At 45.9% G+C, this 65,561-nt stretch overlaps 4 protein-coding genes across 5 annotated transcripts in view; 1 reads left to right on the top strand and 3 right to left on the bottom strand.

The window, feature by feature from the left end:
- RAB7B (RAB7B, member RAS oncogene family) overlaps positions 1-2,025 on the bottom strand; it is a 21,170-nt gene extending 19,145 nt beyond the window's left edge. The window contains exon 1 of the mRNA XM_054026863.1: positions 1-2,025. This exon is cut by the window's left edge and continues 503 nt beyond it. The gene's annotated coding sequence lies outside the window, so the exon portion shown is untranslated.
- A 2,789-nt stretch (positions 2,026-4,814) lies between these two features.
- Positions 4,815-15,829, bottom strand: CTSE (cathepsin E). Its single transcript, XM_054028774.1, has 9 exons — positions 15,722-15,829; positions 13,371-13,527; positions 12,348-12,465; positions 10,101-10,219; positions 9,115-9,314; positions 8,614-8,736; positions 7,104-7,245; positions 5,603-5,701; positions 4,815-5,073 (listed from the first exon to the last, which is right to left on the bottom strand). Exons 1-9 carry the CDS (start codon positions 15,775-15,777, stop codon positions 4,909-4,911), a joined length of 1,179 nt encoding a protein of 392 aa, XP_053884749.1. The 5' UTR covers positions 15,778-15,829; the 3' UTR covers positions 4,815-4,908.
- Positions 15,830-20,974: 5,145 nt separating this feature from the next.
- Positions 20,975-49,278, top strand: RHEX (regulator of hemoglobinization and erythroid cell expansion). 2 transcript variants are annotated; one of them, XM_054027471.1, is made up of 8 exons: positions 20,975-21,055; positions 35,976-36,081; positions 37,496-37,660; positions 41,806-41,874; positions 42,616-42,719; positions 44,813-44,926; positions 47,114-47,175; positions 48,495-49,278. In XM_054027471.1, the coding sequence occupies exons 5-8, from the start codon at positions 42,617-42,619 to the stop codon at positions 48,699-48,701; spliced, it is 486 nt and encodes a 161-aa protein (XP_053883446.1). In that variant the 5' UTR covers positions 20,975-21,055; positions 35,976-36,081; positions 37,496-37,660; positions 41,806-41,874; position 42,616; the 3' UTR covers positions 48,702-49,278. The 2 variants fall into 2 exon arrangements, with proteins under 2 accessions (XP_053883446.1, XP_053883448.1); XM_054027473.1 differs by having other exon boundaries at positions 20,998-21,055; positions 36,020-36,081.
- Positions 49,279-59,595: 10,317 nt separating this feature from the next.
- AVPR1B (arginine vasopressin receptor 1B) lies at positions 59,596-65,002 on the bottom strand. Its single transcript, XM_054025261.1, has 2 exons — positions 64,102-65,002; positions 59,596-59,903 (listed from the first exon to the last, which is right to left on the bottom strand). The coding sequence occupies exons 1-2, from the start codon at positions 65,000-65,002 to the stop codon at positions 59,596-59,598; spliced, it is 1,209 nt and encodes a 402-aa protein (XP_053881236.1).
- Between the last annotated feature and the right edge of the window lie 559 nt (positions 65,003-65,561).

Raw genomic sequence — 65,561 nt, 5'->3', positions numbered from 1 at the left:
GGAGAGCCCGGGCAACGATAGAGAGGAAGGGTGTTCCAAGGGCTAGGGTGCTAGGCTGGGACTTTGGTTCAATTCCAGGCTGTCCCTCAGACTCTCTGTGTGACCTTGGGGAACTTGCAAAGTTTCTCTGTGCCTCCATTCCACATCTGTGCAATGGGGTGATAGCACCGTCCCACCTCCCAGGCATTACAAGGGTAAATAAAATACATTAAAGATTAGATAGAACAGGGAAACGACTCTGTGTGGGATTCAATCCAGTCCTGCAGAGTCTGGCACCCTCCCAATCAAATGCTCGTATAGCCCTGAGCACTGGGCAACAAGGGTAGGGGGGCAGCTTACCTGGAGTTTACCCCTTGTCCATGCAGATCGAAGGCGTGTCCTTGCTACATGGCCATGTTATGCTGTATAGGAACCGGGTAGCAACTCCTTAAATAGTTTGTGAGCTGTCTACTGGAGTGCACTGTATTCTATCATTTAGAAGCGAACGAAAACCAATCAGAAAGGCAATATGCCTATCGCTAGGCCTGGCACGCTTGTGTATGGTGATGTGGGGCCTATATGTGCCCCTGTGGGCTCGTCACATTGTTCTTGTTCTGTAAACAGCAAAGGACACAACGCATGCTTTCAAAACGATGCCAGCCCAGAGCGTGGCATGCGCACGCAGCAGATGATGCAGCATGTTATGGGCCCATGGCACCCGAGGCAGGATTTAGCTGGCACCCTCCTGCACTCTGGAGAACTCTCCTCTGGCAGGTGGTGGTGATTTTCTCTCTCATCTGCTCCCAAAGTTGCCCTGGCCTTAGGTTGTGCCCTAAAGTCCTGATCCAAAACCCATTACTGCCAATGGAAATACTGTGGCCTTTGGATTAGGTTCTAAATCCCTACAGTTGCCTTGCCAGGCCCTAGAATTTCACCACATCCTTTCCCAAAGCTCTGGAGTCTTCCTTTCCCAAGTCTACCTTTTCAGTGCTGACCTTCCTCCTCCTCAGGCCTTGCTCAAAGGATTGCTCTCTGACCATCACCATTTCACCAGCAAAAACCTGGCAGCTAGATATTCCAGTAGTAATCTATCCACAAGCCTGGCCTGGCCAGGCTCTCTTTGACCCTTTCTGTGGCTACTTCTGACCTCTTTGCAGTTCACATGCTCAGCCATGCTGAGCTGAATGGACATGTTTTGCCTAGACTGAGTCAGCTGATGGATCCATTTCCATCCCAGGCTCTGAGGTCAATCACTGCAACATGCCTCGTGACTGGGATTGCCTCAAGCCTAGGACCCAGTAGCGATTCACCCTCCAGTTACTTCTCCTTTCAAATGTTGAGATGTTCACTATGTACTAATCTGAAGTGACTCAGGGAGCGCTGAACAGTTTGTGGCTCCAGCTCTCACTTCTGCTTCTCAACATCCTCCTGCCTGGTCTAACTCCTACCAGTGGTGTCCTACCAGACTCTGCTGCCTTCCCCATCCTTTCTCTGAGTATCCCGCAATGTGACTCATTTGAAGGACGTCTTCAGCTGATTATGACAGTCTTTGTGGGTGTGGTTAAATAACTAAGTCAGTCGCAGGATGGTGGAGAACAACATCTCTAAAACATGACGGGCGTTTCTAGGGAGCTAGTGAGGAAGGGTGGTTCAGTGGTTAGGGTGTAAGGCTACAACTCAGGGAACTTTCTGTTCTGCCACAGACTCCCTGTGTGATCTTGGAGTTACACAGGCCCAGACCAACAAAGATATTTAGGCTCCTAACTTCCATTGCTTTCCATCTGTACAATGGGGATAATAGCACCGCCCTACTTCACAGGGGTGTTGTGAGAATAAACACAGGAAAGCTTGTGAGATGCTGAGATACAGTGGGGGCCACAGAAATCCCAAAGAGAGATTTTTTTCACGAGACACCTAGCACTGTTAGACTGTCCTCTTAGTGTACACACAACGTGCTCAGGTGGCACATGGCCAGGATTCATCACTGAATTTGGTCCGCTGGTTGCATCATTAGCTTCCCCAGCTTGGGCTGGGTACTGGCGGGGAGTGCGAAGTGAATGCTGATCCGTGCCCACCACCATCAGGTGAGCTCTCACCCGAGGGCTATCTCCATTCTAGTCTGTTCTTAAAATTTTCCACCACTGCCGCTCTGGCAGTGGTAGCAATCACGGTAGCTCTGGTGTACATGGGTAGATGGTGTTTTAACCACCATGGGGTGGGAATGTCTCAAATACTCGTTGGCCTATTTCTGCTTCTATTGAAATCAGTGGAAGCGTCACCATTGAGTTCAATGGGACCAAATTAGCCCAGCACTCAGTGCTTTGGAGAAGTCCCACCACCCCAGACCATCTGACCCTGCTCAGAGCAGGTCCAGGAGACACAATGGTTGAAAAGTTGGCAGCTGCCTGAACCCTGTCTACCATACAGTTCCCATCAGTAGAACTACAGTGGTGAACAAAAGGCATAGACAGGAAGGGAATTATTTAGTGTAGTGTGCACAGGTCAATAAGGGATAAGAAAAGGAACTTTTTTTTTTTTTTTTGCTAAGTATCAGGGAAAGTTTCCTGACAGTGATTTGTCCCAAGTGCTTCAACGACCTCTCAATGGAGCTGGTGGAATAAAAGAAACCCTTCCTCATGGAGAACTGCAGGAGAAAAAGGTGTACAATCGCCATTCATATTTTTCACAACTCATTATTCAATCAGCAGTACTCCTAGGGGAAAAGGTGGAAGCGCCATTGCTTGGAATAGCTAAAGCTTACTGGGGCAAAACACTGAGAAATGAGCTATGGGGAACAATCTTGCATTACTGGGTAAGGACCACATGGGTCTCCTCCTCTGTGTTTCTAGGGCACCCAGGGCCTTAGCAGCATTAACATATATATTTCTGTGAACCTTTCAAAGGAAAAATAGGGATGCCTATGAGAGTGTCTGTCTGTCTGTCTGTGTATCTCTCTCTCTCTCTCTCTTCCCCCCTACTGGAATAGGAGACAAACCTCAATGCTCCAAAAGGTTCTAATTAATGGGTTTAGGGCATCCCATCTCTTGGTTCTTGCTGGATGCTTATCTGGCTAGTGTTTCTTCAGCCACAGTACTGGGTGGGTAAGTATGGTATGGGGCAATCAATCCCACTGTACACTATAGAGCTTGAGAGCTTCAATACAAAGCAACTTTCAACTGCTGCCTCTTGTCATTTGTGGTGGAGTTATGCCTGGTAACTCATGTTTGGGAGGGAAACAAATATCTCTGTATGCTAATCAGGATTCGTAGCTAGCAATGTTAGAAGACATGGTTGCACGGCATTTTATGGTACCGTATTTAGCAATGTGCCTGGACAAAGTGCCACTAGCAGTGGAGTGAGTGCAGGAATGAATTGTGGTTGACAGACACAATGACAAATGAGTTTGATAGCAACACAGTCACTGTATTTGAACAAGATAGGCATACCCTTCCAGTTTGGTTTCACAGGTGTCTGGATCCAGGGGGTTGGTTCAGGCTCATGTCTAATATCCACCATGTCTAATTCTGCTCTTGGATATCCTCCATTTTTAGGATGTGCTGACACAGGGTCTATTTGCTGTGTCAGTTTGTGCTGGCTATTAGTTAAAGGGAGTTGTTTCCACACAAGAGTGAAAATCTCAGAAAAGACACGCTAATAATAACCCTCCCCTCTCTTCTGTTTTCTGCTGACTTACATGCATTTCTCAAGATACATCATGTGTGAGCTGTGGGTGCTAAATGTATTCTCTAAGCCCTATGCTCACCATTAACAAGTCACATGCTCCGGACACCATTGTGAGTGGCAGGCTGACCCCTAACACACAAAGATTTTGATAATGGTTGCCTGTTTTTGCAGAGCGCTGCCCATTTTAGAACCCATCTTTCCAGCTGTGCCAACCGCAATGTTGTCTGTTTGCGGAGATTGGCCCAAAGCTTTCTTTACCCGCTCTCACTCTGAAAGTGCATGCACCGTCCCTACATCTCGGGAAATAACCCAGACACTCAGAGCAAAACTCACTGGAAAGCACCAGTTGAATGGGCACCTTGCAAAGCATAAACACCCCAGGATCACTTCAGACTTGTTCCGCATTTTGCCCAGGTGTTCACCAACCTCGGCAAAACTAGCTGAAGTATCAGGTTTTCATTCGGAACATTCCATCTAGCTCTGCCCCTTACCACAGAATGTGACCTTTAAAGGTTTTCAAAAGCACCTCAGAGAGGTAGAAACCCAACTCCTACTGATTTTCAGTAGAACTCATGCTCCTCTCTTGGGAGTCTCTTGGGCTCATTTGAAAATTGTAGCCTAAAGACAATCAGACAACATAACAAAAAGACTTCCTCCTCAGTTGTGGTAGCTTTGGCCACCATATCCCCCTCCTGCACAGTCAAGGTTCTTCCCAGTCCAATGAAGAGGCTGCTAATACAGAGACACCCATGAGGTATTATTTCCGGCATATCCAAAGCTTTTAATTCATGGGGGTGAAGGGTGATGGCACCGTGCACAATTCAGCCTACTGAAGCCAGCCATATTTTCCGCAGTAGTTTCCAAATCTAATTCAGTTTGATTGTTGCATCTTTAGATGTGAAATGAGAATTGAAATCCTCTTTATTTGATGAAAATCTCCATTGATTCAAGGGCAAAATCAAAATCTGTAAACTGGCTTTAACAAAGTTACCAAAGACATTTTTGTACTGGTTACACAAATGCCTCCTGCTACACTTTGCATTTCTGTAGTGCTTGTCAGCCAAGGATCCCAAAGCATTTTACAAAGGAGGTCAGTATGATCATCCCTGTTTTACAGGTGGGGAAATTGAGGCACAAAGATACATGATGTTACTTGCCCAAAGTCACACAGTGGCAGAGCCAGGAATAGAACCAAGCTCTACACTGACTCCCACGGCCTTACTCTGACCATTAGGAAACACTGCCTTAAGGGACAACTGGTGCCAGCCCAACTCTGTTATTTCCACGGTCAAAGACCGAGTAAAACTGGCCAATGAAAACATCACCCAGAATCCAGAGTGGCCCAGCCGGTGGTTGCATGTTCAGCCCCTGGAAGCCGCTGGTGCAGAATGCCATGCCGTCACTATTATCCTAAGGGGAAGAGGAATTGTGAATATGAGAACAAATTCCACCTTTCTAGAAAGGCCAGGAAGAAAATGCAGGAATCCTAACTACCAGCCCAGTACCCAAACCACACACCCCTCTGAGAGTTGATTCTAAGACTCCTGCCTCCCACTCGCTTTGCTATAACCACCTGACCCCCACCAACTCAATGCTGGGAATAGATTCCAGGACATACAGCACCCACTCCCATGCTCCAACACTCCTCCCAGAGCTGGGAACAGAACCCAGGTGTCCTGACTCCCACCACCCTGTGGTGACCATTAGACCACACTCCCTATCACCCCTTTCATAGTCCGAACTGTTACAGAACAGCAATTGATCTTGTGAACATTAGAGGCTGGAGGCTCTCTTGTGCTTCCCAACTTCCTGCCTGAGCTAAAAATGGGACTGCATTTAGCACAGCCCGCATCTCAAGGCTGGATTGAACATAAGCCTACAAGGGAAACTGGAGACACATGCTGTCATGCCAGTTTCAGAATGAGGAAGACGCTTGTACCATGAGGATGTAGGCCTGGGGACTGAGCGTGTATGGGATCCCATTGATGGTGAAGGTAACATCAGGCATCACATTCAGGTTGTTGCATTCCACGGCGTACTGCAAAGTGACAGACATGACACAGATTGGCCAAGGGCCGGTTGCAGGGACGGCTTACCTGGCATGCTGACCCCAAAGGCCAGAAAGCCTAATACAGTTCTCCCCTTCCCAAACAGCTGACCCTGGGAGCTAGTCCTTTGACTTGTTACTGGCAGCTGTATGGGTTAGGGGTAGGCATGAAGCTCAGAGGTGTGATTCCAGCTCATGTAGGCATGCCCAAGCCAGCTTTCCTCTAGCTAGCAGTGATGCTACTGTATGTCAATATACTCTCAATGGAGGTGAATGTCATGGGTCAGTGGCCTTCTATCAGAAGGAGCCTTCTGGAAAAAACAACCCAAAACCCTGGGAAAAAACACAGTCCTGATTTCATGTAAAATGTACTAAGTTGCTGCTGGATGGTGGTAAATGTACAACAGGGAATAACGCTGCATTGGGTGGGAAGCTGTTACAGCACCCAATGCCCCTTACAGATGAGACCCAGAGAGGGTAAGGGACGTGCCCAGCAAAGAAGCATCAGGATAGAACTAGTATCAGAGGGGTAGCCGTGTTAGTCTGAATCTGTAAAAAGCAACAGAGGGTCCTGTGGCACCTTTGAGACTAACAGAAGTATTGGGAGCATAAGCTTTCGTGGGCAAGAACCTCACTTCTTCAGATGTAAGTAATGGAAATCTCCAGAGGCAGGTATAAATCAGTGTGGAAATAACGAGGTTAGTTCAATCAGGGAGGGTGAGGTGCTCTGCTAGCAGTTGAGGTGTGAACACCCTGGTGATTTATACCTGCCTCTGGAGATTTCCATTACTTGCATCTGAAGAAGTGAGGTTCTTACCCACGAAAGGTTATGCTCCCTATACTTAGGATAGAACTACATTACTTGGTTCTCAACCATACGAGCACATGGACCTATATTGTTAATTTCTAAATGCTGCAGTCCTGCAACATTAATAATTGTCTTACACAAAAGGGAATAGGCCAGCAAAAGTACTTGTAGCTTTTAAGGGGACAGGGAAGGATAGCTACATCCAGATTTTAATTGAAATTTGACAGCAGTGTTTATATACAGAGACCCCAGGTGACATATAGGAAAGGCTGTGTGTCTCTGAGGCCTTAGGACTTGCAGCAAGGATATGAGCATGTGGTATTCAGTGGCATAATGATAAAGGCAGGGTTTCAATAGTGAGTGCCTTTATCTCTTTACCGGGGCTGTATGCTGACATATTATATGGGTCTGATCAGGCCTTTTGAAACCTAGAGCCTTTACTTGTCTCCAGCAGAGATGCCAAACTTCAAATATTTCTGTAATATTTTGTTTGAGGAGTTATATCCTGGTTGGAAATCTAGCATGGGGAGACAAGAATTCCTGCATCCAGGAAATGTGGTATCTGCCCATCTCACATTGGCTTACCTCGCCATCCGTGGGCACTGCACCAATATAATTTTGCATTTCTTTTATTTCTTTGGAAGGACCTGTGATGAGAGAGGTCCCGGTGTCTACTATCGCCTGGCATCCTTCTGCACAGAAAGCAACTGTCCCGCCCACCTGTATGCTGGGGAAAAGGAAATGGAACAAGCATTGGAGAAAGGGTCTATGGGAAATGCGTTCCTCTCCCCACTGACCCAGCGCATGGCTGAGAGCACATCAGAACTGTGACCATTCCAGAGTCAGTGGGATAGTCTGATAAGATTGTGCATGTGGTTAGAGAGTAAGTACTGAGACTTTGCTTGATGGTTACTCTGGTGTCTGCGAGGCGCTCAGATAGGAGAGCACAATTAACTAATTCACAGAATTGCTTTCTGTGTATATGAAACAAAAACTGGTCAACACCAGGAACTGAACTCAGGGCCTGCAGCATCAAAGCACAGGTCTCTATTACTTCAGCTAAAGGAATTATTTCTTCATTGGTAGAAGTTAGTAGGCTGTTGTTTCTCTGTTTGGCCCAGCCACTAGGTGGGGACAAATTGCCCTTTGCAAGTGTGTTACGTGTATGCCTTGCAGGTTATATTAAAGTTGGATTCTTGTGGCTGCTGATCAATGATGGAGATTTTAGCTACTTTAAATCATGTACATAAAATATAAGTGAGGCTTTTCTTTAAATATTTTACATTTTCTTTGGTTTAGGTCTCTGGAGAAACCCTAGGACATTACATTGCTTCTAGGCAGAGATGAAGAATCAACAAGGTACGTATATTGAGCTATTTAAGTCTATTTTTGAGAGAACATTTCTGTTTTTCATTCCCCAATGTTGGCCAGCTTTTTGCAAGAGCCAGGCATGTTGGGTGCTGAGAGCTATTGAAAATCTGCCCACCAGTGTCATCCTGGAGGCTGTGTGCTGTGGAAATCTGGTGCTGAGCATTTTTTGAAAACTGACCCTAGACGGGAGGAAAACCTAGTTCAGTACAGACATGGTTTTCAAAACATAAGATGCAATTCTGTCTGTTACATGCTCATATGACACCCCCAACACACAGTCTCTGCAGTATCTGTGCACCTCACAACACCCCTGGGAAGGACTATTATCTTCACTTTATATATGGGGAACTGGGGTACGGAAGACAACGTGATTTGCTCAAGATCACACAGGGCATGTGTGACAGAGCTGGGAACTGGTTCTTCCATGCCCCAAGCTAGTGTCCTAAGCACAGGGCCATCCTTCTTCTCTGTTCAAGAGCCAGAGAAGGCAGGAGGTTTGGGAGCATCCTTTTTCCTAAGTGAATCCCTTTGTCCATTGATTGATCATGGCACCGAGGTCCTGGGAGAGTGCATGTAGTTTAGGGGATGAGTGGCTTTGGATTGCTGCTGTTGTGAATTGACAGGGTTTAACGGTTACACAGTTTACCTCTAATCTGTGCTCACCCAGTGCCACCCCCACCCCAGCCGCCATTGCGGGGAATCCCCACCCCACACAGACACTTACTTGTCTAATTGGATTTGCCAGTATCCCTGTTTAGTGACTGGTACCCAGTTCAGAGTCCCGCTGAAATGAGAAGGATCAAAGCCACCAAATAATAGTTCTCCCCCAACAGAGGAATCCGGATTCCTAGAGAAAAGAGGATTTGGTACATCCGGGTTTTCCATTAGCAGAAGCATTTCACATTATATAATCCTATTACTGCGCACATAGCTCTTTAAACTACAGTAATCCATTAGTTTTCTCCCCAAAATACTTCATGTTGTTGTTCATTCTTTGTATTGGGATAGTGCCTGGGAACCCCAGTCATGGGCCAGGACCCCATTGCATCAGGCGTTGTACAAACAGAACAAAGAGACAGTCTCTGCCCCAGAAAGCTTACAATCTAAGTAAAAAACCCATTCCTGTTTTAACAGCCCTCTTTGGGCCCAGCCTGTTCCCAGTTCCCTTGAGAACAAGGCCTGACCATCAGGCCGTAGCCCATTTTGTACAGAATCGTGTTCACACCTGTTCATGTAGACTGAGAATATTGGCAGATCCACTAGATTTTGTGCCATCATGTTATCAAACACAGGGGTAACCCCATCCACAGCCAGCGATGGATAGGCCAGTCCAAGAATCCCATCAAACTCAGCATCCAGAAAAGTGTTTCCTGGCTCGCTGACGCTCTCTGCGAACTGCTGGTTGCTGACAGTGATGCCTTCAACCTGGAGGGGAAAGAAAAGCTACTTATTGTTTCTGACCTTTCATCAGAAGGCGCAGCAACAGGCCGCTTATGGTGCCACAGCAGGAAAGAATAGGAAGAATTTGGTCTTCTGGAGGCCAGGTCATGGTGTCATAACAGGAGAGAACAGGAAAGGAAGGTTTTCAGCGTGTAGCACCTTGTTGTGAAGTGCAAAGCGATTATGCTGACTCATCTTGGTAATTAGATGAGGTATGTCTCATTGGCTCCAAGCAAGCACATAAAAGTTCAAAGTTCACTCTGCAGCAAGCTAAAGAGAAAGGCAGGAGTTCCTGCAGGTAGAAATTCTGATCAGCCCACTCCGAAGGGCGTTAGGGGGCTAATGCTCATGTTTGTAAGCTGAGTCCTGCCTTAGGTCTTGGTTATTTTCATGAAGAGTGAAGGCACACTTGGGGAGAAGGGGTGGATAAGTGGGGTTTAGTTGTATCAGTTGTAAGTGTGTGTGTGTATGTGTGGTGTCAGGAGTGGGGTGAGGAATCCACTCATTTACAACAGGCATGGCCGGAGGACCCAATCCTGCAATGTTCTGAGCACCTCCTTCGAAGTGCAGAATGCCCTCCATTCCCACTGACTTCCTTGGGAGCTGAACCAGGAAAGGTTCTGCAGTCATGGTGCCCTACCAGGAAAGAACAATGGGAGATGGGCTCACATGGTGACCAAATAATGTCCTGCAGTCACAGTGCCATGGACAGGAGAGAAAATGGGAGTAGAACCTTTTTAATTTTTCTAAAGAAAACCAAACTCTGCTCACAGTGACTTGATCTGATCCGATGATTCCTGACAAACTACCAGTCCCATACTGAATCGAGAAGGGAGTCCCAACTTCACTGTAGGTGCTGGAATCTGATGGGTGAAATCTGGAATGCACAGCTGTAGTAAAACAAGATGCCTTTGTTATTGCTTGCATAACTGTAGCACCTAGGAGCTCTAGCTGTGAACTAGGACCCCCTTGTGCTAGGTTCTGTCCAAACACAGAAAAAAAACGAGGCAATTGAAATTACTCTATGCAATGGAATGGTCAGGTTAACTTGTAAATAAAAGAGCTCTAGCAAAATGTGAGCATTTAGAGATGTATTTTCTTTATTACAAAGAATAATAATTCTTAGCACCGTCATATATCCAGTTACAGTTTGTCTTAAAGAAGAGTGGTTCATTAAAGAAAACAGCTACAACTTGTAGACATAAAGAAACAGGTTTCCACAGAGCTTGAGTTCCAGCATTGTGTTCTGTTTACACCAATCACCACTACCCATATGGAACTCTATGCTAGATATGGAGTCATCTAATGGCTGCATAAAGTGCTGCAAGTAAACATATTATTGCAAGAACTTGATAGCACTTTAAGTTTTCAAATCACTGTGCAATAGTTACCTAATTTATCCTCACAACACTCCTGTGAGACAGGGAAGTCAGTATTATTATCCCCATTTTACAGCTGGGGAAATTGAGACACAAGAGAGGGAAAGTGACTTGCCTACTTAAACCCTAGGCCTGCTGCTCTCTTCCACTCTGAGATCATAAAGGAGGAGTAGAAAGGGTAGAAGCAGGCCCTGGTGAATACACCCAGGCAGTGGTGTATTGCTACCAGAACAGCACTAAGCCAGCTCCTCTTCCAATCCCACCCCCAGTGTAGGAGGCTTAGGCAGAGAATAGCTGCACTCCTGAGTATTCTTTGCTTCCCTTAGCCCTCAGGGAGGAGGAGGCTATTGGAAGCAGAGTATAGATTAGAGCAGCCCTTTGGCTGCTCTAATTTATATCATGGGCTACAATGAGAGCAAAGGGTGGCATAAAGCCACCTATTCCTCCTCCCTCCCTAATTCCTTTCCTGTGCTAAGCAGTGGGTTGGAGTAAAAGGGAATCCTGGTCTCCACATAGTCCAGTAAGTGATTTCTCCACACAATTCTCAGTTCTTTATAAATATATTTTCAATGTTTCATGTTGCACCGAGTTGTCATGACAAGGGCCAACCCTATGAAAAGTGTTCATTGATTTGGAGTCCCTCCATTTTTGGGTGTCCAGCCTGATACCCTTTATGGCTGGACACTCGGAATCAGAGTGGCCACTTGCGCAAGATCAGTTGTAAGTATCCCAGGCCCACCTGAGAGTCTTAACTGGGAGTGGAGCCAACGTCTATAATTAGACAAAACGGACAACCCCCTCACCCCACACACACACACAACAACACAACCCTTTGAGGCTCCTTTGACCTTTCCCTGGCTGCTAAGGAATTATACATTAACTGATCCATGTCCCAATAATCTATCGCTCCCTCATCTGGTGTCCGGCAAAGACAGAAATTCTGAGGCACAATACACATGTGTTGTGCAATGATCTGTCTCCTTAGGAGCCTGCCTACTGATCAACCCACTCCTGAAAGCTGCAGCGCCACTGGCCCAGATCCTTGAGCACAGCCTATTACCCGGAAAATACCACTGCTGCAGCTGCCCAGAACCAGCCCCAAGTGTTCTATGAAGCTGAATTCCTGGGACTGCTGCCCAGAACTAAGGCTGCAGTCTCGATTAACCTGTAGTTTCCAGGATGGCTGCCTAGTACCATTGCAATCACATGCAATGAGCTTGTAACAAAACAGATGTATTTTTCTTTTTCTTTTTTTTAGGACCTAACACACAGGGTGCATGACAAAGGGGTTCCGTTTTTGTTACATCCCTTTTTCCTATTGGTTGATTTCAGTGCAGATGGTCTGGGTTCCATGCTGGTGCATTCACTTTGTGCTCTTTCGGAGCATATTGAATTGTGCCTGCATTTGCCAAGCAGTGGCTCAGCGAAGCTAGTAAGGTGCCCATGAAGAGGGGAATTTCTCTAAGCACCTCAAGGCTGATTGCCCCTTTCCCCCACATTTACAGTGGTCTATCTCCACGGACTTCACTTGATTTTCTCTTGATTTACTTTGGTGCTGAGTGGAGAGTCAGGCCCAGTCTCTCTACTCTGCCCCAGCCAATGTCCAGGAGCAATGTACAGCTAAGGAATCACTACTTACCACAGGCTTTGCTGACACAATAGATGGATGGAACCCAGAGATTGGAGGAGCCAGTGTCGAATAACACTGTGAAATTCTGAGGAGGGGTCCCGATAGAAATCTGTCCAAAATACTCCATCTAGACAAAGAGCAAAGCAACAGGCATAGGCACCATGGGAAACCGCAGCAGAGCCAAGCTCCAGGGGGATAGCTATGGGATGGATGTTTGCAATGGGCTGACTTTGTTTCTGGAATGGCTGACACCATGTGGGGGATACTGCAGCATGATGCTAGGGGGAAAGCGGGAGCCAGATATAGCAAGAGCCTAGAAAAATGGTAACAAATCCAGAATGAAAATGGACAATGATTGTGGACTCCGGCCTGCTCCCGACAATCTCAGTGGCCCAGTTCTCACGGGCATTGGCAGGAACGGGAACAGGCCTGAGCAGAATCCCCGTAAAGATCCAAACATGTCCTGAACTTTAGGAATGCTTAGAACCAAATGTCACAACCACTGACACTATAACAGGCCAGACTAAGACCTCAGATCCGGGAAATACCCCCAACCACTGGGAAAGTTGGTCTCTGGGTCTCAATCTTCTGGCTTGGACCCTGCTCTACTTGTATGATTGTATTTTAGTTTTGGAGGGGATTTTGGTTCTTGGCTCTAGGCTACTGTCACTAGCTTCATGCCCAGAAGATTAGGAGAAAAGTGGGATTTGTGTGTGTGTGTGTGTGTATAATATACACTGAATGGAGACCTTTGTATGGGATCAACATTACATTCACAAGTCACATACCTACAGGACAAAAGACCAGTAAAAAGTCGGGCAGACAGATAACTATGGCACACTATTGTATTATTGTTGGCTTTGCTCAGACTCTGTTTAACAGGAGCTGAACTCAAGGGTCAGGATGTAGGGCATTCAAGGCTGTTCATGCAAAATAATGTGCGCTCTCTGCTTCCTGTGTTGCTTTTCAGTGATTTCTGCAAAGCAGTGCCCCCAATGCTGCCTCCCCGCCACCCCTTGCTGTGTAACTTACATCCAGGTAGTTGATGAGTGGCTCATTAGTTTCTGGGACGGCGGAGCAATCTTCCGTGTACTGGATCATGTCCAGTTTCTGGGCCTTCCAGAATTTGGACAGCTGCCCATGCTCCCTCAGGATTTTCCGCAGGGATTTGTGTCTCCTCAGGGGCACCCTGGGGAAAGAAGGCATTGGCCCAGTAAACATGGGCCTGAGCAACAGGAACTAAGGAACCCGAATTAAAAGAAGGCTTGCAGAAGTACAGGTGGATTGGCCCATCTACCCAGTGAATGGCATCTGATAGAAGGCACACATGTACTGGTGTGTGGTATTTACTTCGATTGTAAGCCTTTGGGGGAAGGGACCTTTTTTTGTTCTTTTTATTTGTACTGCGCCCAGCACAGTGGGGGTCCTGATCTATGACATTACATAAGAATGGCCATATTGGGTCAAACCAATGGTCCATGTAGCCCAGTATCCTGTCTTCCAACAGTGGATGGTGCCAGATGCTTCAGAGGGAATTAATAGACCCGGGCAATTATCAAGTGATCCATGTACTGTCATCCAGTCCCGGCTTCTGGCAGTCAGAGGTTTAGGGACACCCAGAGCATAGGGTTGCATCCCTGACCATCTTGGCTAAGAGCCATTAATGGACCTAGCCTATGTGAACTTACCTAATTCTTTTTTAAACCCAGTTATACTTTTGGCCTTCACAACATCCCCTGGCAACGAGTTCCTGGGCATTGTATGAACAAATACTTCCTTATGTTTGTTTTAAAAGTGCTGCCTATTAACTTCATTGGGTGACCCTTGGTTTATGTGTAAGGTGAAGGGGTAAATAACACTTCCCTGTTCACTTTCTCTATACCAGGCATGACTTTATAGCTCTCTATCAGATCCCCTCTTAGTCATCTCTTTTCTAAGCTGAATAGTCCCAGTCTTTCGAATTTCTCCTCATTTGGAAGCTATTTCATGCTCTAATAATTTCCGTTGCCCTTCTCTGTCTTTTTTTCCAGTTCTAATATATCTTTTGTGATATGGGAGCAACTCGAACTGCACGCAGTATTAAAGGTGCAGGTGTGCCATGGATTTATAGAAAATGTCATAATGCCACTATATTTTCTTATCTATCCGTTTCCTAATGATTCCCAATGTTCTGTTTGCTTTTTTGACTGCACGTTGAGCTGCTGTTTTGAGAGGACTGAGGCTCCTCGGTGTGATCACAATGCCAAGAGTAAATTAGTCTTTTGCTCAGGGGGCTAGTTATTCTCTGATTTACACCCTCTCCAAACCCATTGACTTCAGTGGCACCAAGGTGTGTCTCTTTGACTCCAGTGAGTTTGCATGGGGAGTAGATCAGCACAGAGACTGGCTGTTAGTGTTGAGAAATCCAGATCCATTTTGCCCACTGACGCTAACGACTACGACCGAATGATGATTCTTTTCACTTCCCGGGCAGTGCTCAGTTAAGAACCCCAAAGTGTGTTTTAACATGCTCACCAGTGTAGACTCTCAACCCTGCCCTCCCAGGAGGTGGTGTTATCCCTGCTTTATATCAGAGCAGGGCTGGCTCCAGGCTTTTTGCCGCCCCAAGCAATCAAAAAACAAAACAGAGTGCTGCCCCTTGAAAAGTGCTGCCCCAAGCACATGGTGCCTAGAGCCAGCCCTGTATCTGAGATACAAAGGGGTGAGCGGACTTGCCCCGTGGGCGATTCACAGGCAGAGCCAGGACTAGAGCCCAGTAGTCCTGAATCTTAGAACCAAGTGCAGAGGTGAGTTGTAATTTAGGCAGAGGTAAGCGATGGTGAAGGAGTCTAAATTGTTATCGCTTACTAGCTGCGGAGTTGGAAGCAGGTGTAAGTCAATGTTAAAACACTGTAGTAGAGTTTATGCCTGGTCCCCGCTCCTGGCGGTTGGTACGTCCTTCTTTGCTGGCCCCTTCACGAGTGAATTACATCCATTTAGACGCTCTTACACCCATTTACCAACAGGTAATTCATATTAACCCACCATCTCCTCCGAGTCAGGTCCCCAGGCTCTGTCTCCATCTGCTGGAGCCATCTCACCAGCCATTGAGGAGATACTCTGATGGGAACAGAAACCCCGCTTGGTCCCTACAAAGCTGGGTCTGACTGGTGCTCTCCCTGTCAGTTTCATGAGCAGCATGTTACTCAGCCTGCCTACCCATCCCTACCCAGCAACGTTGTGTCTGGTGCTGTTTAAAGCCTGGGCACACGGTTCTGGCTGCTGTTTGTTTTAACGTTCACCGTTGCCACAATCCACGAGTCCTTGGGAATGAGCCTTGACCCCAGAGCTGCTGTCGCCTGGGTGCCCAGAGAAGTGAGGAAAGGCCAAGGAAGCCTGCTTACCTTTGCAACCCATTGGCCAGCCAAAGGCAAAGCATCAAAAGGATCAGCCGCTTCATACCGGAGTCTCAGCTCTAATGCTCACTTAGCCGCTCTCTCTTAACTTGTGAGAACTGAACAAAAGCTTTGCCCTTATAGCAGCCGGAACAGCCCAGCCCCAAAGGACCAGAGCCCTGCGATAAGGCTCCTCTGAATGTCAACACAGAGCCTTTGCCACAGAAATGAATCACTGTGCACACACTCAGTCCTGGCGACAGGAGCCGAAACACACCGAGCCAGATTGTACTCTGAGATGGGATAGTTTTGCCCACTAGCAGGGGAATCTCCCCCAGCCTGGACTTGCGGGGTTTCCCTGGAACCCTTCCATCAGTGTTGGAGAGGTATTACTTTCTTATGGTAGGACAGAAGATGTTGTTCTGAATCTCTCTGTGCTTCAGTCCCCTCATCTGTAAAATGGGGATAGTAATCCTTCCTTTCCCAGCCGTTGTCTATTAAACTGTAGATATTCAAGGCAAGGGTTATCTCTTACTAGATGTGCATACACCACTGAGCGCATTGGGCCCTGAGCTCAGCTGGAGTCTCGAGGCGCTTCTCTCAGACAAACAGTGATGGTGGGATTTGCCCCCATACCGGCCATAAATTGCTAGCTGGGGAGTTCATTCCTTAACCCCCACCCTCCCCCCGAGTTTAACTGCAGGCCCCCTGTGCACCCTCCAGCTGTTGCTGTCTTCATTCGCCTGTTTTCTCCACACTTTCCCTTCTCCATCACCACCCACAGATGTCTCTGCCAACTCCGACGAGGCAGTGTCTGAGGCAGGGAATTAAATGACCTGGTGGAAACTCCCCTCCCTGCTCTAGATTTTCACTCATACATTTCTGGCACTAGAGAAGATGTCTGTCTCAATCTTCCCAGAAGGGAAACTGTCCCCCTTCTCGTCCTTGATGGGAGCTTGTCTCACACCTATAGGGTGACCAGACAGCATTGTGAAAAATCGAGACGGGAGTGGGGGGTAATAGGTGCCTATATAAGAAAAAGACCCCAAAATCGGGACTGTCCCTATAAAATCGGGACCTCCGGTCCCCCTACACACCTATCCGTCCCCCTTTCCTTTAGCTCTGCAGTCATCTGGCCTGAGAGGCTGATGGGGATTCCTCACAGAGTCAGTTACTTCCACCCTTCCCCACTTCAGGGCTTCTTGGTACACAAAGTACAGCGATGGGACAGGCCTGCCACCTTCAGAGCAGATGGAGAAATTACTAGTTAAGAAATAGTGATTATTTTTTGTGAAAAAAGTTTCTCCTCCCCCCTGAAAAGAAAAATGTTCTCCTTTTTTCATCCTCTCTGAACCCTTTCCTCTCCCCTTCCCCCCTTTCCTTTTCCAATGCCCCCTTCTCCAGTGGCAAAATGAAAAAAAAAAAGGAGGGAAAAAAACAAAACTGGAAAATTTGTTTCTGTTTTTTATCAAAACACCAAAACATTTCAGCAGAAACTAATTTTGTCCCATGAGAATGTTTTTTAAATAAAAAAGCCATTTTTGGGGTAAGTGTTTTACTTTTTTTGTTGGTTGGTTGGGTGGTTGACCAGCTCTGTAACTGACATTTCCTGTGCTTTGTGTAACTGACATTTCCTGTGCTTTGTGTTATCCTTTATGTATTGACCTGTAAGCTTTAGCTTGGGAGATGAGGCTCATGAAACTGAAGAAGTGGCAGTCGAGCAGTCATTTACCACCTACTGCCTTGTAGCATTGAACTCAAAGCACCTTGTGATGCAGTTTGCATGGAAGCCGCTATGCAAAGTAAAGCTGTGTTCTGCTGGGTTGTATTGCTTCCCATATGGCTTTGATTGTTTTGTTCAGCAAATTTCAGTGACACCAGTGGTGTCCCGTACCCACACTCAGGCTTGTGTGTGTAAAAGTATTGGTCAGAGAGAGGGCTCTGTGACAGTGTTTAGCAGCACCAATGTGTTATGTCCCGTTGGCTAGCTATGCCTGGCAATTAACCCACAGAGGGGAGAGAAAGTCTTTCCTTATTCTCAAAGGCACTGGTGCATTGCTGCAGGACATTAATGTACTTGTATACCCTATTGGGAGACAATCCTCTGAGCACAGCCGGGTTTGTTTCAGCGTCCTCTGAAGATGAGTGGAAAGGGAGAGGGAAAATCGATGGGCAGATGAAACTCGCTAGAAATCAGACCCAGGGCTTGCTGTGTGCTGAGAGCTGTCATCTGGCGCAGGAAGATGAAATATTGGGGAAATCTCCGCTCCCATCCTTGGCTGCGGTGGAGGGGCGCACAGTGTAGCTCAGGAAAGGGGTTTGTGGAAATAGGTGGCTTTTCATTAACTGTGCGCTCCCCGATTCGGTGCCAGGTTGAGCACAGGGCTGGCCCACCAGTATAAATTAGAGCAGTCTGAGGGCTGCTGAAAGTTACACTGGCTGCCAACAGACCCAAGGGCCCCAGAATCACTAGGGTACAGGGGACGCTGCTACCTTCTCTATTCCCCAGACATGCCCCCTAACCTGGCTGCAGGGAGGGACAACACAGAAGGTGGCACAACAGCCTTCCCCAGTGGCGCTCTGCCACCAAGGGTTCCCCTGCGCAGGGGTGATCTTCCCAGGCCACGTAAACAGGCATTAGGGGCACTTTGCTACAGTGGAGTGGAGCCAAGCAGCCCTGACACAAGGAAGGACACCAGCCCTACAGTCAATTTTATGCTGCAGGAGGCTGAGGTGTGGAAGAGCTGGAGTCAGGTTCCTGGCGTGGGAAGGAGGGGCAGTCAAGTGTGTGGTTCAGTAACAGCACTATGTCCTAGCATGGGAACGCCAGGCAGGGCAGAGGGGGGATGGCACCCTGGATTGCCCTGGTAGGAACAGAAAAAGAATTGCTGTAATTACACCCGATCTGACTGTCCTGGAGAAAGGGACCATGGCACTGTATTGAACTTGTCCATACTGAATAGAAAGGGAGGAACATCTGAACGCAGGAATAGATGATTTGCACAAGCAGCTTGACTCTCCCAGAAATTATAGCCACAGACTAAACAACTTTATTTTTCTGCAGTTAGCTTGATTTAGTAACCCAGCCCCTACAGTTCAGCAGTTGCTCTGTGATCAACTTAACTCTACGCTGTACTTGTTTTGGAGGAAAAGATTTAGTCTCTCTCCATTATGCACAGTCCAGCCCAGTCACTCTGAAGTTCTGGAACATTCTTACCAGTGGCTGGGTTTCTCTCCTGGGGTTCTTTATTCAATTGCAAGCGAGACAGTGAGGTCGAATGGTAGCAGCAGGGGACTGGTTAGAGCAAGGAACAGTTAGGATACCTGGGTTCTTAGGTAATAAATCATCTCATATGTGAATTTGTTTCCGTCTAGTAGCCAACTCTAATAGCCTGTAATTTGCTCACCGCTAACAGCTGCTTTTTTAGCTTCACATCGAAGAGCCTTTGCTTTTGGTGCTGACGGTCCCAGTCCTTGCTGGGGACCACATCTCATTGTATCTGCAACTTTTCAGTTCCCCATTACGTTCAGGCTCCTCATCCCCACCCCTGTGTCCCTACAGGACTCTCCCCTTGCCTACATCTCAGATCTCTACCCCTTCTCACTGCTCTCGTCCCCTCTCCCATGTGCTCCCTTCCTCTCTTCCCACTCTCCACTTCATGCTGTCTCCCAGGAAGTGGGAATTTGTGCCAAGCCTGCAATGTGCCATGGGAAGAGGTATAGATTCATAGAGTTCAAGGCCCAAAGGCGCCATTGGGATCATCATGCCTGACTTCCCCTCCCCTCCCCCCCATGTAACACAGGCCACTGGACTTCCTTGAATTAAGTTGATAGTTGGAGAAAAACAGTCTGCAGAGGGGAACGTAGCAAAGTTTGGCTCCTGTTGCTTTTCATCTCTTCTGGTGTTGATTGATATGTAGTTGTCTAGATGCTTTTGCATTCTTTTGCATTGCAACATGCGATATATTATGAGGATTTACAACTCTCTCTCATGTATCTGGCACTGGTCGCTGGTGGGCCTGGGATAGCAGACTATCTGGATCAGTGGTCTAGTTTGACCAGGCCTAGGTGCTTCTCAGGAGGCCACAGAAAGTAAAGAACCGTTGTGCCTCATTCTTTACTAGTGATTGTGAAACTCAGTAGGACGACATATTAACATTAGGAAAATTTTCCACTGGAGTCTGATGGCACACCAGGGATTGAGCCAGGGCTAAAGGCATGAGCTGCTACCATTCGACGGGAGCTAGGGATTGTAACAGCTCATATTCTCCGTGTTTCGGCACAGGGGTAGACGTGTAAATGTAAAAGTGAAAATGGATGTTAGCCTAAACCCTGATTCGAACTCTGAGCCTGTGTCTGGGGATATGTCTACACTGTACACTCCTTATAGTGGCGTGTAGCATACATACACTGCATGCCCCATAGCGCGAGTATAAATAGCAGGTGGTGAGGCACTGCTCAGGTGAGTGGAGTAAACACACATCTGTATCCTTTTGGTACATGGCTCTCTACACGCCCGAGCAGTGCATCCCATGTCTACAAGCTATTTTTAGCAGGATCGTGTCCCTCTGCCTCCCCGCCTCCTTTCCCTGCCACCGTGAAGGACTCCAGCATCTCCAGAGCCTTTCCCCATTGCCTCCCCCCCTGCCAGAGCCTTTCACGGACTTGTGTAGCGACACACCTCAGTGTGGACACAACAACCCGCTTTTGACTGTGGCATGTAACTACACATGCCGCCACCCAGTGGTATGCTGTGTAGACATACCCTGTGTGTGAATCTCACGGCTGTCTTTGTAATGCAGCTAAACCAAAAACCTGGATCTAGACACCTCAATACTTTGGGTGTATTTGCACTCTTGGTCCACATTGCAATGCTTGTGCCTGTCTCCAGGAGATATTAGCCCCCTCCTAATTAGTAGTTTATATTACAAAAGCTTATAAGAAGCCCGATCAAGCATCAGGGTGCCACTGTGCTAGGTTCTTGTGCAGACAAGTGACAAAAAAGACAGCCCGTGTCCTAGAGAGCTCTCAACATACATGTCAGACAGGATGCGACAGGTGGACGAAAGAGCATTCTTTCCAGCTGCTGCTCCATGCGGGGGTATTGCAGACGGAGCCCCTTCTCATTGCCGCTTGGAAATGGCAGTTTCAGCTTGTGCCTCACCGGAGCCTGAATGCAGAGGAAGCTTGGAGGCTCTGCAGGAAAAGGGGGCTTGAGAAAGAGCTGTGGCGATAACAAACAGCCCGAGCGAGAATCAGCGGCACGAATATGCTTGGCATAACCTTTCCAATGTCAATGGATTCCCACAATGCTGCGGCTGCTACTGCTGGCTCCGGGGTCAGGTAAACATGATGGCGATCCTGCATTCTTTACACAGACAAAAATACCCAATTCTCTATGGAGAAGTCATCCACACCAGTGGGTGTAAACTGCTACCATTCTGATGTGCTGGCATCTTACCCCCCACTTTGCACAGGCACTGGTGTAAAGGACTATGGGGTAAAGGACACAGAGCAATGGGAGATCTGTGCCTGTCAGAACGGCAGGATTAGACTCACTGAGTAAGTGATGCAACGGAACCTGCGAGAAGGAAAAATATTTTCAGTGTTTTACAGTCTCTAAACTGATTAAAAAAGTTAATGTCCAATTAGCATAGATAAACTGTATGAAAATCTACAGAGTACAAATCTACAAATACCAGTCAGTGTAATTAAAGCCTGTTCTTTGAGAATCAGCAGCTTTGCAGGAGAGACAATTGTGTGCTGCCCTGCTGGAATTGATGAACTCTTCCAAAACAACTGATGCTTGTTTAGCATAGAATAGCCATCTCATTAAGCCACAGTGAGTGTATTATAAAAACGGTAATGATCAACTAAGCCTCCACATGTGATTGAAGTAGGGTTTTTTTTCTTGATGCCAAGATCATTCCAATTAAACTATGAAAGCAGTTTATTATTATCCTTTATCTGGTTTATAGGTTGCTTTCCAGATACCTATATTATAGCATTGCAATAACTGATGAGGAATGCCACAAAGCTGGGTGCATTTCTCCAGTGCCCAATAGGGTGGAGGTATTTAAGGATAGCTTATTTTTTAAATGTATCTAAAGGCTTGTACCTTTGACATTTTGCTTGTCAATTTTTGGTCTATTTTTGTTTGTCCATTTTGGCTAATTAGACGGTAAGCTGTTTGGGGAAGAGACTGGCTTGTGTTCTGTTTATGCGCAGTGCCTAGCAAAATGGGGCCCTTATGCTGATTGGGCCCCCTATACACTATCATAATAGTACATATGTACATAGTTAGTCTCTTCTTCTTATTGTCTCCTTTTAGGACATGCAACTTTCCTACATTCGAATTAATGTAAGTGAGTTGCATTCTGTTCAGATCCCCCGAGTAAACATGGCAGAATTTACTTCATAGATTTGTTCTGCACTACCTATATTTGAGATGTAAAGCACAGTGAGCTCCGCAGATGAAAAACTCCAAAGAAGTACAAAATATTGTTATGATAAATTTAGTTGTTTTCAGCACACACAGGACCACATTTCCAAGAGGTGCCCACTATTTCTGCATGTGCAGATTTGTGATTGCAAATGTTTGTATCCTGTCACTTTTGCACAAAAATGATCAAGTCCCATGGGCACATGAAGATCAAGTTTTAATGGATTTTGTGCACATAAATTCAGTCATTTGCAGTCACAAATACACAAAAATAATTATATGTGCAAATTTATATGCGGAGAAATGGAACTTAAAGACTGAGGCATGTTTGAAATTTGACCTATAATCTGCAAGTTTCCCCCACCAGGCACGGATATTCAAAAACGGGCCAACACATCAGATCTAAAACAGGTGAACAACATTATTTCAGTAAATGCCAGAGCAGCTGAAAAATCAGTGTGGCCAAAACATGATAGCCACAACTATGAATGTTGAAGCACAAATTTATAAACTGAAAATCCTATAATAAAAATCTAGTCTGATGGGATCTGATTCTGATCTCATGCTAGTTTTATACCAACATAACTCTGATTTTAACTGAGTTACTCCTGATTTACACCTGTGGAAGTGAGAGCAGATTCGGGGGATTTAATTCAAATTTTATTCAGGTTGCACTTTGGTTTCCATTGCAAGCCTGATTTTGATGACTCCCTAAAATGTAAAACAACACAAAATCTTCATATCAGTCTCAAAACTTATGGGTTAAATTTGGTGCTGAGGTAGAATTTTTCCTGCAAAATTTAGAGTGAACCAAACAAGGGGATCTTGAATTATGACATCCTGAAATTAAAGCTGTTAAACACAGTTATAAAATTCTTCTATTTTTTGTTTTGCCATTTTGTAGCCAAGAAATAGAAAGGGGGGTGGGGGAAGGTGAGAGAGAGAACTTACTTTACCGTATTCCTCTTCATTGAGAAGTGCAGCTTTAATTCTGTATTTCCTGGCCTGCTAACATTTGAAGGTTTTATTTAACTCTTAAACTCCAGGACGCTCTCGAACTGCTCTTAAGTGCTAACAAATGCAACTTCACCTTAATTTTTAGGCAGGAATTTTATTAGCTTCAGCTCTTTAGGCAGAACTGCTGTTACTCCAACCTCCACTTTCAATGCTTTGGTCTGGATATACTGGGCTTTGAATCAGCAAAGCACATAAGCACACGCTTAACTTTAAGCATGTGCCTAAATCCCATTGACTTCAAGGGGAGTTAAGGGTGGGATTTTCCAAAAGAGCCTGAAAGATATTTAGGTACCTAGCTCTCATTGAAGTAAGTGGGAATTAGGACCCGAAACACTTTTGAGGATCTGGGCTTATGTGATTTAAGAGCACAAGTTCCAAAATCCAACCCCAAGTGCTTAAATGCTTTGCTGAATAGGGATGAATGTAAGTGTGTAAAAAGCAACGGAGGGTCCTGTGGCACCTTTAAGACTAACAGAAGTGTGTAAGTAAGTGTGTACTTAGAGTTGAGGGCTTTGTTGAACTGGGACCTAAATGCATTGCTGAATCAGACCACAGATGCTTGCCGTTAGCCAGTGATCCCTTAAGAAAGCTGGCCTGAATAATTCTGAATCCAAAATGCTCTGATGACCTTATCACACCATTCATAATTAATTGACATGGACATATTTGTCTCATTTATATTATTGTTGACCTTTTATCAGTAGGGTAAAAACAAGATAATGTAAGATTGGTCAGCGTGTCACACAAATGATCAGGAGACCCACTGTGGGTTGCTGAGCTTTCGGAGATAGCAAGGGAACGAACAAATGGAATATAAAATGAATCCAAATACTCCATCACTGTGTTCATTTATACGACAACCACAGGAAAATGTTAGTTACTTTCAGTATAAAAATACTATATTGGGAATTAATGAATCTTATCAGGGAGAGCTAACGGCTACTCTGATGTATTGATTAATTCAATTGTTATTCATAAATAATGGATTCACTGAATAGTGTTGAACCAACAATGCAAATGGTTAGCTACTGCAATTTTAGCTGAAAAACTTATTTGATTATAACCAGCATTATTTGGTGAATCTGATAAATAATATTCAAAAAGCTCTGGAGTTCTAGCAACAGCATGGTGTGGTTAAATCTTTGCTGAGCAGCAGGGTTGGATCACTGAATCCTGAGTGATAATTACTGTGTTTGCAGGTTAGGGAAGTGTGGATTAGGAAGCCCCCTCCCATACTTATGACTCAAACATTTGGTAAATGTTCATGGAATTATTTGAAACTAGTGTGTAGCATCGATGGTATTTATGAGGATTAAATAACTAATGTTTCTAAAAGTGCTTTGAGATCCTTTAATGAAACTGAGTGAGGACTTCAGGAGCTGGCATGGATCATTGGGACAGGAGGAGTTGATGACCTCGGCTGTTTAAACCTGTTTCCTTACAGATTTCTTTAAAATTATGGGGTGAAATCCTGGTACCAGTGAACTGATATCAGAGCTTCACCATTGACTTCAATGTGGCCAGCCCTGTTTTTTAACTGAAGTAATGAGTTAAATGCCTTGCACACTAGTTTAGCAGTGGAGCGGAACAAACACATACTGAGAATATATTTTTGTCAATGTATATGTAATAGGGTGGGTTGATGTGTTTCAAATTTCAAAATTTTGGTAAAAATTTTCATCAAAATTTTGACCAAAATTTTGAATTCTGATACAATAAAAGGGGGGAATTAGTTGCACTTTTATATTTTTGACCAATCCTAGTATATATTTTCAACTGTCACTCGTTCTCTAAAATATATAGCATAAACAGATACTGTATGTGCAATATTGTGAATATATTGCAGTATCAGAGAGATGATCCATGAAAAAACTATATATGATATGTTATCATTATACATCCGTGGATGAAATCTGTAGCCTATGCTATGCAGAAGGTCAGACTAAATATTCATAATGGTCCCTGCTGGATTTACAATCTACGGCCCCAATCCTGTGAACATTTATGCATGTATTTATCTTTACTAATGTGAATAGTCCCATTAAAGATAATGGGACGCTCATCATAGTAATGTTAAACATATGTACAAGTATTTGCAGAATTGGCACTTATGAATCTGTGTTGCTAATAAGGTATGCAAAGTAGTTAGGTGCCCAAATCCTGTTGAATTTCAACGGGATTTGGGTACCTAACTGGTTTGAAAATCCCAGCTGACGTAAATAATATACAAGTTATATATTTATAGTAATATATTAACCTGAAGTAAACCATATATATGAATATATTTTAGTTTATTCCATTTTATGTAAGCAATGCCTTGTGTGTCGATTTAAATTATGTATGTATACAGATGAAATACTCATGTAATCTACATCGGGTCTAGGTATTTTACTTGATTCATTTTCAGTAACCTTTTTTTCTTGATAAAAATGTCGGTGTTCTTTCTTTGAGTGAGTATCCTGTAGTTTAAGATCTTGCAACATTGCCACTATTAACCCTGTCTCTGCGAGTTTTCACGTACTGACTGATTCAAATTGTGTCTGGCTGGGGAATTTGCTGAAGAGGCTTTTTTTCTTTACTTTTCAATATAATTTTAATTTGCTAAACTGCTTACAAATCATGAAGGATCAGGAAGACTGGAGACTTTATGGCCGCAGAGCCTTTTCAAAAAAATGTGTTCTTCATTAATGTAGGGACGGTTCTGCCGTTAAATTTTCACGAATGGAGGCACCGGTTGTAGCTCCATTGTGTTCTGGTTTCCACTTAAAGAAGGACTAAAACTCCTTTTGTTACATAATTTAAATACTGTTATTTTCGCAGCAAGTTGGGGTCAATTCCTCTTCAGAGGCCAGTTGAATTTTCCAAGTAATTTTCTTGATTAATGTCTCACTGATTTTTATATATAACATTCTTTAAAATTCCCAAATTTAGCATTGGTGTCCAAATGCCTCTTTTGTCTTGAAAGATCTCAATTAATAAAAGTCATACACGGTTGAAATTTGGCGTGGTAATTAGGGCTAAATTGACTGCAGAGGCCATTTTTTCCCCAGACAAATCAGTTTTCATAAATTTAAAGTGTAGCTTCATTTGGAAATGTGACTGTGCAATAGAAGACATCTTTGTACTCCCGCATTCTGATTCCCATGAGTGTATTTAGTCATATCGGCTGATTTTAGTGCAACAAAAAATAAGAGCCAGATCCTCTGCTGGTGTTAATTGGCTCGAATGGAGCTAGGCCAATTAACTCCAGTGGGGGAGGAGAGAATCTGGCCCTAAGTTTTTACTGGTTTAAGGCCTGAAATCAGTGGGACTCTTTCCATCTAGTGGGTTTTCGTTGTGCCCTTTTTCTCCTGTTCGCTCTGCAGAACCAACGCAGCTCCAGGACAATGAGCTGTGAGTTCAGTTCCATCTTGCTCACCATCATCAGATCTGTTCACTAACAGACCGTCTGCATCAGGGATTTGCCCTGGTTACAGCCCTGGGTGTAGGCAGGCAAAGCTGGTGTAAATCGCAATTTGCGTTGATGAAGCATATCCCGTTTTCAAGCAGAGGAAAGCTGCATGAATACAAATCGTGGGTTGTAGTGTCTTACTCTGCCTACACTAACAGTTTGCACTTGGCGCAGCTACACAAGTGGCTAGACTCCCCAGTGCAGACATAGCCTGAGTTCCAGTTACACATGTACAAGAACAGTGAACAGGCTCGTGTACGTGCCCCAGGGGTTGCATTTGGGCAGCAGAATGTTGATTTCTGGTGATGATGTGTGAAATGGAAAGAGACCAGCTTTACTCTCATAGACTGAAAGTCTGCAGGGACTGACAGTTCAGAAAGCAAGACTTTTTTTTTCGCTTATTGGGCACATTTCATACAGAACGTATGATACCTTTTACTGTCACGTTCCAGAGCAGAATCACACTTTAAGTAGTAGTGCATAGTTTCAAAAGGCATCCAGCAAATTGCTCCAATGCATCCAACAAATATATCCTTATAGATTCATAGATTCTAGGACTGGAAGGGACCTCGAGAGGTCATCGAGTCCAGTCCCCTGCCCGCATGGGACTGCGAGACCACTGTGTATAAAAGGAGACCACTGTGTAGTTAGCAAACACCTAATATTAACAACAAGAAAAGATATTGAGCTTGTGAGTTTGAATGGATTAGGCAGATTTTCAAAAGAGTTTGGAGTCAGATTTTCAAGTGTTAATAGTACCCACTACCGGGGCTGGATTTCCAAAAGACCTCCGCACCCAAAGTGCTGAGTTGTTTTGAAAAACTGGCTTTTAGTTAGGTACCTAAATAAGTGCTGAGCTCCTATGAAAATCTAGTCCATTGTCCGTTATGTGCATATTTCTGAGAAAGACAGCCAGAGCTCTATATAATGGTTGTATGCGTTTTTTTTTTTTTTTTTTTTTAGTACGTGTAAGTTTGTTCCCTGGACAACGTGATTTAAACAACCAATGTATTGGTTGGAATGGTAGGAACTTTCCATTCTGAAGCTAAGGCCGCTCCAAGCAGGGGCGGCTCCAGGCACCAGCACAGCAAGCGCGTGCCTGGGGCGGCAAGCCGCAGGGGGGCGGCGTGCCGGTTCCCGTGAGGGCGGCAGTCAGGCAGCCTTCGGTGGCATGCCTGCGGAAGGTCCGCCAGTCCCGCAGGTTCGGTGGCAATTCGGCGGCAGGTACGCTGAAGGCGCAGGATCGGCAGATCACCCGCAGGAATGGTGCCAAATCCGCATGACCAGCGGACCTCCCGCAGGCGTGATGCCAAAGACAGCCTGACTGCCGAGCTTGGGGCAGCAAAAAACATAGAGCCGCCCCTGGCTCCAAGCAAACTCTAGATTCAAAGGGCCAGATTCTGCTGTTAGTTACTCCTGCACAAATCTGGAGTAATTCTACTGACTTCAGTGGTTTCTCTAAATTTACACCATATCCTGGAGAGTGGAATCTGGTCCCAAACAGCTGGTTTGAAATAATTACAGAGCGTGTCTGTAATGTGGAGTTTGTGTCATTTTTGGAAGAAACAATATTTCATGCAATAATTACCAAGCTACTTGGCTACAGAACCCATTCGAATCACTGATTTGTGTTTGCACTGTAACCAACTTGCTTAACCTCTTAAGGAACCTTGTGGCCGTGCTGAATCCAGCTGCTGAAATGAAGGGGAATTTGGGTCAGAGACAGGGAGATAAAGAAAACACCATCCTTCATCTGGAAATCTGCATGTTGAAATGATTAGACAGAATGGGGAGCATTGACTCAGAACATATTTGCTTTTCAGGGCTTATACCCAGTTATTCCCATGTTTTATATGGAATGGGTGGAGGCCTCTAAGTTTATCTCCTTGACTTAAAACAGAAATGTCTTAGAGTCTTACTCGAGGGTCAGCATTTGTTAAAAAGAGTCCTTGCCCCCAGAGAGCTTGCAATCTAGTCTCTTATCACACCAGAGGTGAATAGGGTTCCAAAAAGACGGGGGAGGTGGGGGGCAGGTTATTAGCCCTGTGACTTGAACTCAGATCCCACACTAGTGCCAGGCCAGCAAATCTTTGGTGTCATTAAGTAACTTTCTGGGTATTTAAGGATATTAATTAACATTATTATTTGCAGAGAAGTACATGAGTTTTTGAACCAGGATTGAACAGCATGGTGGCAGAAATTCAGTTGTTTTGAATATTTATTAATTAAATAGAGGGATTAAACATCCATGATGCCCCAATTAACTGTAATTAGTGCAGGCAAAGCTAGTCTTTGAGCAGCTGTAGTTTCCTTCCTTATATACGGGCAAAGGATGGTTCAGATACTACCATGATGATCATGATATAGCTTGACTAGACGCAAAGCGAAGTTAGTGGATAAGACCAGAAGTCAGGATATCTGGGTTCTTTCCAGTCTCCATACACTTTCCAAGTGACTCAGGGTCTGATCTTGCCATGTGCTGCATCCCCTCACAAGCTGCTGAGCAGCTATAGGAGATGAAGGAACCCACCCATCAGGATATGGCCCTTCACCTCTCTGTGCCTCTGTTTCTCCATCTGTAAAATGGGTATAATACTACTGCCCCCATCTCACAGGGCATTGTGGGACTCACTGAATGCTTTAAAGTGCTTTGAGACCCTGCGATGGACGGCTACAGAAATGCTAAGGATGATTATGAACTTTGTTATTTAAAAGCCAGTAGTTTTCTGTCAGCTGGCAGCAGCTGAGTGGAGAAGTGAGACTATCAGTCACACTGCGGTGTCCCTACGATCCTGAGCAGTACGCTGTGGAGAAGCTGTGGTGCAGACATGAAGTAATACAGTGTCTCAACCTCATGGGCTGTCAGAGGAATGCCAGCAATGAGCACCAGGGCTGAGCAGCCTTTCGAGAAAGCAGGGAAAATAGAATATTCCCTGTCATGATGACGGGACACCTAGAGAATGCCACAGAGTTTTATGGGTGTAGGAGCAGTGACATGATATTAAATGTCATGATAAACATCTCCAGTGGTAAAAGATTGTTCAGCTGATAGCTAAATAGTGGCTATACCTTCACTCCAGCCTACTACAGGACAAAGAGCTCATCTGCCTCTCTGTTTAGGGTCTCATCACCATAGTCTCTTCAATGCTACTTCTGCCCATCAGGAGTAAGCATTTTAGGAGAAATTTGCAACCTGTGGGGCCTGATACTCTGTTGCCCTGCATCTTCGGCCTGATTCTTGTTGCATTAAGGACCCTTCACAAGGTTCTGTCTGTGTAAAGGGGCTTTAAAGAGCTCAGTTCTGTCCCTGGTGGCATTATTCACAGTGTATGTCTATCCTGTAATCACAAAGTATGATTGCAGCTTGCCCGAGCTAGCTTTAATCTTGATAGCTTGTGTCTCTCTCTTACCAACAGAAGTTGGTGCAATAAAAGATATTACCTTGCCCACCTTGTCCCTGGGTCATTATTCAGTGGCTAGCCTGCGCTGAAGCCCATGACTGTAGTACAAATAAACCCATGAATGCTTTATCTGGCATGTGGTGCCACTGAGAGCAAGGCCGGGTGTTTGCTCCCAGAGGTGGATGCTAATTACCCCCACGCTGGTAGGAATCAGTGTGTATGGAAAGTCTTCCCTGCACACTGTCCCAGACTAGGGGCTAAAAAAAGGACTCCAGCCTCCAGAACTGTCTGTCTGCCACCTCCAGCACCAAATGCAGTGGTTCAAGCACTGACACGACACTTGTCTTCTTGGAAAATCAGCTGATACCAACCAATGCCTCAGCTCTGACAGGTCTCAGAATAGCAGCCGTGTTAGTCTGTATCCACAAAAAGAACAGGAGTACTTGTGGCATCTGAGACTAACAAATTTATTTGAGCATAAGCTTTCGTGGGCTACAGTCCACTTCATCGGATGCATAGAATGGAACATATAGTGAGGAGATATATATACACATACAGAGAATATGAAAAGGTGGGAGTTGCCCTACCAACGCTAAGAGGCTAATTAATTAAGACGAGCTATTATCAGCAGGAGAGAAAAAACTTTTTGTCAGCTCTGACAGTGCTCCAGAAAAAGGCTGCAGAGGACCAGAGGGGATCAAACAGGTCTCCTCTCGCTTGAATTTTGCTTCCCTGATGTACCAAAGAGGGCAGTTGATCACTCCCTGCCTGGTTCACTTCCTGCCTGTTTGATCAGATAGGCTGAGTCAGCCCTGCCACTGCTTCTCCGGGGTTGTTGACCTACAGAGTGATTTTAGCTGAGTGCGTTGGTGTCTCTGGAGCCTGGGCGCACTGAGGTGTGTGGGCCTTTTCCTTTCTCGGGGAGATGTTCCTGAGTCATCCCAGCTTGTCTAGATGTGCAACACCGACACCAGGTACGAACCTGCTTCAGACCCTGCCCGTATTTTGGGACACGAGTCAGTAGTTTCAGAACTGTAAGCTGAGTCTGATTGGCACAAATGGGATCCCCTCACCTCCATGAGCCCCCAAATTCACCCCTGTTGTTTTGTACTTGAAAGGCCTAGCCAGTAAATATAGGATGGGATTGACTCCCTGACCTTGCTCCTGGGGTTTACATGAGTGCAAAGCAGGTGCCAGACACCATAGGCCCCGACTCCGTCGGTGCTCATCCTACATCCTTTTCCCTCACCGAAGGAGTGACATATGTAGAACCTCAAAGAAGGACTCAATAGTCCATTCCAGTCCACTGACATTTCCCATTCCAACAGCACCAAGCTGTCCCTCTTTGTCCAATGTCACTCTTGATGGCGATATGTCTTGGTACTGTCCCAAAGCTGCCTAGAAATCAATCAGATTCACACAATGTAACACTCCCTCCTGTTCTAATCGTGCACTTGCTCTCACTTGGCCAGATCCCCTAATGGTATAAACAGGTGCAGTTCCACTCAAGTATCCAATTGCAAGTGCACAATTGAGGTTCCTGACAAGGGTAAATAGCTGGCTATAGAAAAAGAATTAAATTGTTTCTCCAACACCCCCCCCCCCGCGCACACACGCGCGCGCACACACACACACACACACACACTTCATTTTTATTCTTAATGATCAAGGCACCAAGGAATAACTCACATGGAACATATTCAGACATGAGAAAATATGCCCTGCTGCACTCAGGATAGAGGATGGTTTTGCCACATATATGAATCACTCCAATGCCCATGAACATCACCCATTGTGTGCAGCCCTCACCCGACCAAGAGCAATACCCACCTAGTAGGGAATGATGATCTTGGAGTAAAACCACAGGAGTGGGAGTTGGGAGAGCCAAACTGTTCTCGCAGCTAGTCATGTGCACACTGTGACTGGGGGCGAGACACTTCACCCCCTCTGTCCCTCAGTTTCACTACCTCACGGAGGAGCCAAGCTCGACAATGTTCGTGTCTTAAGATCCTCACACTGGTGATGGCAAAGTATGATTAGTGATTGTGTTTAGATGACATAAAATAAATACCAGGAACAGAGATCTCTGAAAACTACGGTACTTAGCTATCGTAGTGATGAATGCTCTATAGGAATTACAAAGACTACAATGGCATTATCACTGTTAACTCGTAGCAGGTTCAGATTGATCCTTTGCGGCGCCTATCTTTGCTGTTGAGTAAATAATTATTTCCAGCTGCTTCTCTGGGTTGGCTGTGGGCCAAAACTCAGCTGGTGTAAATCAGCATCGCACCATTTAAAGTGCTGTTTTACACCGGCTGAGTTTTGGCCCTTTATCTACAGAGCCTTAGCAAGACAAGCTTTGCCATGGCACATATCAAGATGCCAGCTGTAAGGGAGAGCCTAAAAGGAATCACAGCCAAACCTACAGGGACTTTAATTTACCTTCTTGTATTGAAAAATAGGAATCTCTGTGTTTGGATAGTTATTTTTTCCTTTCACCCATTAAATCTATTGTACATTTTTAGCTTCTTGGAATAAAAGTGTATTTCTGTTGTCTCTCAGGTGTGCTAATGTGCAGAGTCCGGTACCATTTTCTGTTGTGAACACTTTGTCGTTATGAGACCTGGTAAGCCAGATCCGTAGCTGGCGAGAATTGATGTGATTCTGTTGACTTCAAGGGAGCTGCATTGATTGACACTGGCTGAGGATCTGGTCCTTTTAGTGAATTTGCTGGGGAGAGGTTCCAGATTAACAACAGCCCTGGAGAGCAAAACCTTCTCCCTCTTCACCGAACAGGTGCAGCATGGGCAACCTTCCCCATATGGCCCTGCCAAGATGCCTCCATCCTGCCTTGCAGACACTTTCTCTAGGGCCCAGCCAGTTTTCAGCCTCCCTGCAGAGACTGCCAATAAAGGTGCCAGCTATGGTGGTGAATATTTAATGTATCCACTCAGCTGGACTGAGGCTTCTAACTCTCCTCTAATGGCCCCTCTCAAGGCCGGAGGGGATCAGTGCTGGCTTGGACTGGAGGCCCACTGGATGCAGTTTGAAAGAAGGGCTCTGCTATTAGATTCTGTGATGGGTAAGGGGCTGAGATTTGGGAGTGATGGTGCATGAATGCTGGCATGCTACTCATAAAGGCGTACGTGACCACAGAGCCCCTGATTCTTCAACCCTTATTTTCAACAAGTAGCACTTACTCACACGAGTAAACCTGCCAGTAGGACCATTTGTGGAGTAAGGTACTATGGCTTGGTCTAGGTCCACAGATGGAGTCAAAATATTTCTGCTGCATCAGAGAGCAGTGTGGTCCAGTGATTAGATCAATGGACTGAGCTTCTGGACACCTGAGTTGTGTGTCTAACTCTCTCATAGATGGCTTTAAATGTCTCAGATGTGGGTTGTATTCCCAACTCTGCTGTGTGAGCATGGATGGTAGGGTGACCAGATGTCCTGATTTTATAGGGACAGTCCCAATTTTTGGGTCTTTTTCTTATATAGTCTCCTATTACACTCCACCCTCTGTCTCGATTTTTCACATTTGCTGTCTGGTCACCCTAGTGGATGGATCACTTCCCCACTCTGTGCCTGTTTCCCCTTTCATCTGTTTTGTCTATGCACATTGTAAGCTCTTTCAGGCTGCAGCGCATAATAGGACTCCAATCTTGACTGAGGCCCCTGGGAGCTACTGGACTACATCTAATAATAAATAAAAGGCTGATTTACACTTGCTGAACATCTCTGTGTGTAGGAATACAGCTGGCAGATTTCTGCCCATAAAACAGTCATTTATTTCCCGGAGCAAGAAAGATGGACACACAGCATAGGCTTGAAATCAACAAGAGATGTCGGTCCATTGCATTTAACTGTACAGCTACCACTCCACCGACCCCAAACCAAACTGCCTTGAGCTCTTCTCTGCAAGCTTCAGAAGATGGCAGTGAGACAAGGACAAGCAGGGGGTGCAGGGTCTCGCAAGGGCTGTTTATTCTATTAGGCAACATGTATAAAGCCAGCAGCCCTGTGGAGATGTCTGATCAGCAGCCACTTCCTGTTACCGTTACACTGTTACAGTATTTTTTAATCAGTGGTCTGATCTTCAGCTGCATGAATTCCCCTCTCACACCTCCAGGGGAAAGGGATTGCTTCACAGGGCCAATAGAGGGACTAAAGCACAAACCAACACAATTTATGTAAGTGGATTTAAAGCTGACACTACCACCTCATTATTTACAGGACAGGTATAGTGATAGGCAATGGGGAACTGGTCTTCTATTCTAATCTGGGGAGTTCAGGGCTCATCAATCCTTGGTGTTTTTAGCCAGCCATTTACTGGAGTGGTTTTGTGATATGACCTGGCTGGGAGTCACAAAACTCATTTCATATGGGCCACTAAACACTCAGCAACTAGCAATAGCTTTTGGCCACTATGCCCTAGAGCTGGTTGAAAAGTTTAAACTGAATTTTTTCCTAGGAAAATGTGGCTTTGATCAAAATTCTCTGTGGGAAAATATCAATTGATTCTATTTTTTCATTTTCTGTCCAGAAACATCTGAATGAAAATGTTCATTTTGAATTGATATCAAGTCCAAATGTCGACTCAAAATGTTTTTGTTTTGAATTGACTGTGCAAAGCAAAAAAATTAGATTTAAAAGTCAGAAGATTTTGTTAATTCAAAAATATCAAAATGTTTCTGGAATGAATTTGCTTGAATTTTTCATTTTGTGAAATGTTTGAAATTTGGATTTTTTTCCTATCCTCATTCAGGATGAAAATCAATGCTGGACTATCAGAAATAGTCTGTTTTCCTACCAGGTCTACTACCAGCCCTGGGTTGGATTTGAACCCCTTATCTGCCTAATCTAGCTAGCTGGCTAGGTTATTGCACCATACTCCTCAGACAGGAAAGAGAGGTTGGTCTTGTGGTTAAGACACCAGACTGGGACTTAGGAGATTGGGGGCCCATCCATGGCTCTGCCACTGACTCCAGGTGAGACAGTGGACAAATCATTTAATTTCACCCTGGGACTCAGTTCCCCATCTGCAAAATAATCCTTCCTTTCTCCCCCTCTCTGTCTGTCTTGTCTATTTATACTGTAAGTTTTTTCAGAGCAGGGACTGTTCCTTAGTATGTGTATTTACAGCACTTAACACAATGGGGCCCTGATCTTAGTTGGGGCCTTTAGGGGATCCTGGAATATGAGTAGTAATAACTAATATTCTTCATTATAGCATCTGACCTGGAAATGGAGTATGGGACTTTCCATTGCTAATCGTCTGCCAGCCCCTAATTTTGGTTTGAATTCAGCATCTAAAAATGCTGCAGATAAGTGCACAGTGAGGTTTATTTAATCCTATGGAGACTTTCAAATTAAGCAGATTCACGGCCACTGACCCTACCCCCTGCCTTCCATCTATTCCACAGAGGCAAACCTGTCCTTTTACGCTGCTTCTGAAATTCCTCTCGCCCACCCTGTGCTCTCGGCCCCTTTTCTCTTCCCTGACATCTCCCATCTTGTCTGCCACCTCCTCCCAGCCACCTGTCCCAGTAAGATGGGGACCTACACAGTACTGGAAAGAAGGCCCACAGTGGGCAGCCTCGGCTGAGCAGACATTGGATCATTTGATAATTGTGACAAAGCCAGCAGGGAGCAGGCAAATGAGGGGAAACGCCAGGGGGAAGCCAGACAAACTGAGCCAGTAGCAGGGATGGTCTCAACTCTAAATTAGAGCAAATAAATAAATAAAATAAATACCGAAGGGCATTTTTCCTCCCCATGTAACTCAGAGCCCCCTCTTGCAGCTAGGTCCAGTGTTTAAAGGGAATCTGCACAGGGGAAGGAACATATGTTACATAACTGAGTTTGTGCCTGTTTGTTCCTTCTTTGTGATGGGTTAGGAAAGGTCCTGAGAATTTTTTAATTTTAATAATGTATCTTTTCCTCTAGAAATGCCAGGAAGGTCCAATCTTGTGTTTTCTGGTTTCTGTTAGCACTTTCCTCGGAGGACCCCAGCATGTGGAATGAGAATCCCTAGACACAGGGCCAGCACTAGGTATGTGTACCGCTTCAGCCTTTCACAGCCCCAGGGGCGCCACCATCTTAACGCATGTTAATAATAATTAGTAATACATAGCTCCTATGTGGCACTCTTCATCAGAAGATCTCAAAGTGCTTCACAAAGGGAGGTGAGAATCATCATCCCCATTAAAATCTACACTGCCTTTTCTACACTAGGCTTTTAGACTGCATTGGTTAGCACCTCTTAGTTAGCTGCAATGTTCTTAACAGCACCCCAGTCTAGACAAAGCTCAGATGGGATGTACCTGGTGCAAGGCCCTCTCAGCTTGAATTGGAAGGTGCAGGGATGGTGAACCTTAACAAAAGTGCTTTTCTTCCTATTGTTTATTCAAGCCTTTGAATTAAATAGATATTAACAACAATCCAAGACGCTTTAAACAGTCTGAATAATGATTCCGCCCCCACTCAGTTAATTAGGGTCACTTGCTTGGTGTGTGTGGCCTTGTCTAGACCAGGATAAAAGGGGTGTTGTTGGAACAGGTTGATTCACAGGTTCTAAATGATGTGCCTTAAAAGCCTAGTGTGGATAAGGCACGTTGCCTTTAACGTGCAGTACACTGGCCCCGTGAAACTCAAGAAAGCCTATGCTTCAACTCAGCCAGGTTAGCACATTGTGAAGCCTACACTGTCTTGTCTATGCCAGACCTCTAACCATGTTAGAATGGGTTAACATCATCCCCTTCAAATCCTAATCTAGACGAGGCTGGGACGTCCTCCTCGCTCAGGAGTGCTGAAGGAAAATGAACATAATCAAGGCCTGAATCTCTAATGTAAAACACAAGCATGTTTGCTTGCACCACTCCATTGGCTTCAAGCCCCTGGAGCAGTGTACATGGCATTGAAACCAAAGGGGCCGGTAATAATGGCAAGATTTGGCTCTAGCTGTACATATAAGTTCCAGTTCAGCGAAGCACTTAAATGCATGCTTCACTCTAAGGATTTGCTTAAGCACTCTGCTGAATTGAGGCCGTACAGCAAAGCTCATTGACATCAATATAGTCTTTCCTGTGATTCCAGTGGGCTTTGGATCAGGCACATATCCTTTGATTGTTACATTCAGTGGACATTAGTAGTACAAGTTCCTTGCAAATCCTTGATTTCAGTGGGGCATCTTCCTTGAGCCAGAGCTACTAACAAGAATAAAGGCTTCACAAAATCTGCAGTGTTAATATGCTGGGGGGGAGGGGCAGAAAGAACATAATGAGCAAAGCAAGCGCAGCTGCCGTCAATATCTCATTAGGTTTTATCTTTAAAATACATATTTAAATACATTTTGAAAATAATCTCTTCTATCTAACTATAACCATGTAAGCAAAGAAAATGCCTGCTAGTGAATTTTGGATTTGTGTCTTTCTTTGTAATTTCCTTTACACCGACTCACTTTTCAGATTGCTATCTGCTTCAGCATCATCTCCTGCACCGCAATAGGAAATGAACCATTTAAGAATGACAGCCATCTAAGAAGGATACTTCGGGGGATGCATCAGTTCTATAGGGGAGTGGAAAAAAAGCAAGAAATGGACTTCTAGTCTGGTAGTTGCCTAACTCTTCCGGTAAGTAGAATTATATTGAAGATGGATTCAGAGGGACGTTGAATGGGATTCTCGAGAAATGTTTTGTTGAGCGACTCTTGGATATTCTGTTCTGGGATCAAAATCATTTTCTGATCCGCAGTGCAGACGGAGCCTCTATCTATCTCGTTTCTAAGGCTTCTTTCATCGTAGTCTCTAAAACCTATCTCTGAATAGGAGACGTTTGTTGTTAGTAATTATACATAAGCATTTATTTCATTTTAGTTATTCGATCATTTTAAAGTAATTATCTAAAACTGAACGTGCCCTTACAAAACTGAAAACACACAATGCCAATTAAATCTGGCTTGTAAACCTTAGTTACAAAGTTGAATTCTCTTGGATATTATGGCCAAAAGTTTCAAGCTGAGGGCCCCAGTGCAACAGAGCGGATGTTTAACTTTATCCGTGTGCGTAAGTCCCACTAACTTGAATGGGATGTAAGCGTTACCTTCAAGTTAAGCACATGTTTAAGTCTGTGAAGTTCAAAGGCATATAAGGGAAGTGAGTGCCCGATTCCCATTAATTTGCAGTGGAATTTGGGCACCTAATTAGCTTACACTAGGATTTTCAAAAGTGCCTGAGGGCTTTGTTGAATCAGGACCTGAGTGCCAGATCCTCAAAGGTATTTAGGCGCCTATCCCCCAATGAAATCAAAGATGGTAAGGCGCCTAAATACTTTTGAGGGTCTGGGTCTTAGTACCTAACGTTAGGCTGTTAAGTCCACGAGTAGGCTTTAAATAAAAGAGGTGTGATTTTTTTCTGAGAGGTACTGAGGGCCCACAAATCCCATTGGGAGCTCCCGGTGCTCAGCACATTGAAAATCCAACCTCCTTTATTTAGGTGCCTAACTTTAGATGGGTTTAGGAGCCTAACTTTCTGCACTCATGGTTTGTGGCTTTTATTTGTTACTTCATCTTTTTTTAAATTGTATTTTTCAGATGCTTTTTGGGGGCATTTAAAAAAAAAGGATAAAATTATGAAAAACACATTTTAGGTTTATTATTATTATTTATTTAATGTATGTACTAATTGTGATGAATTATTGGATTGCGGTAGTGCTCAGAAGTTCCAATCAAGGATCAGGGCCCCCTTGAGAAGGGCAGTGGACACACACACGCGCACACACACGGAGTTGTGTTTCTGCCCCACTCATGTAATGACTATTTTAACTTTTAAAACATGGCCAGTGAGGTTTATGCAGAGTGTAATGATTACGGTTTCCAGTTGTAGGTTAAAGTCAATAAAACTCCACCGAAGCAAACCTGGTGGAACAGGCCTTTGTAACATATACACCAGAAAGACCCCACAAAATGTCCCTGTTTTTCAGTGTTGGGAATGGTTAGCAGAGGTGGCTGAGACACCCTAATGCTTTCCCACACCCTCTGGGATCACAGAGCTCTGGAGCGTGTTGTCGTCTTTTGGTAAAACTCATAGAAAACAGTCAGCTACATCTTGGCCCAAAGGCCCCAATTCGGTGAAGCATCCCTCTTCAGGGAGCACTCATTGGAGACAAAGTGTTTTCCTGATGTGGGGCCTCCCAGCCTGGATGGGCAGATTTAGGTTAGTGGGGTTCACACTAGCATGCTAAAAATAACTATATAAACAGCGCGTTGAAGTTGTGGCTCAGGCTGCATCTTCAAAGTGCTGTCTACACGGCTATGTTTAGAACGCCGGCATGAAGCCCCCCTAGCTCGAAGCTGTTGACCCGGGCTGGGAGGCTCGCTGTTGGAGACGGTATAGACAAACCCAAAGAATGCCACAGTGGCACGTGGCACTGGATCAATGCAGGAGCATTCTATGGAAGTCCCAACCGCTGGCAAAGAAAGCCAAATACGCCATTTTTTTTTAAAATAACCCAAATTTGCATAATGCTCTGCAAATTCTCTCATGCCTCATCCGGAGAAAAGCTCACTTAGTGTGTTATCACATCGTGCAGCTGAAAATTAGCAACTGAATATTTCCTCTCTCTCTCATTAGCCATGGCTAATTATGGGCCTTAGTCACATAATTGACCCACCAAAGTCAATGGGGCTGCTTATGTGAGTACAGACTACTCATGTGAGTAGAGGGTGCTTAATGGAGCTCTCGTTTTGCAACTCTCAGTCTGCATGTTTGAGGCTACAGTAGCCTTACTTTGGGATCTTTGGCTGCAAAGCACTACATAAAAGCTAGGTATTATTATTCGTTACTGAATAACTTAGGGCCCGAAGTGCACCATTTGGACCAAGCACGGAGAGATACTGAATCCTGATAGTGCAATTTTATTCCCACTGAAGTCAATAGAATTGTCGCTGCTATGCACCTTTCAGGACCCACAGAGAAACATACTCTTCGGAATGACACTGATGTTCTTTGCAATCGGAAGTACCGCTGAAGTAAGAGTCTGTCATGCAGCAGGACCACAATTTGCAGTCAACAGAGCTTTGCATTGAAAATGTGTCATCTAGCCAAATGTTAAAATTGGATAAGAAGTAGTTTTCTCATTGGTGTCAAGTCCTTTTTATGAACCTCTCAATATATACTATGTAGAGAATCCCTTATAGAAACCTAATCCTGCTCCCGTGTCAGCTATCCTGGGGAGAATGTGAGATAGTGGCGGTCTAATGGAGGTAGACGCTGCGGGACAGGGGAATTACATTATTTACAGTTCTGTATTATCTGTGATTGTGACAAGTTTTTATTAAGCACCTGTTGCTGCAGGCCTTTGTTTTTCCCTCTAAAACATTTTTATTATGGCGATACATATAAAGTAAATTGGGGTAAGGCAAAGCATATGGGAAATAACTGCATGTCCAAACAACAGGAGGGGACATTACAATGCAAAACAGGCGCGATGCATATCTGGATTCCTATCATGGCTACAACTAGATTCCCCTCCCAGGTCTTGCTCCAACTCCCACTGAAGCCAATGGAAAACCTCCCCTACAAGCCAAAGAAAGTTGTATTCTCCCCTTGGTTACCCCAGGGCAACCCAATGAGTTTGTCACAGAATGGAGAATTTGTTAGATAGGCCTAGGAACAACGCTTCATAAAAGATAGACCATGAATTAGAAATAAGAGGAAGGCTCTTTATTTGTTTATTTTCCTACAACTAATTTTTGCAGCTTTGGAAAAGTCCTACCAGGCTGATGCCCCTGTAGAAACCTAATGGGACAGAACCTTGGTTGGTGGAAATCGGCATTAAAGTCAATGGAACTGGCTGGGGTCTGGCCTAATGATGATCATGTCTCCTCCTAACCCTACTTCTTCCCTCATTCAGGGCCGCCCAGAGGATTCAGGGGGCCTGGGGCAAAGCAATTTCGGGGGGCTCCTTCCATAAAAAAAGTTGCAATACCATAGAATACTATATTCTCGTGGGGGCCGCTGCGGGGCCTGGGGCAAATTGCCCCACTTACTCCTCCCCCCCCACCCCCTGCCCGGGCGGCCCTGCCCTCATTTCCAGCACACAGTCCATTCCATTGCTATATTTTTTTTTATCTCCTTGCCACTCCGTTTATGTTAGTGCATCATCGGTTTCTTTTCTTTGTTGCATCACTCTGCTTAGACTGTTGCATTTTTTCTCCATCAGTTCTGTCCCCTTATTGCAGTTGGCTGGGAAGCATCACCCACTCAAGTCCACATAAGGTTCAGTGGATGATAAGAAAGACTTATGGAAGCTGCTGTTTGCCCAGTACAGCGCAGTGCCATTGCTAGCATGAATTGATCCCCTTATTGGTAGCTGCCGTAGGGCATTCCATGAGGTATTGCATGGTTTTAACCTCTGTGGTTCAGGGCAGCTCCAGGGGAATGAAAGACAAGAGGAGTGCAATAGACAGCCCCAGAGGGCACAGGAGGGAGCTGTGTCTAGTGGTCAGAGCATGGGACTGGGAGTCAGGCATTCTGGGTTCCATTCCTGGCTCAGTCACTGGGCCTTTGTGTTGCTCTGGGCAAATTGCTCAGCCTCCCTGTTCCTGAGTTTCCCCACTGTTATGCGATATACACGTGCATAGTATTATTATTGTTTTATTGGAACCTGGGGGACCCAGCCATGTTCCTTTGTGTGTTCATCTGGCCCTGAAGACACTGTTGCCTCTTCGCTATTAGGTCCCTGGATATCCCTGCCCTGTCTCTTTCTCTCTCCTTAGAAACCCTCAGCAACTTGTTCAGCTTTTTTCGTGCCTGTGAAGACTCTCTGCTGGGAGGATTAGTCTCAGGTAAGCGCTGCATAAAACAGCTCTTCCTTTCGGTGCGCCCAACCGCGGTATGGAGCAGTGGCCATTAGTGCTGCTTATTCAAGGGAGAAACCTGCTATGAAAGGGAGTTGGTGATCGATTTCCCCATGGAGTTGGGGGGTTGATTTTCTCCCCTGTAACCCGATCTGTAGAACTAGAAATGGGCTCCAGAATTTGAAGGCATTAAAATTCAAGGGTGTCCAGAGCCAAGGGCTTCGGACTCCTTTCTGCTTATTTTTAAAATCTCATTTTGGCTGTCACTGGGGCAACTATATATTCTTGGTTTCAGAGTAGCAGCCGTGTTAGTCTGTATCCACATATATATATTCTTGCTGGGCAACCAGGTCTGATAGTCAGTTAGGCCAAGATTTTCAAAAGTGACTAGTGATTTTAGAGTGTCTCCATTTTTAGGAGCCCAATTTCTATCCTATTCTATATAGATTCTTATGCCATGCTCATCACTGTCTTATTTGGGTGTCTTTCAACTTGAGATCCCTTAAAGGGGCCTGATTTTTTTCAGAAAGTGCAGAGCCCCCAAAATCGGATTTAGTTTGTCTCGAATTGGACCCCAAAAGCTTGGCAACCTCAAACCACTGGTCACTGTTGAAAATCTTTGCCAAAGTTTTTGGGAAATCACCTTAAAAACCACGTCCTATCTGAAACCATGTCAGCCCATCAGCACTTGGAAGATCTAACATAACCTGATTGTTTTATCTCCCTCAGCATGTGTTTTTATTGGTGGATAAACGTTCTCATCTCAGGTGTGACCTCTATCTTCTATGTTGTTCTCCTACTAGTGCTTTACATCAAGCTCAGCAGGAAAATAGGTAATTTCATCTCTTATTGGTTTCATTTATAATGTTCCCCCATTCATCCCTGGTGTGAATCCATTTAAGTGAACGGGATGAATTTGGCCCAAGAGCCAACAAAAAGTAACTCTTTGGTTTGTTAAGGGTCACAAACTGCTGAAGTGCGACGGCTAGTCCTGGTTCATGAAATGCCAAACACTCCAGGAGATGGGGGAGGAGAATGAACGGGGGTCCTTTTTAAACAAATAAATTAATGGAGATATCCCATCTCCTAGAACTGGAAGGGACCTTGAAAGGTCATTGAGTCCAGCCCCCTGCCTTCACTAGCAGGACCAAGTACTGATTTTGCCCTGAGCGGCCCCCTCAAGGATTGAACTTACAACCCTGGGTTTAGCAGGCCAATGCTCAAACCACTGAGCTATCCCTCTCCCATTTAACAAGTTCCAATGCGATTTGACAAACAGATGGATCAGCTCCTTAGCAGGTGTAAGTTGTAGTGCCATTGAAGTCACACACTGAAGCCAAAGAAGCTATTTTGCTTTACACTAGCTGAGGTTCTGGCCCGGTGTGTGTGGGGCTGGAAGTATTCTGTCGGCAAACGTGCCGGCCAAGTACCAAAAAAAGCGTTTACACATGCTGACTTTTAGCGACAAGGCTGTGTCGACACAAGGCCTTGTCGCTAAAAGCTGAGTCGTGTAGGCAAGCCCTTGGGTACTAGCACAAGCAGAGCTACTGAGTGTCTGGCTACCCAAGCTGAGAATTCTACCTCCCAGCTGCTATGTAGAGGTGCCCTGTGTTGTCATCACATACATACTAAGTAAGCTGAAATCCTGCCAGCCTTACTCACAAGAGTAGACCCACTGAGGTCAACGGGACAACTTGCATGAGTGAGACAAGCAGAATTTGGCCTGTAATGTCAGCTGTCTGACAGGACATATTACACACGAAATAGTCTATACTAGTCTATAATTACAGCTGTTTGAAAATTTGTCCTTTCACGGGAAATGTCAATGCTTCAAAATTATTTTCTGTTCCCAGTCAGAATGAAAAGTCAAAAATATTTTTACACAAATTGCGACATGAAAAACTCCAAAAAGTTTTGCATCAGAAATGTCGAAATGGAAAATTCGGACACTTTGGATCAAAATAAAACAAGTCAATAGATTGAGGTTTGATTGTTTTTGTTTCAAAACCATTTTTTTTCTTTTGAATAGACATTTTAAAACAAAAAATGCCACTGCATTTCACCAAGTTGATTTGAAACATTTTTTGTTTCAAATCTCCCTGTTGGAATGTGGGAAATTTTCATCAAAGTCAACATTTGATTTTGATTAAACCACATGTTCCAATGAGAAACATATTCATGCAAGCGTTGTATATAGTACATGTTCCAATCCGCCCTATTGCTTACTCTGATCTTGTATTTGTATAGATGGAGGTTCAGAAGCACAGTGAACCTTTCACCACAAGATATCTGAGTCCAGATCTGCTTTAGATCACAATTTGGTAGTTTCAGTAATTTCTCACTCATTTGTTCCCCTCAAAAATGAAATAGCCCACTCTGACTCTTACGTTGTATGATACAAATGATTACTTCTGCTCAGGAGAGGCCCTCACAGGATTGGCATGAGATGTTCTAGGACTGGGTTATAGTGCTGTGGTGGATCCGTGTGTGAAAGTCCCAGGAGTGGAATAACAGAGGATGCTGGGATGTGGATTGAGGGGCACTGGCAGATCTGGATGTGGGGAGCGCAGGACTGGAATAGCTGGTGTACGAGTGTGTGTGTGGGGGGGAACTTTCTCGAGCCAATACTGTCATTTTTTCATATTTGTAAGCACTGGGCACTTCTAGGAGGGACCAATTTTGCTGGTAGTTCAGTGCACCATCTCCTGTAATGCCCTGTACTGTGTGCTCCAGTGGGAGGCACAGAAATGACAACAAACAAGAAAACCACAAACGACCTAGCCCCTTGTGCATCATTATACCATAGCAGGAGGGATTTTTTGTATTGTGCCTGCCTCGTGATCAGCTCATGCCCTGAAGTGATGGCCCTTGTCGTGTTTTCCCTGCAGTAGCAGAAGTAATGAGCAAATCTGCCTTTCCATTTCAGACAATCATTCCTGTAGCAATCAGGTGAGCACCAGCAGCAGCCCTTCTACGAAACCAGAACAACCCAACACTTGCCAGGCAGCAAATGAGGCTTTGAAAAGGCCACGCCTCCGGGGTAAGATTGCATCTTTGGGGCCAAATAATCAAGTCTCGGCTCAGCGGGTGCAGCCTGCAATCTTCAAATCTGGGCTTGCACCAGCTCCTCGGTTGTTGGGAATTGGCATAGCTTCATTGACTTCAGTGGCCCACCGCCAGTTGAAGCTGGCTGAATAGCTGATCTCAGGTACTTGTTCTTGCAGACGGGTATTTGGAAACACAGGGCCGGATTCACCGCTGCATTTCACCTTATGTTGACACTTACGCCCATGCTAAGGGAATCTAACATGTTACTCCTCAGCTGTGGTAGTGTGTTACACGCGTTTTGCACTCTTTTTGAAAATGATGAGCGACATAAGGTGTGGGTCCTGCATTCATATTTCTGTGTTTGAGAAGGCGGGGGGACAGTTTATTCGTGACACAATAATTTCTTCTTTAACTCGCTATGAAAATACTTCGCTATCAGCCTGATTCATTGCAAGGGATGAGCCTCTCTTTATATGTTAGCAGTAGAACTGGGCAGCAGCAAACGCAGTCTAGCTTTAGGACGGGGAATGAAGGACCTGTACACGTGAGCTATATGCATTAGCAATGCACATCACCTCCTCCCTCCCCATTCCATTTGCCAGATGAATTCTTCTCCATTCAGTCCTCCAGACAGGTGGATAAGGGCCTGTGACGCCAGCACTCTTCATGTTTTACATTTTTATACTAGAGAATATGATCATCGGGCGCCCGTAACACACTAAACATTTGAATTCCCTGATCAATGTTGCTGATGTACAATAATGCCTCGTGTCAGGCTGCAGGGCTGGGGGGTGGAGTTTCACTGCACATATTGGGAGGGGGCATTAAAAAAAAATCAGTATTAAAAACAAAATTTCAAATTGCCAATTTAAAATCAACCATAATGCGGCAGAGTTGGAATATATTAAGGACCTGGTTCTCATTTCTGTTAAGGACTTTTCTATGCATGGAGTTATTCAGGGACTTCCTTAAGCAATACGGTTAATTTAAACAGGAACAAGACACCCACACATGGAGTTAATCAGGAATAGCTCCATGTGTAGACAAGCCTGAAGGCCCCTTTACAGCCCATCTGGCAGCCTAAGGATGGGGGACTCTATCCTGGAAAGCAATGACTGTGCAAATCATTTGCGGGTTGTGGTAGATAGTCAGTGGAACATGAACTCCCACTTGGATGCTGCAGTCAAAAGAGCTAATGTGATCCTGGGATGCGTAAACCGGGAAATCTCGAGTATGAGTAGAGAGGTTATTTTATGGCTGTATTTGGCCCTGGTGTGACCACTGCTGGGATACTGTATCCCGTTCTGGTGCCCAAAATTCAAAAAGAAAGTTGATAAATTGGAAAGAGTTCAGAGAAGAGCCATGAGAATGATTAAAGGTTTGGAAAATATGCCTTCTAGTGATAGACTCCAAGTGCACAATCTATTTAGTGTCACAAAGAGAAGCTTAAGGTGTGGTTTGATTACAGTCTATAAGTATCTCCATGGAGAACAAACATTTTTAATAATGGGCTCTTTAATCTAGCAGAGAAAGATAGAACATGATCCAACAGCTGGAAGCCGAAGCTAGCCAAGTTCAAACTGGAAATGAGATGTGAATGTTTAACGTTCAGAGAGATTAACTCTTGAGACAGTTTACCAGGGGTCGTGGTGGATTCTCCATCCCTGACCATTGCTAAATCAAGATTGGATGTTTTTCTAAAATACATGTTTAGGAATGACTTTGAGGAAGTTCAATGGCCTGTGTTATGCAGGCAGTCCCTTCTCACCTCAGAATCTATGAAACTATATGAAGGGGCCATATGCCCATTTTAAGGCCCCTTTATAGTGCCAGGGTGGTGTGAAGAGGCATTAGTGTAAATGAGAATCACATCCTGATAATTAAAGGGCCCAACACTGCCCTCCCCTTCCCCCCACCCCCCGGAAGTTAATGGGAGCTTTGCCAAGAAATTAAGCTAGCAGGATTGGACTCATGACTGGAACGCCCAAGAGACAAGAAAATGGAATTGTGCATTATTGTTTGAGAAATAGTGCCATGTGCATAGACAAACACCATGTGAGAGAGAGAGATCCTCTATCTACTGCTAACCCCCTTTCCCGTTCATCTCTTCTCCCTGCCCATTTTCTAACTTATAGTTATTAGAGGTACAAATGTTTACACTTTTTTTTTTTTTTTTAAGGTGACAGTGGCACTTCCTCAGACAGCTCTGAGAGCTCAGACAGCAGCCCTTCCATTAGGCAGGTAATGGAATTGCACCAACCTCGTGCTTTATTTAATTTATTTATTTATATTATTTATTCTTTTAATGTAGACATAAGGTATAGTCTGAACCAGGTCTAGGCCCCATGTTATTAGATGCTGCTGTCCAGACACTTGAGACTAGATTTCCCAAGAGATCAAAGCAGCACCCAGCATGATGAGCTCCCCTGAAAATCTCCCCACTTATTGGGTGCACAAAGAGGAGCTGAACGCTCGTGGAAATCTGGCCTATAGTAAGAGACAATCCCTGCCCCACAGGACTTCAGCCTAACTCCCAGCTTCGGCGCCATTCAGCAGACTGCCAAGGGAAAGGTGTGGGCATCAGGACTTAAAGAGAAGAGAGATAAAATGGGAGTGGGAATATTGCAGAGGGTACAGCTGGCCAGATTAGATGACACACATGCAATTTTTCCTGGTCCTGCTGATTGATGATGTCCTCCCCAGGTTTACACTTTAGAACATTGGCTCTCAGATGATGGTGCTTTCTGCAGAGTACTTCCTGGTCGGGGAGGAAACATGAGAAACAAGCAGGGGAGGACTGAGGTGCTGGGGTGGGGAGGGTGCCAAGAAGAGCATGCATATTTCCTGCATTTTAGGGCTACTCAGATCCAGGACTCCAGAATCCATCTTGTGTATGTGCGATGGGGAGTGTGTGTGTGTGTGTGTGTGTGTGAGAGAGAGAGAGAGAAAAACACTGAAAAGCAACACTGAGATGAGAATGTTCATGATCTCAGTGCCATCTGCAGTATTGGCAGCTGTTGCTGCTGACCAGGGCCGGCTCCAGGCACCAGCTTATCAAGCAGGTGCTTGGGGCGGCCACTTCAGAGAGGGGCGGCACGTCCAGCTGTTCGGCGGCAATTCGGCGGACGGTCCCTCACTCCTGCTCGGAGCAAAGGACCTTCCGCCGAATTGCTGCCGCAGATCGCAATCGCAATCGCGGGTTTTTTGTTTTGTTTTGTTTTGTTTGGCTGCTTGGGGCGGCCAAAACCCTGGAGCCGGCCCTGCTGCTGACCCAAAATCAAACTGCTGGCAAACATGGCAGCAAAATCCCAAGCAAACTTACTTCATTTTCCTGCTAAAATAGTAAGTGAAATCACTAAGATTTGAATGGCAGTTGTTCTCTATGGCATGCAAATGTGTCTGACTATAGATAAATGTACACACGGGTGGGATTTGTGTAGTGAGCTTAGAGGTCGTAGGACCCACTGAAGTGTGCCATGCCACTATGATTGAACCAGAGCTGATCATGGCTGTGAAGACTAGACTGAATTCTAGTCTGGTTTCTATTTGTCATATCCTAGTGTCCTCGGTCAGAAGAAGGGGTCGACTACACATCCCTGGTCTTCCAAACTACCGGTCGCAGTGCAAGCACTGCAGGGGACTATGAGAACATGAAGATGGGAGCAGACTATGTCAACGTGGATCCCCAAAAAAGGAAGGTGGATTTCTGGACCTGCTCGAGCCCTGTATCTTCCAACCCCGTAGAATATACTGAAGTGAAATTGTGATTATTGAGATGCTATTAACTAAGTTTTCCTTAGGAACGTCAGAATTGCCAGAGCAGGTCAAATCAGTGATCTGTCCTTAATCAGTATCCTGTATCCTGTCTCTGCACATTTCACATGGGTCACTGTCAACCTGTTCATATAGGTATGTTCCTCCTAATCCTCGTCAATTAGTGGCTGTCATGTCCTGAAGCATGAAGCTTTATATTCCTTATAACATTTTATTCTGCCTAATGTAACTGTGCATGTTCTTGTTATCCATTCAAAGGTCTCTTCCTTTCTGAATCCTACAAAGCTCTTGGCTGTGTTGATACAATGCAGCAGTGGGTTCCACTGGTTATTTACAGCTTGTGTAAAAACAGCATTTCCGTTTCTCAGAGACAAACGTGCCCTTCCATTTCATTGGCTTCCCCTTGTTCTCACGTTAGAGGAGAGAGTAATTAAGAAAATATAAAAGGGGGCCAAATCCTCAGCTAGTATAAAACCTACACCAACTGAACTGGCCCTTTGATTGGGCTTGTGTTTTATTTGCTTGATGTCAACTAATTAAAAAAAACAACTTTTTAAATGTTTAAATATATTTCCTGGATCGCCTTTGTCTTTTCCCTTGACCAACGCTGACTTTTTTTTTTTTCTCCCTTCCTCTTTTTTAATTTTTTTAAAAGCTCTTCATAGTGTTTGAGTGACAGTTCCCTGGGCACTTCTGCAGGCAATCAGACCCAGCCACAAGGCAGGGGCTCGCTTTTCTGAAGATGATTTGCCTGCGACGTTCTTTAGCTGAGGACAGTCATGTTTGTCAGGGGTACCCGGGGTTGTGAAGCACCTCTCCACCACTTGTCGGGTGTGTGAGGGAGTCTTTTCTGTGCCTGCTGTGGAACAGTTCCCCGCAACCACTAGCTTGCAGCACAAGTGCTACCTTCCAGGCCTCCACAGGCCTCGCAGTCTCTGTACAGGTAGTGATAGGCACACACCAGCCCCTGCGTCCTCGGCGTATCCCTGCAGAGTCCAGCCCCTTACCACTGAAGGAGAAGGCCCTCCCACAGGGAGAAGGCTGCTGTTCCTTTTGGAACAGCACACACCAGCTTGTAAGCCTTAAGCAAAGTGGTGATCCTCAGTTAACACCAGAGCACGAAGGTATTGTGGTGGTGAAAACAAGAATAAGTTGATGATCAAAGAGCAGACATTCAAATGACCATGCGTCAGACTGTTGGAAACAAATGGTTATGTATAAAACAAAATCATAACACACTTCCTGTACACTGAACTTAACTAAGACTATCCTCTTGGTAATATATCTCTTATTTCCTCCCCCACCTTGTCTCTAATATCCTGGGGCCGACATGGCTACAATAACACTGCATGCAAATTATTCTCCTGTCCAAAGAAGCTTATCTAACCTAACATTCTCTGCCATACCTGGGCAACCCCTCTTTCATGAAGCAAATTTGCTGTCCAATTACTTCTTTGGCTCCCCCTGCCCCGCTGTACTACAGCAAACCTTAGATATGCATCTTGAGAGGGTTCTCCCCCCACACCCTTATTTGCTTCTTGCTGTTATTTTTCTCCCTTTGAAGTTTTTCCAATCCTTCATTAACAGTCAGTTCAGACTGGTGAGAAGAGATCCCTTGTGAACTATACAATACTTAATTTGCATGTAACAACCAGCTAGATCAGGGGTGGGGAACCTACAGCCCACAGGCTGGATCCGGCCTGCTGCTTCATTTCATCCAGGCCATGGCAAGTCTCTGCACTATGGGCCGGAAACCCCGGGCCTCGCCCCTCTGCCCCCCTGGGGCTAGAGCCGCGAGCACCGGCTTGCCCCGCTGCGGGGGGGAAGCTGGGGTTCACAAGCTATTAAAAATCTGGTAGGCTCCGCACAGCTCCTGGAAGAGACCGGCATACCCCTGCAGCCCCTAGGATCAGAGATGATCAGGGAAGCTCCACGCACTGCTCCCAGTTTAAATTTCAAGATGCAGTATGAGAATGGAAGGGTTTAAGGTTCAGTCCTGCGCTATTTGTCTTGCAATAATGTTCTGGCCTTCTCACTCCATGAAAATGAAATTCCACCTACATTTTCTGTGAGCCTTTCCTAATCCTGTCCCAAAACACCACCTCAGCCTTCACAGCAATTTCCAGCCTGCAGCTTTGATCCCAGACTGTCTCGCAATTACCTTTCTGAGCAGAGGGGCCCTGATTCTGAAATGTCAGGAGTAATGTCAGAGCCAGGATTTAATAACACGCTTGACAGTCCGTGGGCACAAAATGCACTTGAACACACAGAATCCTATCACTCGGCTTCCCTGCAGGCACCTGGCTTTGGTGTGCTGTTTTGTAGGGCGCTGGCCCCTGCCAGATGCAGGGTGAGGGATTTGCTGGACCTATGCTTTGATCTGGTATGGCAAACGCTTGGGGCCTGAATGACCGTTCCCCTATAGTTTGTGTAGTCACTTATACCGGTGCAAAGCATACGTGACAACAGCAGGTGCAAGGCAGTGGAGAATCAGGCTGTTGGTTTCTGTGTGTAATAGATTTCCCTATGCATTATAGTCAATTTCAATGTCAATATATGAACTTCAAGAGGCAAGGTCTATGCGTGATTTAAGTGCCGCTTAAGTTTAAAGTAGTGCAGAGGCTTTGTGCTGCACTGGGATGATGCCGAGTAATGAAAGCAGTTCCAGGCTGGTAACATCGGTCCTGCTCCAGTGGGGCTACACCTCCCCTACAAAGTGCCAAACACCCGCAACTCCTGTTAACTTGAATAGGAGTCCAGGGTACTTAGCACCTCACAGGATCAGGCCTATTGCTTATGGGCCTAAGCCAGAACACTGGCATGTTCGGTGGGGCTGGAACTGAGCCTCCCAGGTTAAACCTCTCTCTAACTTCCTGCCCATAGTGGTTGTTCGGCCAATTGATTTTGCAGAAGTACATTAATAATCAAGACACGCTTCATCAAAGGGAACTTGTATCTGCAGCAGCATCTCTGAGCTCTCCAGGGACTGAGCAAGGCTGCCAGCGAGTGGCTTATATTCACAAACCAATGAGCTGATTTTGTAGTGATTTCCCAAGTCCTCCTCCTGTTCCCGTTCCAGTCCATGGGAGCTGTGCCATTCGCTTGGAATGCAATGAGAACTGGCCATGATGCTGTCTACAGCTGCACTGTGAAATGTATTTTGATTCAAAGCCGCCCAGGTCTTTTCTCTGTCAAGTCAAATTAGAAACAGATAACGCACATGAGAGACTTCTGAAATCAGTGGTTTTTAGAAGCATCTGCATCGCTACGTCCAAGTAGGAGCTCTGCTCCCTCATCCTATTGCTTTATATGAAAGCCGAAGTTTTGTTCACGATGCATCTGCACCTGCCATTTATTCCCCGCTCAAAGCATATCACCCTCCTATCTGAGCTACTGACTGCAAAGGAGCCGTGGCTGTGTACTCACTAGATCGATCCTCTATTGCGTTAGCACCCAAAAGCCTTGGTCTTCAGTTACACGGTGTTGCCAGCTCTTGTGATTTTCATCACAAATCTCACAAGTTTTAGTGATTTTTCTTAAAGCCCCAGCTGCTGGAACCACGGTGTTTTCTGAGACTAGTATTAATACCTAGCGCTTTTCATCAGGAGATCTCAAAGCGCTTTATAAAGAACATTAGTATCCTTCATCGTCCTCATTTTACAGATGGGGAAGCTGGGGCACAGGGATAGGGTGTGACTTGCCCATGGTCACCCGGCCAAACGGGTCTAATATCCAAGCTTAGAACCCCAGACTCTTGAATTCCTGACCAGCGCTCTAGTCGCTAGGCCACCCTTTCATTTCAAAAAGTAAATTTCTAGCCCTCGTGGTTGCGGAGGGATGCTTGAAAATGGGAACGAAGTGTGACCTAAAGGTGCAGAAACCAGCAAAGAAAAAGGTTCCATCCTTTATTTATTTTCAAAGTCTCATGATTTGGGGGAGCGGACTCGTGCTCTTGGAACATTTGGGGGTGGCAGTACTGCTTGTTCAGGCAGAGGAAAGGGGTCTTGCAGGGTGAGTAAATTCACACTCATTCTAAAGCCTCTTTACGCTGACAGAGTGATGCAAAGCGGCCTTTGTGTCAAGGAGAATCAGACCCCTTGTGTTTTTCTAGACTCCAAGAACAGCCATAGGCTTCTGGGACCAGATCCTCTGTTGGTGAAAATTTGGGATAATTCCATTAACTTCAATGGAACTATGCTGATTTATACCAGCAGAGGACCTGGCTCTCAGCTGAAAATGGCTTTTGTTTTAGAGGAAGGAAAAAAAGCAACAAGGGGGGAGGGATAGCTCAGTGGTTTGAGCATTGGCCTGCTAAACCCAGGGTTGTGAGTTCAATCCTTGAGGGGGCCACCTAGGGATCTGGGGCAAAATTGGTACTTGGTCCTGCTAGTGAAGGCAGGGGGCTGGACTCAATGACCTTTCAAGGTCCCTTCCAGTTCTAGGAGATAGGATATCTCCTTTTTAAAAAAAAAAAAAAAAAAAAAAAAAAAACAACACCAAGAAAAGGCCCCAGCAGAGAGCGCAGCATGTAGGTCTCTTGGCTGTAACAGGCTGCAGCAGCTCTGAGAAGAAAACAGCTGGGTTCCTGCAGACAAGCAGCATGCTTAGAAATGTAAAGGTGCAGTGCCCAGGAAACTAAGGGATCAGTTTTGTAAGGATATGCACCAGAGAAGCTCATGGGAATGTTGAGTGCACACGGAATGCCGGGAGTAAGTAGGAAATCAATAAGAAGGATAATCTAAAGTCTATGTAAACCCGGTGGCCTGAAGCTGGCGAGGGTAAGGAGCATTCTACTCCCACCTGTTGGCAAACAGCAAGCAGAACAGCCAGCGAGCTGCTGTATTTGTATAAGCGATTTATCCAGAACTCCAGCTGGAGAGAAGCTCCAGAGGGGGAGGAAATCTCTGACTCGTTTATTTGTGAACAGGGGGAAGTGGAACTACAGACATCTTCTTTTGCATAAGCTTTCTAGCCAGAATTCCTCCAGTGACACTTGGGGAGCGGCAAGCTCAGAACTGGTTAGGTAATGGAACTGGCTTAAAAGAAGATCCAGGTGAAAACGGTTCTGAATTTGTTTCAAGGACTTTGTTTGAGGATTCTGTGTCCTCTTGATTTTCCTTTCCAGGGGATCATGTGTTGTTGAGAGGACTTTATGGTAAGACATAAAGGTGTGCGGGGTGCAATGCAGCGAGGGCTCTTTTCTGAAGCTGCAGAGGACCTCAGCACAGCTAAATAAAGCTGAAGTCATTACATCTTAGGTAGTGGAGCCTTAGGACAGAACCAAGCAGCATTTTCCAGGGGGCTGGAAACAATTCTGCTCAAGTGTCCCCTTGAGATTCTGAAACTGTGACCCACCTCACTGTCTCCAAACTGTGTTTAACAGATGGGGAAGGGATATAGCAGGGGTTCTCAAACTGGGGGGTCGGGACCCCTCAGAGGGTCACGAGGTTATTTCATGGGGGGGTCACGAGCTGTCAACCTTCACCCCAAACCCAGCTTTGCCTCCAGCATTTATATGGTGTTAGATATATAAAAAAGGGTTTTTAATTTATAAGGGGGGGTCGCACTCAGAGACTTGCTATGTGAAAGGGGTCACCAGTACAAAAGTTTGAGAGCTGCTGGGATGTAGCAAAGGCTATTGGCCTGTAGGCAGGAGCGGCGCCAGGGGTTTTGCCGCCCTAGGCAGCAGCGCTCCTCCTCTGAGCATTCAGCGGTGGGGGTCCTTCCGCTCCGCGTCTTTGGGGCACTTCGGCGGCGGGTCCCGGAGTGAGTGAAGGACCCGCCGCCGAATTTCCGCCGAAGACCTGGAGCGGAAGGACCCCCCGCCGCCGAATTTCCGCCAAGGGCGGTAAAATGCCACCCCCCAAATCCTGCCGCCCTAGGCGACCGTCTAGGGTCGGCTAGTGGAAATGCTGGCCCTGCCTGTAGGGCATTTACACCAGCAGGTGGGGTTAGTAGACTACTGCCCAGGTCACTGTGGGAGAGTGTTTGACTTCGCATATATATCATTGAACTATATTGCTCCTGTGTTTTCCCGGATTGATTCTGTGTTCTCTTTCCCCCAGTGAAGTTTTCCTTGTTTCATTCCCAGACTCAGTGCTTTCGAGTGGGGAAGTATTGCCTGTCAAAGGCTTCCAGGGGAGGTATTTCGTGATCTCTGAAATTCTGAGCGAGGGTAGGGTGACCAGAGAGTGAGTGTGAAAAATCGGGACAGAGGGTGGGGGGTAATAGGAGCCTATATAAGAAAAAGCCCCAAATATTGGGACTGTCCCTATAAAATCGGGACATCTGGTCACCCTAAGCGAGGGCTTGAGCTGATGGTGGTTGATAGTTTGAAGAGGGGCCTTGTATTCATTTAGAAAAGCCAGCGGTATTGATACAACCCAGTCACTGCCCTGCATTAAACAGTTTCAAACAAGATTTGGGGTTTGATATGCTCAGTCTGCTTAGTATCACGGCAAACACACCATTACAAGTCCTTTTACGCGTTTATTAAAGATACAGACAAACCTGAGCCGCACCTTTAAAGCTCTGTCTATTCCGCTTTACACTGAGAACTAGTGTGCACCCCACTAGCCTGATTCTCTCCACCAGGGCTGGGAGATGTACCCGGAAGGGGCAGGACGTGCTTTTCCCCAGGTGATGCTCTGCAGGAAGGCCCTGATTCAGCCCAGCAGTTAAGCAGAGCCTTAACTTTAAGAAGGTGCTAGCATCCTAGTAGCAAAGCCCCTAAGCACATGCTTAACTTCAGAAGATAAACGTGTTCTTTGGTGAATGTGTGAATGTAGTTAAATGCTCTGCTGAATAGAGGCCTAAATAACACCACACTAGGGCTCTGTATGCCACGTAACACAGTTGCCTTGAGTAACACGTAAGGAATAAATACCAAATGCTCACAGAAAACCTATTGGTTAGCAAATGACTGCTGAAAATGCGGCATGTTGCCATCTCTTCTATTCTGTGCCACTTAGAATTTGGCAAGAAATAAAGCGAAACAATAAAAGCTTTCGAAGCCGTGGGTCCCTTTGTGATACAGTAGGGTTCTATTTCCTACGATGATGTGCACTGTCTAACCTAGCGGCTGGTAGCAGTTGCAGTCAGAGCAAAGGAACTGCCAGCAGCCCCCAGTACATTTCAAACAGAGTCAAACTTGGGATTTATTTATTTTTTTAAATGAAGGGTTTTGAGACTTATCAATTTGTGAGTTCAGAGGTTTTTTGGTTTTTTTTGTCTTCATGATCTTGTTGTTCTGAGTTGTCCCCTGTAGGAAAAGACATGACGGATCGGTTTGGAGACTGGGAAATGATGTGAAGGCTAAGGAGAAATGGGGCTACAGAATTAAAAGGGTAGATGTCAAAAAGAGAGATGGATTTGTTGGTTTTCTTTCTAGAAGAGCTGGCAAAAGGGGAGAGACGTGATTTGAAGTCAAGGCAACGCAGGGAGAGGTCACCGCAGAAGCGTAATGTAATCTGGCATTTTCTATATGTAGGCTGGAGTTTTCAACAGAGCCTAAGGGAATGATGTGCCTAACTCAATAGGTGTGGGATACCTATCTAGGGTCTGTATATGGCTCCTAGGACTGTAATATCAGTGCGCTTCCAAATCTTTAATGTATTTAGCCTCACAATGCCCCTGTATAGTAGGCAGTGTTATTGTCCCCTATTTTTTTACAGAGAGGCTAAGGCTCTAACTCTCACTGAAATCAATGGGAGTTGAGTGCCTAGGTACCCTCTGAGGGTCTGATCCTGAATGACTTGCCGAAGCCTGTGGCAGAGACCCCAGGTAGTCCTAGGCTAGCACCCTAACCCCTGAACTGTCCTTCTGTCCTTTTGAAAGTCCCCACCGTAGCACCCCAGAGCACTCTACGAGCTTTGCATGGGCCATTTCAAGCCCTTTGCGAGCTTAACTAACTGATGTACAACCTATGCATAGTACAGTTTCCTCATCATCAGCCACTGGGATGCAGCCACCTCTGAGATGAAATGCAGCAGCTGTTTAATAGCGCACAGCACCACCGCACAACAGCCGAGGCCAAGAAATAAGAATGCTGAATCCAGCTGAAATGGCACAATGCATTTAGGGAGGCCGGATCTGTCTAGATTAGTTGGAATTTAGCCAGGACTCCTCCACCTAGCCCTTTAAGGATCACAAGTGTTCAGGACCCCAGAACATGAACAACTACATCTCTTAACAGGACAGCATCCTGTGTGGCAGATGGGCCGGGGCTTGTGCAAACTCAGAGGAAAGAGGTCCCTCTCGGGAACCATGACCGGTGCTTCCTACAGCAGCAAAGTACCTTTGGGAAGTTACACAGCAAAGGCGCAGGATGAGCATGTGAACTATTGAGCTCAGCCAAAGGTCTCTACAAGGCAGGTTTACTCTAAGCACTAAGGCAAGCTGCACCTCAAAACAAAACTAACCTTTGCAGGGTGGAAAGAGGGAACCCTTTCTTTCTGCAGGGAGGACCAGTACTTTCCCACCAAGGGATCCCAAAGAAGAGATCTGTGGAGCTCAACAGCTTGTCTCTTTCACCAACAGAAGTTGGTCCAACAGAAGATATTACCCCATCCCCCTTTTCTCATATCCTGGGACCATGGCCACAACAACACTGCAAACCCACTGATGGTAATTTCACAGGCCAGCTGCGGCTATGTAATAACTTGTGGCCACATACAGGCATCACGTGCATCAGGTAACCTTGCGCCTTGTGGCACAGGGAATAGGATGTTGTTTTCATGACCCTGTCATTCTGAGTTGTCCCCTCTTGGAAAAGACATGATGGATTGTTGGTGGTTTGTTTGGTTTGGTTTGTTTGGGTTTTTTGAGAGTCTGAGAAATAGAATAATAGAATCATAGGACTGGAAGGGATTTCGAGAGGTCTTCTAATCCAGTCCCCTGCACTCAAGGCAGGACTAAGTATTATCTACACCATCCCTGACAGGTGCCTAATGTTGCTAAAAACCAGGAGAAACGGGTTTACAGAATTTAAAGGGATAATGAAGATTACCTAAGATCTGGGCATCAGCTACTTGACCACAGCAAAACTGCCATTTGCTTTGAGCTTGTGGAACGGTACAAAAAAAAAAAAAAAAGCAAGGAGGGCTGTCGATGGGATCTGCCCTAAAACAACCCGTCAATAGATGGCACACATACACCCCTGTGCTTTGCAGACCCCCGATAGACCCATCCAGGGTTCCAGCCAAATTAGGTGCCAGGCGATAAAGCTCTGCAGCCATCAATTACATACAAAGAACAAACTCACCAGAAGAGCGTGCACAGGGAGAGAACTCACCAGGCCTGATTCTCTATTATCCTGCCTCTTGTGCCGTCATTCATACCAGTGCAGTGTCACTGTGAAATGGCACCATTCTGATCTGGTGGCATTTTACACACCCTTTGCACGGGGGTAAATGGCTGCACAAGGGGCAAAGTAACAGTGAATCAGGCTCCTAAACGCTTCGCTTGACTCCCTGCTCGCTTACAATGTTTTTACAGCAGTAGATAAAGTGCTGTGGGGCAGGGCCTGTCTTCTTGTTCTGTGTTTGTACAGCGCCTAGCACCAAGTGGTCCTGGTCCATGGCTGGGGTTCCTGGGTGCTACCATAATATAAATAACCATAATTAATAAAACTCCAGTGACCTCAAGGGAGTTAGTCTGCAGAGGGAACTCTTTACACCTGCATTGCAGCAGAGGGCAGCGTCGCACACAGCTATTAACAGAGTGAGCGGCTAACACATTGTAAAAGGTACATTTTGACCTGGGGGAGCTGAATTTTCTTCTCTCTGAGCGAACCATGTCCATAGGCTGTGTAATTATTTTTAATGAACTTTCAGGCAGGCTTAGCTGAGCTGCCTCTTGCTAATAGCGCCGGTCACTTTACAGCAACTTTATTTGACATCTTATTTAAAAGAAACGTGGAACCATCCCATGGACACCCGAGGAGTTACTCTGGATTGACAGTAGTGTAAATGACAGCCGGGCTTGGACCTGAGAGCCTGCTCCTGCTCCTATTATAGCAAAGGGGCGTCTGGCTGTTGAATTGAATGGCGCAAGAATAGACTTGTTGCCTTGAATTGATCCTGCACTCAGATCTGAGCAGGCATATGGGCCCACCCACGTGGATCTGAACTGTGGCCCCTCCCAGCGTCGGACTGCCATGCCCTCAGGGCAGGGGGCTGGTTTGTAATATGTTCCTGCACTGATCTGCGAATGTACATCTCAGTGTCAGGGACCCTTCAGAGCAGTGCACCAAATGCTGCTTTACTCAGACAAAGCGTCCATGGTAGTCTATAGGCCTGATTCGCCTCTCACTGTCCGCGGGGGGAACCCCATTGACATCAGTGGGCTGACTCCTGCCAGACATCGGTGTCAGTGAGAATCAGGCCCCCAAGACTTCAATGGAAGCTTTGCTTCAGTAAGGCCCTGTAAAAGCTTCAGTGATGCTTGTTTGTATACCCACTTCTAGGGAGAACAGCCGTGAAGGTGGGGAGGGGGAGCCCTGTTATTTCAGAGGCACACTGACCATATCTTTTCACTAGACTGCTTTTCCTGGTGTTTCAAGGGCAGGTGGAAGGGGGACCAGACCTGATTTCCTTTGTGCATGGGAAAGAGTGAAAGAGATGCTGCTTCTGCACAGTAGCAAAGCACATAAGGACAAGAGAGACACTGTGGTGCTTGCCGGGTTAAACACACAGGTTCCTGCAGAATAAAATTCTGCCCGATGCACAGAGACTGCCCTTCCCCCGTCCTCCACCCCACCCAGGAGGCATCAGGTGTGTCCTCTAGTCCCACGTCCATTCAAAGTTCTGAGTGACAGGCAAGCAGCGCGGATCGCCTGACGGCACAGAGGTGTGCATCCTGCAATGGTGGCTGGCGCGAGCCGCTGTTCTAGAGCACACCTGACTCCGTCACCGTGTCCTCGTAGGACTGGTAGAAATCTTTCAAGTCCCCCTGCTGCAGCTGGATCCCAGGGGTGTCGGTTTGGTGGCTCTGAGTCAGGATGGTGGTTTTCCTGCTGCAGAGGCTCCCGTTGGAGTTTTGCCTCTTGAGGCCAGGCCGGAAGCTCCCGCAGCAGGAGACATACCACAGGATGTCGTGCAGGAGGTGCCCACTGAAGAACATGTAAATCCAGGGGTTGCAGCAGCTGCTGAGGCTGGCCAGCAGCATGGTGATGGTGAATGCCACGTTGGTGGACTCTGCAAAGAACATGTTAAAAACACCTATTAATTCTCCAGTGGTGTATTGACAGAAGCAGCATGGCCAAGTGGACAAGGCATTGGCCTGCGATGTAGGTTCTATTCCTGCTTCTGACACATTTGTTGGGCAAATCACGTCCCTTCCCCTCTTTGTCTTGTTTGCCTCTTTTATTTAAACGATCAGCTCTATGGGGCAGAGACTGTGTGTCTGTGCAGCACCCTGCGCAGTGGGGCTCTAAGCTCAGCTGGGCAGGTGTGACTGGCAAACAAATAAGAACATCCATGCACATTACAGGAGAACACTGCCCCCACCAGGACTCTGCGGGGATAGCCTGCACCTGTGCGGGTTGAGGCTGTAAGTCAACCCACATGTGTGGTGTGATCTGGCAGTGTGTGGCGTGTCCATCCTGTTTGGGTGCCTAACTTCCAGACACAAGTGAGTGCAAAGAGCTCCGTTCCATGTCAGAAGAGGGAAGAGACGTGCCTGTGGAACCATCAGGAGCCTGTAAATATTGAGACAGGAGCTAGCTGGTGCCTGGCTTTCCATTTACTGGCTGAAACAATTTCCCAAAGCCATTGTGTGTGTGTGTTATGTAGCCAGAGAGTGGCTTATGACATCCTACATTTAAACAATTGTCACAGACACCTGCAAACACCCCATCCGTCCCCTCTCAGGAGCCTCCCCGCACACTTTGAGGAGGTGATCTGATCTCAGCAATCAGAAGGCACCTTTTCAAAAGTCTGCCACTGTTTCGGCAAAAGCCTGAACGCCATGCAACGCTGTATGTTAAAGACCTGCTCGGGCTACACAGCCCCAGCAAATCGATGAGAAGCTTTATCCTGCTGTCCATTATGGAGGTCACTGAAATCATAACAGTGGACACAGTTAAAATCCTCCCCGCCCTCCCACAGCCTTGTAACATGCCAAAACAATGGAGCCGCTCCTGATGTGCATCTTCTCTACTCAGTTGGGATTGCACAAGGCACTGCGTTTTGAGGAATCTATGCATACGGCTGGAGGGGCAGAAGTCCTGGGCTTGGCTGGATTTCTAATAACAGCAGTGAGTTGGCTCTGCAGACTTTTCTCTACAAATACGCCGGGCGAGCAAATGCTTAGCCTTCTCCATTATTTGTTTAATATGCAGGGCCAGATTCCAGCACCCTGACTCATGAGACGTATTCCACTCTTCAGACAATCCCGTTGAAGTCTATGGACCGCTCCGTGAGTCAAGTGCCACCCAGCGTGTGTAAGGGTGTCCGGAGCTCAGTGGGAACGGTGTTATTCTGTCCAGACTGATGGTGCAAGCAGCTATTGTCAGGGCCTGGGGAGTGACCATGTTGCTAGGATCAAAGCTTTCCAAGACCCCCGAAGTGAGCAGAAAAGCTCCCACTGACTTCAATGGGCTTTGGCTCAAGCGTATAGAGGGAGCTTGTTGCAGCAGATACAGAAAGGCTCTTGCAGGACAGAGGAAAATCTCCTAAGGTGCAACTTACCAGCTGCTGTGACACGGGTATATTTTATCAGCTCAAGGGCCCTGTCAAAGATTTTTCTACGGACTTTGTGAGGAGATAGGAGCTGAACACCAGCAACTTCTTTTCTACCTAGGTTTATCTAAAGTCACCTAGTGGCGGCTTGTCTGTATCATTGTACAGTGGCTATTCTAATAAAAAATTTTAAACCAGCGGCTCGAACTTGAAGGCCCTGACTTTCATTTACATTAAGGTCCCTTTTACACCGCTCTAGCAGTATAAAGGAGCCTTAACATGGGCATGGATTAGCTTTACCCCCGTCAGAGCGGAGTAAAGGGGCCTTCGCGTAAATCCGAATCTGGCCCAGGATGTTTTTATTTCTTGAAGGGAACGTTGTGCAGAAACTGGACCGGATTCTGGTATCACTTACACCAGAATAAATTTGGAGTAATTCCATTAATGTCCAGTGGAGTTATTCTGGATTTATGACCTTGTAGGAAAGATCAGCATCTGACCCACTGTTTTCTGACCCTGAGTGGCTGTGTAATCCAGCATAGCCAGCTGAGAGTTGATACATTCAATAGGATTTATTTGTCACTACAGGGATCTGATTCACACGATAGACAAAGTCTGAGAAAACACAATTTGGGATGAAGAGGGTAGACTAGAAGACAATGTAAATAGTCTCATTTGAACTTTGTCAAAGCTTTCATTTAGAGGCTGAAATCCTAATGACCCTGTGAAAGGCAGTGTTGTTGTTAGGCATGTAGGAAGATTACATTCTCGTCTTCTGCTCCAGTGTCTGAAATTAAAGACTTTAATAAGTATGACTAGGTGAGAACTGCTTCCGGTGAAGCAGTTGTTAATTCTATTTCTTTGAATATTAAATAGCTAGAGATGGTGATTGGCGTTTGGACTGACGGCTCAATGGGAACTGAATTTCAAACTCAAGACACTGTGACAGCGGTGGCTCTATGCCTTAAGGGTGAAATTCACCCTTGTGCTGGCTCTCTGCACAGGCTTAGACACTACTTAAGTCCCTCTTCAGCCTTTAGAGTTAGGTTATGGGGTTTTGTGCTGTCCCTTTGCCCGGGGGCTGCATTTCACCCTTACTGAATATCCAGATATAAGGTGTGAGGCTGTAAGGGGGAGATCTGCAAAAGCACCTAGAGGATTTAGGAGCACAAGTCCCCTTGGGTTTAATTTAATTGTATTTGTTGTATGATTAATTATGTTAGGGCATCTAGAGCCTTGGATCGGAATCTTTAAGAAATAAATAAAATCTCACACTTGCTTCTAATGATCTCCTCCTAAAAATGCTGCTGCCTTTTGCATCTATATATCTTTGCAAAATGTCACCCTTTGCCATGACTGTGATGAAAGCAACACAGAAAAACTGCTAATGTCTGAAGAACTAGTTGAGCCGAAGTGCGGCAAAGCTCTGAAGCAAGAACAGAGAAAGCAAAGTATTGCCAGCCGATTTTGCATCAGGGATAACGTTAGCACTTTGCACCGGGATTCTGTTAAATGCATTTTGCGGTGTGACATTGGTAACATTTTAACATAAAAAACCAGCATTTTTATTGATTACAAAAAATGGTGGTTTGTTGGAAATGCGTCTCTGATCAGTTTGGAAATAATCTGTACCACAGTGAATAGTGGAATGAACAAGGAGTACTTGTGGCAGCTTAGAGACAAACAAATTTATTTGGGCATAAGCTTTCATGGGCTAAAACCCACTTCTTCGGATGCATGTAATAGAAAATACAGTAGGAAGATATATATACACAGAGAACATGAAAAAATGTGTGTTGCCATACCAACTCTAACGACAGTGGGACAATTTTCAAGCCAATTTTTGTGTCTCAGACTGAAAGGTTGAGAAGCACTATTCTAGGTATCTGTATCCACTCGGAGACACACAATACACACCTGCATACTGCTCGTTCTAAGCTAAATGGAGATGAATGATAATTACTGTGTGTGTGTGAGACAGACAGACAGACATCTGTTTTATTTTGTAAAAATGTGTGCTGCTCAGTCTTTGTGAGTACGTGTGGGTCTGTCTATGTGGGTGTGACTATGTACCTTTGTTGAATGAATGTGTCTGTGTATGGAAGAGTATATATAGCTTTGTGAGTGAATATGTGAGTATATCTTTGTGACTGGATGTGCATTTAATGTGTGTGTGTGTGTGTGTGTGTGTGTGTGTGTGTGTGTGTGTGTGTGTGTGCGCATAGACTGTGTCTTTGTGTGTGTGTGTGTGTGTGTAGAATGTGTGTAAATAATCACAAACCAACAGAGGGATTATCTTTTTGCTGTGTTTATCATTTGTGTGCGGACAAAATGTTTTTGCATATTGGAGGATTGAGTATGTGAGTGTATCTTAGTTGTGGTGTGCTGTGTGTGTATTCTCTGTGTGTTCTGCGTGAGTGTGTTGTGTGTGTATATTGTATTCTGGATGCATATGTGTGCTGTTTGTGTGTTCTGAGGATGTATATGTTGTATTCTGCATGAGTGTGTTGTTTCTGTGTGTGCTGCATGTTTGGTGTGAGCGTGTTTTGTGTGTGTACGTACCTGTGTTGGGGTCAGGGGTCACGCTTTAGAAGCCAATAGCTGCCCTGAATGCCCATGTACACACCCCGGCCTGGGGGTGGCTGCAGCTGGCAAGCTGTATGAGGTGCCCCTGCGCTGCAGCCCGGCTCTCCCCCTGCCCCCCATCACTCACCGTCATCGGGGGCGTTCTCGTCCCACACCGACCACATCTGCACGCTGAAGAAGGGCGCCCAGCAGGCGACGTAGGCCAGCACGATGACAAAGGTCATCTTCACCGTGCGGATCTTGGCCCTGGAGATGGTGCGCACGCTGCTCACCCGGGAGGCCTGGCTGCAGGGGCACCCCGCTCCCATCTCTGCTCCGCTCTGCGTCTTGCCCCGGAGGTTCTTGCAGATCTCGTGGCAGATGAGGCTGTAGCAGATGGTGAGGATGACCACGGGCAGGATGAAGACACACAACGTGGTCCAGGTGATGTAGGCCCGGGCGCCCCAGGGGTACCTGAAGTCAGCCCAGCAGTCCAGCACCCCGGAGCCCTGGTGCACCTCCTGCAATGAGAAGATGAAGACCTGGGGCAGGCTGAGCAGGCCACTGAACACCCAGGTGGCCCCGATCATCAGGTAGGCCTGCCTGCCTGGCTGTTGCAGGGTGCGCAGCGGGTGGCACACGGCCATGTAGCGGTCCAGAGTCATCATGATGAGCATGTAGGTGGAGGCGAACATGCTTAGCACCTGCAGGTACTTGACGGCCCTGCAGAGCAGGTCGGGCCCCAGGAAGCGGTAGGTCACCTCCCAGATCATCTGGGGCAGCACCTGGAAAAGCGCCACCCCCAGGTCGGTCAGCCCCAAGTGCAGGATGAAGAGGTGCATCCTGCTCATCTTCTTCCTCAGCCGGTACATGGCCAGCAGCACCCCCAGGTTGCCCACGGCGGCAACTGCCAGGATGGTGGCCAGCACCCCAATCTCGGCCCGGGCTAGCTCCTCGTCCCGGGTGTGGAAGAGAGTCCAGTTGAGATCCCCCACCTGGGTCAGGACGTCCCCAGGGTCGCTGCTGTTCCTTTCCCAATCCGGCTCCATTGCTGGGAGAGCTGGGCGGGAGGCGGCGGCCGGCTGGCAAGGGGGGAAGAGAGCTGCTGGGGCTGGAGACAACCGTGGAACCAGCAAACTTCTTTTTCAAAGTGGCGTGTTTAAAATGAATCTCTCTAGCAAGCTGAGCTGGAGCAGTTCCATTTCCTCACCCCCAGATCCTGGAGCTGGGCATTTCCCCTGTTGCTTTCCCCACCCCTGAGTGAATCCTTTCTCTCTCTCTCTCTCTTTCTCGGTTTCAGACAAGTCAACTAGCTGATGGCAAATCTCCTCTCCTGTTAGGCAGGTCAATTTCAAACCTTCTTCTTGAGTAATTTGATGCAATATCCCCCTGGAAAGCTCCTAAATCCCTCTTCTCCCTCTTGCGCTAGCCAACTCCAAATCTCCTTTCAGCCCGGGCTGGTCAGCTCCCAAATCCCCCCTACCCCCTTCTCCCCTGTCGTTAAGTTTCAGAAAGAAAAAAAAACTTACTTTCTTGTTTTTTAAAAATGCAATAAAAATAAATAAGAAGCACCTTAGAGATGCTCCATCTATTGGATTTTTCATCCAG

Source organism: Malaclemys terrapin, chromosome 4 (assembly GCF_027887155.1).
Source record: "Malaclemys terrapin pileata isolate rMalTer1 chromosome 4, rMalTer1.hap1, whole genome shotgun sequence".
Taxonomy (NCBI): Eukaryota; Metazoa; Chordata; order Testudines; family Emydidae; genus Malaclemys; species Malaclemys terrapin.
This window is presented reverse-complemented; position numbering and strand designations above follow the sequence as displayed.

Excerpts from the sequence above, each read along its gene's own strand:
- CTSE (XM_054028774.1), bottom strand. The coding sequence starts at position 15,777 with ATGAAGCGGCTGATCCTTTTGATGCTTTGCCTTTGGCTGGCCAATGGG. Across the intron at positions 12,466-13,370 it reads CACTCATCAACTACCTGGAT|ATGGAGTATTTTGGACAGAT; the intron begins GTAAGTTACACA and ends CTCTTTGTCTAG. Across the intron at positions 5,702-7,103 it reads CAGTGCCCACGGATGGCGAG|TACGCCGTGGAATGCAACAA; the intron begins GTAAGCCAATGT and ends GTCACTTTGCAG.
- RHEX (XM_054027471.1), top strand. The coding sequence starts at position 42,617 with ATGTGTTTTTATTGGTGGATAAACGTTCTCATCTCAGGTGTGACCTCT. Across the intron at positions 42,720-44,812 it reads CAAGCTCAGCAGGAAAATAG|ACAATCATTCCTGTAGCAAT; the intron begins GTAATTTCATCT and ends TTTCCATTTCAG. Across the intron at positions 47,176-48,494 it reads GCAGCCCTTCCATTAGGCAG|TGTCCTCGGTCAGAAGAAGG; the intron begins GTAATGGAATTG and ends GTCATATCCTAG.
- AVPR1B (XM_054025261.1), bottom strand. The coding sequence starts at position 65,002 with ATGGAGCCGGATTGGGAAAGGAACAGCAGCGACCCTGGGGACGTCCTG. Across the intron at positions 59,904-64,101 it reads CGAGAACGCCCCCGATGACG|AGTCCACCAACGTGGCATTC; the intron begins GTGAGTGATGGG and ends TGTTCTTTGCAG.